General features: G+C 34.7%; 1 protein-coding gene across 1 annotated transcript; it reads right to left on the bottom strand.

The window, feature by feature from the left end:
* Window positions 1-56082: 56082 nt before the first annotated feature.
* Window positions 56083-56989, bottom strand: LOC141690413 (uncharacterized). The gene is made up of 2 exons (XM_074495218.1): window positions 56959-56989; window positions 56083-56786 (listed from the first exon to the last, which is right to left on the bottom strand). The coding sequence occupies exons 1-2, from the start codon at window positions 56987-56989 to the stop codon at window positions 56083-56085; spliced, it is 735 nt and encodes a 244-aa protein (XP_074351319.1).
* Between the last annotated feature and the right edge of the window lie 15100 nt (window positions 56990-72089).

The raw sequence follows: 72089 nt of genomic DNA, 5'->3' as shown, positions 1-72089 counted from the left end.
CGATATTCCAGCTTATCTGGGTCAACTTTCTTGACATAAGCTGGACATCCCCAAATCTTAACGTGTTTAAGACTCGGTTTCCTTTCTTTCCATATCTCATACTGAGTTTGAGGAACAGATTTGGAAAGCACCTTATTCAGTAAATATGTTGAGGTTTCCAATGCATAACCCCATAGGAATACTGGAAGATTTGCATAACTCATCATGGACCGAACTATGTCTAACAAAGTTCGATTTCTCCTTTCAGATACCAATCTGGATGAGTCCACTAAGAGACTATACCATTTACTTTGAGATAAACTAGAAACACTCCATTAAAGTATTCACCACCTCGATCTAATTGAAGAATTATAATACTCTGTTTGGTTTGTTTCTCCACTTCATACTTATATTCTTTGAACTTTTCAAAGGCCTCAGACTTGTGTTTCATCAAACATATATCCGAATCTAGATCTATCATCTATGAAAGTAATGAAGTATGAAAATCCACCCATGGTTTGCTTAGACATTGGTCCACATACATCTGTGTGTACCATTCCTAGCAAATTTGCAGTCCTCTCTCCATGTCTACTAAATGGAGACTGCAGTGCCACTATAAAGTGAGATTTTCATCATCCCTTTTCTTTTATTAGTTTGTTCAATCTGAAGTAAATTATGTCACATATATACAGACCATTATTTAAAGTACCACGTCCATAAAGAATATTATCTCTAAGAATAGAACATTCATTATTCTCAATAATAAATGAAAATCCAGCCAAGTCTAACATGGGAATAATATTCCTCACAATCGAGGGAACAAAATAACAATTATTTAAAATAATAGTCTTGCCCGTAGGCATATGTAAATGAAATGATTCTACATCTTCAGCAGCAACTCTTGCTCCATTTCCCATCAGTAGAATCACCTCCTCTTCCTCAAGAGTCCTACTTCTCCTTGGTCCCTGCAACAAATTGCAGATTTGAGAACCACAGGCGGTATCTAATACCCAAGTAGAAATTTGATTTAATGACATATTCACTTCTATCATGAACATACCTGAATCAGAAGCGGCAGTCTCACTACCCTTCTTCTTCTTCAATTCTGCAAGGTAAACCTTGCAGTTACTCTTCCAGTGCCCCACCTTGTTACAGTGAAAGCAAACAACTTTGCTCTTGGGGTCTTTAGCTTTTGGTGGAACCGGCTTTTCTTCACCTACTTTCTTCTTCTTGGAAGAGTTCCTCTTCCTTTTCTTAGGATTGGAACCTTCACCAATTAGAAGAACAGAACTCTTCTTAGGGGGAAAATTCGATTCCACAGTCTTCAAAATGTTGTGGAGTTCAGGCAGGCTGACATCCAACTTATTCATGTGAAAGTTCACAACAAACTGCGAGAACGAACTCGGAAGCGATTGCAAGACCAAGTCTTGGCTCAGCTCCCCATCCATGGCAAAACCAAGTTGTCCAAGACGTTCAATCAAATTGATCATCTTAAGTACTTGGTCATTCACAGATGATCCCTCAGACATCCTACAACCGAACAACTCCTTCGATATCTCATATCGAGCTGTCCTCCCCGCCACATCATACAACTCTTGTAGATGCATGAGGATAGTGTGAGCATCCATATGCTCATGTTGCTTCTGTAGCTCAATGTTCATGGAAGCTAGCATGATGCATTGAGCAACATTTGCATCATCTATCCACTTACGATACATAACATTTTCATCATTATGTGCATCACTAGCAGGTTCAGTAGGCTTAGGTGAGTCAATCACGTATTCTAGCTTCTCAATCCTGAGAACAATTCTCAAGTTTCGAAGCCAGTCAGCATAATTAGGACCAGTCAATTTGTGAGCATCTAGTATGCTCCTGAGTGATAGTGCAGAAGACATAACGTACAAAATAAATCTGCAAATGATAAACACATAACAACACTTAGCAAATATTCAATTTCATTTTAAAACACTATATGAATCGGGTCTTTATTCATAAGTGGCTCCCACTAGTTTATCTAATTTATTCAACCCCCTACGTGAAAAATTAAGCATTCATAATGCTAGTGGGAATAGGGATCCTACATTGCATTACACAACCCCGGCTGTGGCACGAAACGCCATGTAATGTTCAATAGGCAGACAACTCTTGTCAATTAAATCTAATATTATTCCCTAATCAAACTTTAGCATCTTGAATAATTGAGTCACGGCTGTGGCACGACAAACTCAATATTCTAAGTCAAGTCTAACCCAATATTCCATACAATTGAATCAGTCCCCAAAGGCCCACGGCTGTGGCACGTAACGACCTTTAGATTCTTATTCAATGTACACATCTCTATGTAATAGACAAGTATTTCTTACTTCAAAATCAAAGCCCTCAGCTGTAGCACGAACCGACAATTATTCAAAAATAAGAACTACTTTTCTATCATGTTGGAAGGCTATGACCGACACAAGCCCGTTGTGTCATTGGCCAATTACTACTTGATATTATTTAAATTTAGAGGGATTATATTACATTACAATCATAATCATATTATAAAGAGATTCTTCCTTTTAAATTAAATATTTCAAATCAATAATCAATAATCAGATGATTCCCAGATCCGGTGGAGCATTGTCAAGAGGCGTCACTTAATAACCCTTTCTTACATATAGAAATCTGTTGTTGACAGAATCATCCTTTCTCTCATATCAAAAATTCATATTCAATTACGTGTTTCATAAACACAAGAATCTCATGATTGTATTCATAATATTATTATTAAGGTTATGAAACAATTTCACTATACTAGGTTGTCTAACAAACGCCTTATGTTCATTTAAGTTCACCTAAATCTATCATCGCATGATAAACTAAGCATATATCATATATATCAACATGAATAAACATCAAGGTAGGCATGTTATATCATCTAGCACATTAGTCTAAGCATTATACATCTCTATGTATCACATGAAGCATTTAAAAGCAGTTAAAACAGTTAAAAATAGCTTTAAAATACTTCCGGAAATATAAACAGTTCAAAACTTTTATATAAACTAAAATTGATCACTCCATTAGATCCGTCTCAGAAAAACGAATCCAACGGTATATTGCACGCCCAAAACGGAGTTACGAAACTCCCAGAAAATCAAATTTAATATGGGCAGTCGGGCTGTAACGCATTACAGGAACGCGTTACAAGCCCTGTAACGCATTCCGTGATGCGTTACAACCCTTTTAACCAATTAAAAGGTGTAACGCATTCCGTGAATGCGCCACAGGGTCTAACGCATTCCCGAAATGCGCGACACCCTTTTTTTTTCTTCTCGCAGCAGCCGCCGCCTTTTTCCTCAGAAAACGAGCCTGACAGAACCTGTACCTTTGTCTGCCTTCTTTTCTTTCCGTGCAATCAACACAGCAGACATTACAGCAGATGCAATATATATATATATATACTTACAATTTATATATATATGAATATTTAATTACGAATTTAATTGCAACAACTTCAAAAATTCATAATAAAAAATCTATACATCATAAAATTATGAAAAAAATACCCAGACGATCTACAAAACTTGTAGAACCCAGATCAACATTTAAAATTATTCTGAGAAACGATTTCTCATCAGACAAAATTAAACCATGATATAACTTGTAAAAATCATAATTAATTCATACAAGCACATAAAATTCTGAAATTTTTACCACAGATCTATATGCATACAACCTATGCTCTGATACCATTGTTGGATTTTAATCGCAGCGGGGGCATGGCAAAACACTTTCGCACATATAAAATCCAAATAAAAGCATATAAATCGTGGTAAAAATTCGAGGGATCGAATCTAACCTTTAAAACAATTCGGAGACAACGATCAGAGATCCTTAGCAGTTGCTCCTCAAGTGTGAAGCACTCCACCGGTATCCACCAAGAAAACGATGTTAAGGAGGAGGAAGGAGGTGGAGAGAATTGAGTTTTCCAAACTTTTTGGGTTTTGGGGTTCAAATAAAAATAGGGTCTATAATAGTGTATTTATAGGAAAAATTTTCAGCTGAAATTTTCCCATAAATATTATTATTATTATCCCATTTATTATTCTCATTAATAATTAAAATACCTTTTAATTATTAATCCTTTTTCTAAATACTTTAGAAATAATTCTCTCTCTTGATTTAATTTCCAAAAATTAAATCCTTTAATTAATAATATTAAGAACTTTTCTTAATTAATTTATAATCAATTAAATCTCATTTAAACAATTATTAAATTTGCCAATTAATTATTTATTTCACAAATAAATAATTATTAGCCATTATTAATTAATTCCTCCACCATTAAATCATTCTCTTTTTATGGTGTGACCCTGTAGGTTCAATATTAAGCCGGTAGTAGAAATAAATAATAATAAAACTATTTTATCATTATTTATATAAATTCTCTAATTTATTAAATATGATTAATTAATTAATCACATTTATTCTACATCGTGAGGGATACTTCTCAGCATATCGCGACTATCCAGATAATATGAATTCACTGCTTAGAATACCAAGAACTTATTCAGTGAATAGTTACCGTACAATAAACTCCTTCTACCCTACAATGTCCCGATTAAATATAAGGCATGGATCTCGTGTCAAGCCTATCTAATTCAATCACTTGCTTACCATTTACTATGCGTAGTTCTATGCAAATTAGAAACTCCTTTCTAATTTCATTCACTCTGGCCAGAGATTCCTGAACTAGCATAAGTGGATCAGCCTTGAACATTCGCTTCCTTCACTGGAAGGGGTAGATCCTTTATTGATCATACACTATCTTCGTGTACAAATTCCTATACCCAGTAGAGCCCTAATAATTGTCCCTGGAGACTAAGAACTAAACCAAAGCATAGTTCAGTGTACACAAGATGACTATGATGACCTCAAGTCTAAGGATACTTGTACAACTATCACTATATGAATAACTGCTGACACGTGAGTGAACTCCATCAGTTGTTCAGCTGGGCGAGTCATGTTCAGTGAACTTATTCTATAATAAGCACCTACATACTAGCTATAGTGTCACCACACAAATGTCTATGAGAATAGCCATCCTTCATAATGAAGCAAGCATAGTATGTACCGATCTTTGCGGATTATTAATTACCAGTTAGTAATCCTACGACCAGGAACTATTTAAGTTTAGTGTTATCATCTTTTAGGTCTCACTATTATGATCTCATCATAATCCATAAAAAGCTTTACTCTAAACTATGGTATATCTTATTTAAACACTTAAATAGATAAAGCCCGTAATAAAAACAAAACAAGTCTTTTATTAATATCAATGAAATCAAAACAGATTACTTAAAAGTTATTCCTAAATCCTCATACATGATTGGACTTAGGACATATTCCTTTCAGAACACTTGTTATATCGCATAGTTAGTACAGAAGGTGGCCAGCCTTTAGTACTTGACAAGCAATTAAATAACATGTGGTATCCTACTAGGCTTCTATCACACAGATAGATAGTCATTCGGCAATACCTCCCCTTCTAGAAGGGTTGTTCTTCTCAGCTTATATGAAATGAAAAGAAGAGAAAAGAACGAATTGAAGAGAATTGTGTATATGAAAAAAAACTGCCACAAAATATCTGGCTTGGAACCTACCTCTGAACTATAGAGGTTTGTCATAGGAGAACAAAATATATGTGTATATATATCAAGTATTATCATATCACATTTCACATGCTTAAATATTTACTATTCCATTCATCATTCTATGGACCCATGCTCTTGCTCGAGCTTATACACAATCACCTTTGAAACTCCCTCGACATCAAAAATCGAATCTGGGATTTCATTCTAGACATCATCATTATTAGAATTCTATGCTTGCATCGCAACCTTCCTCGTATTGTAATACGACCCTCTATTGATAAGAAGGAATAAATATTCAATAGGTAGATAATCGACTTAAATAGTCTACCAATAATAACTTATACATCACCACAACCCGATTAGTGGTACCCAATCTCAATATCCATTACAATACAACTCTCACGGTTGCAAGTAATCGGCTCATTACTCGTAGAATCATTCATGCATTACTATGGTCCACCACTGACCCACTGTCGTAATTCACTTTCCATGAAATCTTAATATCTAACCATACGGGGCCCATACATGTCATATAGAATTCTCCTAAGGAGGTAACATAATTACCATTCATGATTCATGAAGAACACTCTAGATCCTGATGTACCTACATGACATGAAGCAGATAAAATTGCAGAAGAGTTTCAATCATAGCAACAATAGCAGGTTAATACCATTCTTAATCATATACCTTCAATAGAAGACTTAACTCAAAGGTTCGTTTAGTCCTTTTTAAAACATGGTCCTGGATTATTCTCAGGATAGTTCCTTCTAAGATAGATAGCCCGCTCATGGCGATTATACGAATTAAACCTTTACCAAACTACTATTACGGTTGGGTATTGCACAGTCATCAGAAGGAATGTCAATCTTCAAAACCATAATACAACCTTCACGGCTTTAACCATTATTACTGTATTCTTCTGGCACGAGCGCCGATAATTGTCCTCATACACTTAAAGTGTTGGCCACCTCTTTGGCCTTTCCTGATAGTAAAATTTCCTTACAATCAATGTCCTTTTAACCACCTCCAACTAAATTTTCTACCTCACTTCAATCACTACTTGTGTGAAGATGTTTTCCTTAAAATCTGATGAGTAAAAAAAAATCACCATTTTTCCATAAGTTATTGCCTCAGTCTTTAGAGGTTAATCACTGTCACGACTGACTCTCAATCATACTTAGAACATCTTTTATCTTAGGCCCTAATTGCCCTGAACAATTTCGACCTTTACTGGTTCGATCCATACTTTCTCGTGGTTTAACACATGCCCCACTTGGCATTATTATAATTACGTCATATTTCCTTTATCAACATTTTTACTCTTGAGAATTTTGAATATTACCTTTCTTCTTATAAAACCTCTAGGGTTATCCTTGAATCGTTCCTCCTGCATTCCCTAGATACGGGGCATATCAAGATACCATTTATTAATACCAGAATCATTATCTATATACTTCTGAAAAATTTCTCCACTGATTCTTAAAGGTTGTTATTACCTTAATCCTTTCCAATTCATACTGTCAAAACTCATACTATCCCTATTAAGGGTGAAATGCCAACCTTTATGCATTCCCCTAGGATTCATTTTAAGTTACCTATGTTCTATCCTTAATTCCACCTTTAAGAAGGTACATGCATCCTTCCATGGATAAATCAAGTCATATATCCCTGATAAGGGTGTCTTACTCAATCATTCCCATCTTGATAGTATATGCCTAATTTCATAATAACATCTGTATTCAAAATGAGGTCAATCAATATGGCCTCCAAAAGATAACAACGGTTATCCGCTTTTCTTGCCTAATTTGGTAACGATAACAAGGATGTTCTGGAAGATATTGGTCGTGTTCAACGTGAACTTCTTCTTAATAATTCTGTATTTACTTTTGTTGTTTATTTTAACAATCATCTCAATGTTGGGATATCTCTCATTCCTGGCGTCTCCCTTCTTGGGTATCAAGCCACCGGTCTTACACTTCACATTCTTAAAGGTCACTTTCTTCATCCAATCTTCCTAATTTCTTACTTCCTTGTCTCCTCAGTCTATCCGCGTCTCATTATTTATCCTTCGAACTATCTCAAGGTTTCCTCGAATCCTCCCAACTTACAGGGGATAAAATATATGTATCTCGTATGCCTTCAACCATCAATTTAACTCATGGTGAATCACCCTCATCCTGACGATTACATACTTTTCTATTTCTATTGCTACGAGTCTTTAGGGTTTCCTCATACCCAACTTCCTTATCATTCCTCAAACTCTATTGCCTTTATATTCCTTTCCACTTCAGTTTCTTTTTATTTTCCTTTCTCTTATCATTATTTCATGAACCAACCCAACATAAGCATTGATTTCAAACATCCCGTCATTCTGAATTCGTGTCCTCAGAACGAATCTTGACAACTTTTACCACTTAGATTCATAATTCATCATACTCTTCTGCCTTTGTTCTGGCTCTAAAGCTTTTACACTATCTCCATAACCTTGGGAAGTACTTTCCTGAAAACAATTGACTGAACTTAAATCAGTTTATTATAATCTCTTGCTCCGTGCCTTTCTTGGTCTTTCACCAGTTGGTGGTCTCTCTCTTAGGAGGGTAAGTGACAAAAACAGTCTTTTGTGATTCGTCAATCATTCAGAATCTCAAATGATTCCTCTATTTCCTTTAGCTAGGCTCTTGCCTCGGCTGGGTCAGCTATTTCCTTGGAACTCTGAGAGCTTAGCGAGTTAAAGAACCTGAAAGAATTTCTCACCGCATTGTTTCCTCAGGGTGGTGGTTGGGGATAATAGTCTAAGTTCTATCTAAAAAGGTCCATAAATTGTCGTATAGGAGTACCGTCTCGGGTCCCCTTTCCTTACTCGACTCCCGTTTCCTTAGTCTGAACGTTCCCTCATTATCCCCATAATCGGGGTCATCCTACATGTTTTAAATCCTCATTTTCCACTTCATTATATTCTTGGTTCCTTATATCTTAATTACGACCTCCCTGATTATCACATTCAAGGTTTGCCCCTAACCTTATTCCTCGTGGGGGCACGATGCTTGTAAAAAATTTGAGAATCTCTGGATATTTGTCTTACTTACTTTGCTTAAATCTTTCCCTCGTTCAGTCCTTGCATGATTGCAAATTATGAATTCTCAAGTTCTATAAACTTCATGACACTATCTTAAGTGTTAACAGCGCAATTAAAAATATGAACTTATCACCAACAAACTGATCTGAACTGAAATTAACGAATATATACTTAACCATTTGTTCGAGGGTACAACAACTAAACACATTAAAGAGAATTACATCATTTGATCTGATCGCTTCTATCCCAAAAGTACTACCATAGATAATCATATAGTCATTAAAAACTAATCATTCATAACTTAGGCTGATCCTCCAAAAGCAGTGTTGCATGAAATTCTTGTTAGATTGCTCAGGCTCTGCACACTATTATGGATCAAGAAATACGGGCACGCACAACATCCCTAACCTGCTCCATTAAAGCGGTGATGAGGTCTAAGATAGTTGCAAGTAGAGCTGGATCAATCTGACCCTCAAGATGGCCTCTATCTGTAACACGGGTGGTAGCCTCAATCCTTTCCATGCTATAAGCTAATCCTGCCGGAAGTACCCCACCCTCAATCCTCAGTGTAGTAAGTCGATCCAACTGATCACTCCTAACATTACGGGCCTCAGACAGGCCACCCAAAGTCATATAATAATCGGCGATAAGAGAAGCCTAAGTGGTTGCATCTAGCAGTCCATGGGGTGCAGGTGGTGCAGACCCAGGAGATCCAAATGGATAACCAAGCACGGTATCAGGTGACAATGGTGCAGGAGATAAAGGTGGCACTTCCTCAGTGGGTGTTGGGCTCTGTATAGGGGAGGGAACAGGAATTGGTGGAACCTCATGGATGTCTTCAGGAACCTCTGGAAGAGGGTCTGATACTGGTATAATTGGTGTCATGGAAGGCTCCACTCCTTCTGCCCTCATTAACCTTTGTGCCTTTGGTAACTCTTCATCCTCTAGTGCCACCCTCGCGGCCATTTTTGCTCTGGTAGTCGCCCTGACTACGGTCATCAATTCCTCAGCGGTCCTCTCTTCATTCTCGTCAGGATCCTCCACGAGATCCTCCTCAGCAACAATCCCTTCTGGGATAACATCCTCAACCGTAACATTCTCAACATGAATCTCATCCGGTCCCTCATTAGGGTACTCTATCAGATTCACAATTTGATCTCCAACATGTAATAAAACATCCTCATGCTGATGCTCCTGAACCTCAGGGTTCGGTGCCCCGCTGCCCTATACGAGAACGAACTATGTTACTATCACGATATTTATAAGGGTTCCCGTAAGGGTTTTAACTGTCAGTGCTACTTTAAGTAGTCCGACTATGAACTTGGCAAGAGTTCTTATTATCTTAGTGAACTTATTATCATAACGCCACATCATCTCAGAGGTTTATAACGCTTAGCTCTGATACCATTTCTATAACACCCCCAAATCCGGGGTCGGGGATTCGGGTTGTCACGAGTTCCATTTCCCTTATCAACACTTAATCTTAAAAATAATCAACTACTCAGTACTGTGACCCCATAATATACACACACGCCACATGTTATAGTCTCAGAGATGAATACCAAAAATAACACAAGTCATTTTATTCCACATAATAAGCCATTACACCTCAGGAAGGTTCTGAATAAATTTACATTTTTTTGCCATTATTACAATTCATATTATACATAAGTCTGGTTCATCAATAGTTGAAAACCTAGCCTATTGGTAGCTCCTACCTCAGCTACGGCGGCATCAACGCTTCCAGAAAACTGCGGAATGTTTTCTAACCGCTTGCGAATTGGAAGCTTGGTCTTGTTCATCTTTTCTATCTGTTGTTGTGTGATGAAAGAAGAAAGCAAGGGTGAGCAACAAGCCCACCAAAATAATATGTATAATGATTAACAATATATAAGCATTCTCATAGTACTCATGAAAGTCTTGGTCAAGAAGAAATGAACCAAGCTGATATCTTAACGCGACGAAGTCGCAAAATATTCAGTATATATATGTACATATATATATACTTTTCACAATATTTGAAATCCTCTGACATGTATAACATCCACAGAGTTCCAGTTTATAACTGTATAAAAATATCGTTGCAAGGTGATCTCATATATCTAACCTTGTCTCAACGTTTTTCTGAAACCTTTGTCATTCATAAGACAATCATTAACTAGATATAAGTTTAAAAGATGAAGTTACAAGATACTCCAATATACTTATATCTTTTCTGAATACTACTTGAACTACCACCGTTCAATGTTATAATTAGTTCATCACATATATGAAGCTACAAGGCATAACTTGTATAGAATCAATCTTTGAAATATCATTCAAAAGAAATGAAGTTACGAGATACTTCATTCAATGGAAACACCATTTTGAAAACTCGACCCTGCCAACACTCAACAATCGCCCAGCCGTAGCCTTTCTATCGAAGTGCTCTGGGTAGTGTTGCGGAAATATCCAACTGGATGATGAACTCATTACGGGAGTTTGTCACGCCAGGAAGACCACTTACGATGATCAGTCGCAGTAGTACAACCCCACCATTTTCTATATGTAGAGGAGAACCTGTCGGATTTACTTGTCAACCGAACACTGGACTTCTAAGGAATGTACCGTCTTGCGGAACTTCCAGGCCATTTGGGCCAATATAATAAGGCTGGGCCGGCGCCACTCGACCACTTACGCCACTCCTAGTTCAGATGAAATCCATGACTCTGAAACGTAAAGCTCGTCCCCACTTTCCCCAAGTAGAAACTTGTTGATACGGCTCCACCAAGAAGTCGTATCTAGTTGGAAAGGAAAACTCACCGATATTTCCCAGGCGATTCCTGTTAATGGATTAACTTGTTCCAAGAATTTTACTTCCCGAGTATTGGGTAAGTAATCAAAAACTCTTTTATCAAAATAGCAACCTTGTTGCGAATATAAAACACACCACAGAGCCGGATCCCTTAGGTTTTGAGCGAATATTTAAATCCCCTTTTTAAAGGAAGATCATATATATATAAAAATGAGTTTTGGGATCCGCTCTAACTTTTAAAATTATTTTGAAGACTCGCAAACATTTTTAAGAATGTTTGGAGTAATGCTGATTTAATAAAATAAATCAGTCCCAATATATTAGAAAATATCTGAATATTATTATTTAAATAATATTCTCATAAAGAATAATCTTTATAAAAATAATTGAAGTAGAAGTTGTAAAACTTATACTTGAAATGAATATTAAATAACCAAAGATATACTTATACAAAAGTAATATCTTTATTTGAATAATCAAAAATGAGTTTGATCATCGACACATTATTCCTTAATGAAATAAAGAATAATAATTAGTAATTAATCAAAGTCATAAGTCCTCGAATGAATATTCAAAATAATATTCATTAATAAAATAAACGGGGTCATAAGCCCTCGAATGTATATTCAAAATAATATTCATTAATAAAATAAACGGGGTCATAAGCCCTCGAATGAATATTCAAAATAATATTCATTAATAAAATAAACGGGGTCATAAGCCCTCGAATGAATATTCAAAATAATATTCATTAATAAAATAAAGTTATCGAATAAAATTTATTCGATTCATAGTCTTAAAAACTATTCATATATATATATATATATATATATATATATATATATATTATACTCGAGAGCCTCGACTCCCGGTTTTAGAAAAATGTTCACCTTTGGGTCCCCTATACTAAGGGTATATGCAAATTACCGCTTATCTCTATCATAGGTATTATCAACTGAATCAACAGATATATGTATCAAGAATACGAAATAGGCATGCATATATACCATATCACATGCTACAATATATCGCAAGAATTTGCTAATTAACCATCATGCATCTATCGGAAGATAATGCATATACAAATGTATACATCACAACAACAGTATAACTGGTAGAAAACTTGCCTGAGCGACTGGGGGTTACAAATGGCTTGGGACGTGTCTGGTAACCTATAAACAACATATAAGTTGGAATTAAACCAAAGTCACTTATAAATCTATACTTTAACCAATTTAGACTCTAACGCTCGCTTTCGCGCTTAACGATTCACTTAAGTCGCTCGAGTACCCTCGACTCCACCATTTTTAATAAATTAACCATTACGAGTTTTAAGGCGATTCTTTTGCGAGTACCTTACCAACTGCCTAATCCACTTTACATAAATGTTTCATACCCCAATAAGTCATTTAAGATCCTTAACCAAGGTTTTAAAGTAAGGCGAGGGGTAATGGTTCGGTCGCGAAACGCCGTTACTTAAAACAGTCATTTCTCCTAAACTGTACATCGGATTCAAGCGTACCACATATCAAAACGAAGCTCGTAACATGAACTATCTAAACATTGAAGTGGTCAAAACCTACCAGTGAGTTCTCGGGTCCTTCTGTTAAGAACAAAACAGTCTAAAGTAAATCGGACATTACGACGGCTATGTTTACGCGATTACCAATTTTTATCCTACTCCAAATCATCTCACAATCAACATCCCAACCAAAATCCATCCATACTTCATCATAACAGCCCCAAAAACTCCACTTTATCAATTTATACTATTATTAAACATGAATTTAAACTACACTTAAGTTCATTAATCAACAATCCAAGAACTACCACTCCAAAAACTTCACAAAACCAACTAATCTCTACATTCACAACAAGCAAGCCTCTCATGAATTATAACAACAAAACTAAACCTAATTACTCAAATAAAGTTAGGGTTTGGAGGGGTTATACCTTCCTTGGAGAGTAGAGAATCAAGTAACTAGCTTTGAATCACCTTTAAAGTCCTTATCCAAGCTTAATCTAAACAAAACTTCAAGAACAAAAATTTTAGTTCTTGAAAAACACTATTCACCATCTTCTTCCATGATTTTTAGGAAGAGATTGTGAATGATTTAGGAGCTCAAACTTATAGGATATCCATAACTAAGCATAAGTGACCTTGGATAATTACCTTGTGATTTAACAATGGTTGGATCTTGATTTTTGAAAATTCTTCTCTTGAAATAAGAAAAAAGCTGAAAGCTTTTCTTTGAAGAAAGGGAAGAGCTTTTGTGTTTTTGTGTTTTGTTTTGATTTGCCTTGGTTGGTTGATTTTTTAATTTGTTTTGTTTTGTTTTCTTACCTTTTTACCATGGTAACTTTTGTGTGGTTCTAATTCAACCAACAACACACTTAGCTTGGTCATGCTTATGTCACCATGTGATGTCACCCTCCCTCCTATTTCCTCTTCTTATTGGTTTGATGACATTATCCCCACTAATCTCTTTGATTAGCTTTTAATTATTTGGCTAATGACCGATGATCTGTTATACGGTTCGCTTAACTTTCGTTATCATTTATCGTTTGAGGGATCATACCCGGGATCTAATTACTTGGGTTTCCTTAACCTTTCTCAATACATTATATTTCTTTTATGATCCTCTTTTATTATCCTTGAATTTAAATCCTTTTTATCCTGTTACCTTATACTTAATTCTTTCGGTATCTGGTGGATTTTCGGGAAAAATCAAAGTGTTCGAATTTGGATTCTGACGATCTTTACATACACTTATATCCCATATATGTACTAATAAGATCTCAGAATAACAATAGAAGAACCCCTACATAGTGTGGCATGAAAAGTTTTCTTATTCAGCAAAATCACTATTCATAAGGGTTTCAAAAAAAATTCAAAAATTGGGGTTATTACAAAAACGTAAATTTAAATCTTAAAAAAAAATGAAACCCTCCGCGGGATCCATGCGAAAAATTTTATTTAATTAGTAGTTCAGTATGTTTACCTTAAGAAGCTTTACGTTGATGTAAAGATGGAGGTCTTTAATAGCGATCCAAGAACAACGAGCGGAGATCCTTAGCAGCTGCTCCTCAAGTGTGAAGCACTCCACCGGTATCCACCAAGAAAATGATGTAATGAAGGAGGAGGAGGTGGAGAGAATTAGGGTTTTGTAAATCTTTTGGTTTAGGCAAAAATAGGGTCTATAATAGTATATTTATAGGCAAAATTTTCAGCTGAAAATTTTTCCATAAAATATTATTATTATTAACCCTTTATTATTCTCACTAATAATTAAAACACCTTTTAATTATTAATCCTTTTTCTAAACACTTTAGAAATAATTCTCTCACTTGATTTAATTTCCAAAATTAAATTCTTAATTAATAATATTAAGAACTTTTTCTTATTTAATTTATAATCAATTAAATCTCATTTAATCAATTAATTAAATTTGCCAATTAATTATTTATTTCATAAATAAATAATTATCATCCATTATTAATTAATTTCTCCACCATTAAATCATTTTCTTTTATGGTGTGACCATGTAGGTTCAATATTAAGCCGGTAGTAGAAATAAATAATAATAAAAATATTTTATCATTATTTATATAAATTCTCTAATTCATTAAATATGATTAATTAATTAATCATATTTATTCTACATCATGAGGGATACTTCTCAGTATATCACGACTATCCGGATAATACGAATTCACTGCTTAGAATACCAAGAACCTATTTAGTGAGTAGTTACCGTACTATTAATTCCTTCTACCCTACAATGTCACGATTAAATACAAGGCATGGAACTTGTGTCAAGCCTATCTTATTTAATCACTTGCTTTTCCATTCACTATGCCTAGTTCTATTTAATGTAAATTATAAACTCCTTTCTAATTTCATTCACTCTGGCCAGAGATTCCTGAACTAACATAAGTGGATCAGCATTGAACATTCTCTTCCTACACTGGAAGGGGTAGATCCTTTATTGATCATACACTATCTTCGTGTACAAATTCCTATACCCAGTAGAGCCCTTATAATTGTCCCTTGAGACTAAGAACTAAACCAAAGCATAGTTCAGTGTACACAAGATGACTATGATGACCTCAAGTCTAAGGATACTTGTACAACTATCACTATGTGAACAAGTGCTGACACGTGAGTGAACTCCATCAGTTGTTCAGCTGTGTGAGTCATGTTCAGTGGACTTATTCTATAATAAGCACCTACATACTAGCTATAGTGTCACCACATAAATGTCTATGAGAACAGACATCCTTCATAATGAAGCAAGCATAGTATGTATCGATCTTTGCGGATTATTAATTACCAGTTAGTAATCCTACGACCAGGAACTATTTAAGTTTAGAGTTATCATCTTTTAGGTCTCATTATTATGATCTCATCATAATCCATAAAAAGCTTTACTCTAAACTGTGGTATATCTTATTTAAACATTTAAATAGATAGAGCCCGCAAGAAAAACAAAACAAGTCTTTTATTAATATCAATGAAATCAAAACAGATTACATAAAAGTTATTCCTAAATTCTCATACATGATTGGACTTAGGACATATCTCTTTCAGGATGTGTCTTGGGTGTGTAAAATATAAGAGGGGAGACCCATATATATAGGGAAAATATTAGGGGTTTGGGTCTTTGATTACTAGTAGGATTCTAGGAGTATTTCCTTGTATTCCTTTTTATTCTCCAACAAGTATTCCAACTCCTTTGAGTGCTCGAATAGTCCACCTCCTTGTCTTTTTCACCTTTTTCTGCTCAAATTCTGATTTTATTAGTTTCCCTACAAAACAAAAATAAAACAATTTATTTATTAATAAAATTAAGAAAACAGGCAAAAATTAGGTATTAATAATATGCAGTAATATGGACCTATCAAAGAACAAGATGTTCAAGCTCCGGTTACTCATGTTGTGGAGCAAAACAACAAAGGACCTCAGAAACAAGTTGTTTTGGAGCTAGAGGAAGATGAATTCTACACCCTTGATGAGCTAGATGAGATGGACCAAACTATGGCTTACTTGGCTAGATAATTTTCTAAATAAGGGTCAAAAAGCCAAGGTTTTTGAAGAACAAGGGACAACCTTCCAACAACAATAATTGAAAACCAAAAGCTCAATATAACTCAGCTAGCAAAGGTGGCTACAAGACTAGATATGTTGACAGATCAAAGATAAGGTGCTTTAACTGTGATGAGTTGGGTCACTTTGGTACTGAGTATAGGAAGCCAAAGAAAGTGAAGAAGGACAAAGCCTATTTGGAATAAGAGGCAGAGTATGAAGCTCTCTTGAAGAAACAACAAGGAAAGGCTTATATAGTTGAAGGCAAGAGTTAGGATGATACTGATGAAGAAGATGAGAATGAAGAGTTTAGAAACTCTGCACTTATGGCTCTTGAGCAAGGAGAATAATCATCATCAAAATCAGAGGTACCAACTCTAACTACCATTGATTTAAATACAATCCAATATAAAGAAACTGTTGAAAAGGTGAGTGTATAGATGTTTCATATCCACACAAGCATGGTGGCAGCTACTAAGGAAGTGAGTAGGCTGTCAAAGATAAATGAAAAGCTTGAGATTGAGAAACAAGAGTTGGAAATGCAGCTTGTTGAGCTTAAAATTGTCAAGCAAAAAAAGGAATATTTGAAGAATAAGCTCAATTGTGCAAGTGAAATAGAATCAGTATTGAGGGAAAAGTTGGAGAATAATAAGGTGAAGCTGAAGTCTTTAAGAAATGCATCTCATTTGGTTGGACAGTACCATGAGAAAAACAAACCATGTGCTAACATAGCTATTGGTTTGGACTATGATGCCTTGAACATCAATAAGAAAAATGAAGGTGACAAAGGTAAAACAATTGCAAATCAAAATGTCCCAGTTATGCTGAAAAAAGTTGATGCACCTTTGTTCAAGGCATGTGAAATCAATTTCAGTGAAGAAGAGTTGGTCATCAACCAAGAACTTGCAGATGAAGATACTGAAAAGAAAAATGGAGAAGAAATTAAGAAGAAGCCCATGGTCAACCAAGTTTCTTAGACACCAATCAAAGAAATCAAAGACTGAAAATGCAGGAAAGAAAAAGAAGAACAGGAATGGGAAGATTGGAGTAAACAAGAGCAACAACTTTGCATTTGTTACAGATGCTCCCAGGAAACAATGTCAGAAGTGTGTCTCTACAAGTCATCTAACTCACCTTTGTAAAAATGATGTTAGTGAGCCAAAAATGGGAGCATGTAAATACAATGAAGCAAAGGTTGAAGATCCTTATTCCTTCTATGACAAATTTGATTGCATTCCTTATAATATGAAAGTGATGACAAGCTTTTATAAACTGAGAGTAGATCTCAAAGAAGTTAAAATTGGATCTACAGCTAAAAAGGAAAATGCAAATCAGTCACTGAACACTATTTTTTCTGAATCATCAAATTTTACTTCTTCAACTTCTGTTAAAATGAAGAAAGTACCCAACACTGCTTGGGTAGCTAAACACACTTAATCCTCATTGTGTACAGGGCAAGGTGAAGAAGGTCATATAGATCATAGACAGTGGATGCTCCAGGAATATGACATGTAATAAAGCCCTGATATCATAATTTGAGGAGATGGCTGGCCCATTGGTGACTTTTGGAGACACAAACAAAGGATTTAAAATGGGATATGGCAAGTTAGTTTCTGGAAATGTTGTCATTGAAGATGTAGTGCTGGTAGATGGTCTTAAGGTGAATCTCCTTAGTGTTCAATTCACAGATAGAGGATTCAAGGTTTCATTTGACAAAGGAGAATGCTCAATTATCAGCAAAAAGACTGGTGAAGTTGTTTTAAAAGGAGCAACAAAGGGAAGCTTATTTGTTGCAGATTTATACTCAGCTAATAAGGATGGAATCTGTTGCTTCTACACCAAGGCATCTATTGAGCAAAGTAAGCTATGGCACAAAAAGCTCTTTCACCTGAATTACAGAGCAATTAATACCTTGTTTAAAAAGGAGTTAGTGAGAGACATGTCAAATCTGGAGTTTGCTCAAGATGCAGTTTGTGAGGCTTGTCAAAAATGCAAAATAAAAAGGTTTAGTCACAAAAGCAAAAAAGTGAATTCCATAAGTGCACCTCTACAACTTATTCATATGGACATGTTTGGACCAGTAAATGGCTTATCAATTTCAAGAAAGAAGTATGTAATTGTGATGGTGGATGACTACTCAAGATACACATGGGTAGAGTTTATACATTCAAAGGATGAAACACCACATATCATAATTGAGATGTAGGTTAAAGATCAAAAATGTGTAAAAAGATTGAGGAGTGACAATAGCACAGAATTCAGAAATGTAATCTTAACTGTAAATCTTGGCTAATCTTCTTTTGAGTACTGAATCAGCTGGATCTTTGTAGAAGGCAATTGACCTGGCCAGTAGCTTCTTCTCATCAGGCCTATGTGTCTTATACACAGTATCCATAGGATTCTTGTCTGAAAACTTAGAATAGTTTCTTTTAGACTTCATGATGAAATCTGCTTTTGGAGACTTGATGCAAGATGTTTGGCCTTTCTCCAAATAATTCATACTCATTTCATTGACAGAAATGTTCTTAACTTTAGAATAATGAGTGAATGTTTTGTCTGGATTCTGAATTGGCCCAAACTTTTGTTAAATATCTACATCTATCTTTCTCCATTTTTCGTTCAACTCCTTCTCAGCTGCTGCTACATCAATCTTTAGGAGTTTGTCATCTGTGTTCAGTTTTGCTGCTGCTAGATTTATGATGTCAATGTTATCCATGTCTGGTGGCTTTGCGAAAGCAATTGTTGGCACAATTACTTTGCTGACTTGGATGTTTAACACTTTCTGCTCCCCCTCACTCCTTGATCCCTCTTGACTGATTGGGACAATAGCATTTTCTTTCTCCCCCTTTTTGTTATCAGCAAGTTGAGCAGAGGAAGAGGTCTGTGCTGCCACTAGCTTTTGAAGCAACTCTATTTGATGTGCTTGATATAAATGAATAGCTGTTAGAGAAGCTTCCATAGCAGACATTCTTTTATCCAGGGAATCCACTTGAGTAGCAAGATCTGAGTTCTTCATTAGCTGTCTTTTAATATCAATCATTGTAGCTTCTAGAAGTTTGGCATCCAATCTTTCAGAAATGTCCTTTTTTATTTGATCAATTTTACTTTTGATAGAAGTGACATCCTGATTGTGTTGAAAGCCTTGGATTTTTTGTAATTGAAGAGAGGCAAGGTCTGCTTGTAGGAGCTTCTTGGTGCTGGCATTGGTTGTGGATTGAAGAGCAGATTGTGTCTGACTGATTAGTTGAATGAGGGTGGTCTTGAAATAATGTTCATCACATTGCTTTGAAAATACCCAAGATGGCATACCAGATCTGGAACTAGTGCCTACTTCTCCCCCTATGTCCAGTGACCCCTCATCACTATCATCACCAAAGAATTCTTCTGATCCACTAGCTTCATAATCTATGTCATCACCAGCTGTAGAAGGCATAGCTGTGATGGCATCCTTTGCCTTTTACATGGATTGAGTAGTGTGCACCAAATTCAGTATCCTTTTTGCACTTTCATTGCCCTGTCCAGCCAAAAGTTGATATGCTGGAATAGGATGAGTAAATGTCCCAGCATCCAAAAAGGTGGAATCTATAATAGCTTGACTTTTCTGAGATAGATCCTCTTTGTTTGCCTCATTGACATTCATTAACTCAGTAACAATGATGTCCACCCTTATTTCTCATGTACCTTCTTTTCTCTCATTATCTCTCTTTTCTTGCATCAAGGGCTCCCCTTGGCACCCCACCCTCACACCCTCACCTTTACCATCTAAGGTGGGACTCCTCTCACTCACTTTTGCCAGTCCTGAAGAAATGGACTGCATGTGTTCACTCTTTTTCTCTCCTTTTTCCTGGGAGCAACCCATACTCTCACCCAATTCACTCCTTCCCTCAGTCCTAAGAGTTATTGTACTACTACTAAGTCTTCTGCACTTGTAAGAATTGAAGAAATTTGAAGTTGTGCAGAGACACCCGGCGGATGAGGAATATCCATCGGGATAGTAGTTTACCTATCTGACGAATGTCTGTTGTTAGGATTATCCGTCGGGATATAATCACTACTCGATGGATGATGAATATCCATCAGGATAGAAGAAATAAATGAGTTTGGAGTGGAGATTATTGTAGAATCTGTGTAGATTTCAATAGTCTAAAAAATAAATGGCAAGTGAGCCAACAAATCATCTAAAAGATGATGCTCACTTGATTGGATTTTTGGCTTCTCCAAGAGAGTTAAAGATGGAGAATTTGGAAGTGATGTATTTATCATGTCAACATCCAGTGAGTGTGTGGAAGAATTTGGAGTATCAGGTGCTTCAATTATAAGAGATTTTGGCTGTGACTCCACATTTATTGGAGCCACATCAATTTGACTTTGAAATGGTACAGTGACTTGGTCTTTAGCACCAGTTTGCACTGTGTGTGTGCCCTGTGCATCCCCAAGGGTTTTTGATATTTTCTTTCTAGCATAAGTTTGTGGTGAGCTAGTGTCCCTACCCCTTTTGGCATGTGCTCCTGGTTGGGAGCTTGTTTCAATAGTGACATCCATTTGGGAGGATGAAACTAGTAATAAGCTTATTTCCTTATTAACAACCACAATTTGTTGGGAAACTATGGTGTGGCTAGGTTTGGGTACTCTCTTCTCACCAGCCTTATCCTTAGAATTTCTTTGATTTTCACCCTTTCCCTTACCTTTCTCACCCACCGTCACACTCCCCTCTTTTGGTTTAGTAGATTTTGCAACTGGTTTCTTTTGAAAGAAACCATAGGGGGATTTCTTAGATTTGGTTTTTGAAATTTGTGATTTAGTAGCTTGGTTTGGTATTTGTTTGGTCATTGACACAGATGACATTGCTACATTAGAAGGTAAAAAAATGTGTGAGGTTGGAAGAGTGGAGACAGTAGAAATTATCTCACTTACCTGAGGTCCCTCCATTACTGGAAAATAGAAGAGGGGCACCTCTTTGTGGTGGTATGCTATATTAAGGTCTGCAATTATTCTTCTTTCTTGAACCCAACAGTTCAGCTTGTTGGTTGGGTTCTCAATCACAATATTTTCAATGAGATAATTACCAAGCATCATGAAAAATCTAGCATAATAGACACTTTTACCTCTCTTATTGAGTTCTCCTAATTTAAAGCCTAACTCAAATAAGACCAAGTCACTGAAATTAAAGTACTTATCAGTAACTAGCATGTAAAGCATGTTGAGCATGGATATGTTAATAGAATCAAAGTTACCAATCTTACCCAAAAACACTTTAGTTACCGCATCCTACAGATAACTCCATTATTTCCTAAGACCCAACTATCTAATTTCACTTAATTTAGAGGTAGTGAGTGCATAGCCCATGAAATTAAGCATGTTAACTATATCAGTGTCTGTTTGTGGAGCAGTAACAGTCTTATCAGGAATTCTAAAGCAGGCTTGGACAATATCACTGTCAATGCAAAATTGCTTACCTTTAAGAGTGAATGTGATGGTCTTATTAGTTGAATTGTACACTACAGTTGTCCATATCTCCTGTACAACCTCACTGTAGATGGTGGGAGATTCCAGCATAGCATAGTTGAGTTTGCAACCTTTCACAAAATCCATCATTTTGTGATAGTTTCCAGACTGTTGAATCTTCTTGTTCACTAGAGCTGTGAAGTTGTTCTTTTCATAGATGTACCCAGTTTGAGACATAATTTTGACAACTGGTGCCATTGTTAGAGATTGAAATTTGCAGAGAGAGTATTTGCTTTTGAGAAGAAAGAAGTTAGAGCAATTGAAAATTGAGAGTGATAAAAGAATAGAATAAAAGTGAATTCTGCCTTTATACTATCTCAGAAATAAACTATCAAAAATAATAAAGTAAAATAAAGTGACCAATGAAAATTGCCCAAAATAGCCGTTTAGAAAAAAATAAACTGTACAAATTCCTTCAATTATCTGTCATGTTATACTTACAAACTGTAAGTATACCTGATGGATAATATTCAGAAATTTAACGGCTATGATTGAGATAATTCGACGGATGAGGATAAATAAGTTATCCGTTGAGTTATAAAATATTCTAGAAAAATAATTGATTTTTATTAACAATTAATATTTCGATGGATGATCAGACTCGATGGATAATGATCATCCGTCGGGATGTAAATTTTGGCTTAGCCAAAATTTCATCCAATGCAGAAAAATCAATTAAATTTATGGCTGCATTACAACTTGTAAAATATCTGAAATGAATCAAGAATAATTAAGCATACCTAACTCACTTACCAACCTTGAAAAGGTGGATTCATCAAGTAGCTTGGTAAATATGTTTGTAAGCTATTTTTCACTTGGAACAAAATGAAGTTCCACAGTACCGTTCATCACATGTTCTGTTATGAAGTGGTACTTGATGTCTATGTGCTATGTTCTTGAATGCTGCACTGGATTTTTAGTAATAGCAATTGCACTTGTGTTATCACGGAAAATGGGAATTCAATCCACTTGTAGACCATAGTCCAACAATTGGTTTTTCATCCATAAAATCTGTGCACAGCAACTACCAGCAGCAATATATTCAGCTTCAGCTGTAGAAGTAGAAACTGAATTTTGCTTTTTACTGAACCAGGACACAAGCTTATTCCCTAGAAATTGACAGGTTCTTGTTGTACTTTTTCTGTCTATTCTACAACCTGCATAATCTGCATCTGAATAACCAGTTAGATCAAAACCAGAATCTCTAGGGTACCTAATGCCAAGTTTTGGTGTTCCCTTGAGATATCTGAAAATTCTCTTAATAGCTACTAAGTGAGATTCTCTAGGATCAGCCTGAAATCTAGCACAGAGATAATTAGCAAACATTATATCTGGCCTACTAGCTGTTAAGTACAAAAGTGAGCCAACCATGCCCCTATAGCTTGAAATATCCATAGACTTTTCAGTAGTGTTTAATTCAAGCTTAGTTGCAGTGGCCATGGGAGTTTTTGAAGATGTGCAATCACTTAGATCAAACTTCTTTAAAAGATCATGAATGTATTTAGTTTGACTAATGAATATTCCATCACTAACTTGCTTAACTTGTAAACCAAGAAAGTAAGTTAGTTCTCCCATCATGCTCATTTCAAACTTTCTTTGCATCAATTTGGCAAACTTTTTGCAAAGTTTTTCATCTGTAGAGCCAAAAATAATATCATCTACATAAATTTGAACAAGTATACTAGAACCATTAACATTTCTAAAGAATAAATTTTTATCAACAGTACCTCTTGTGAAGTGATTTTCCAAGAGAAACTTTGATAAAGTGTCATGCCAGGCTCTAGGTGCTTGCTTCAGTCCATAAAGTGCTTTCAAAAGATAGTAGACATGATTTGGAAAATTTGAATCTTCAAAACCAGGAGGCTGACTAACATAGACTTCCTCCTCCAAATATCCATTCAGAAAAGCACTTTTGACATCCATTTGATAGACCTTGAAATTAGCATGAGCTACATAGGCTAGAAAATTCTGATGGCTTCAAGCCTTGCAATAGGAGGAAAAGTTTCATCAAAATCTATTCCTTCTTGTTGACAATAGCCCTTAGCAACCAATCTTGCTTTGCTCCTAACTACTATGCCATTTTCATCCATCTTGTTTCCGAATACCCATTTGGTGTCAATTGGATTCTTTCCTTTGGGCTTGGGTACCAGTTTTCATACTTTTTTCCTTTCAAATTGGTTTAGATCCTCCTGCATAGCTAAAATCCAATCAGGATCCAACAAAGCTTCTTCCACCTTCTTTGGTTCTTACTTAGATAGGAAGCTGCTATATAGACATTCTTCTTGAGTTGATCTCCTTGTTTGGACTCTAGAAGATGCATCACCAATGATGAGCTCAAAGGGGTGATCCTTAGTCCATTTTCTTTGTTGAGGTAGATTAGCTCTAGATGAAGAGGCCTCATTGTTGTCTTGATGTGTGACTGAGTTTTGATTATTAGAAACTTCCCCTGAGTTTGTGAATCTTTGATTTGAGAAAGGAGAGCTTTCTGTAAGTGATCTATGCTGACTTCCAGCTTATCTTGATGACCCGATGGATGGTGCACTTTGTGTTCTAACGGATGAAGCTAATTTTCTCCCGACGGATAAGGCAGATTATCTTCCGATGGATGAACCATTTTGCAACTCAACGGATGTTAAATTATGTGCTTCATTAGTTGTAGATTTTTCTACACTATCCTTATTCACTATTTCTTGATTACTTTCATCATCACTGTCATCATTAACAATCTCCACATTATCAAACTTGAGGCTTTCATGAGAATCTTCATCTTTTAGTCCTTCAATCTTTTTATCATCAAACACAACATGTATTGATTCCATAACAATGTTGGTTCTAAGATTGTAGACTCTATATGCTTTTCCTATAGCATATCCAACAAAAATTCCTTCATCTGCTTTAGCATCAAACTTCCCATGTTGATCAGTTTGATTCCTCAACATAAAACATTTGCAGCCAAAGACATGAAGAAAATTTAGGTTTGGTTTCTTGTTCTTAAACAATTGATAGGGTGTCATACACTTTTCTTGATTAATCAAAGAAATATTCTGAGTGTAGTAGGCAGTATTTACAGCTTCTGCTATAACTTTGATTCTTCAAACATTGTCCTTGCAGCTTCAATAAGAGATATGTTCTTTCTTTCCACTACTCCATTTTGTTGTGGAGTTCTTGTTGCAGAAAACTCATGCATTATCCCATTCTCTTCACAAAATGATCTCATCACAGAATTTTTGAACTCAGTTCCATTGTCACTCCTGATTCTCCTTACTTTAAAATCAAGATGATTGTTGACTTGCCTTATGTAATTGATGATGATTTCACTAGCCTCATCTTTAGACTTTAGGAAATATGTCCAAGAGAAGTTTGAGAAATCATCTACAATTACTAGGCAAAATCTTTTCCTAGAAATGGAAAGCACATTGACTGGTCCAAACAAATCCATGTGTAGCAATTGTAAAGGTTCTCTAATTGTTGAATCAAGCTTCTTTCTGAATGATGCTTTAATCTGCTTTCCCTTTTGACAGGCATCACAAAATGCAGCCTTAGAAAACTCCACTTGAGGAATACCTCTAACCAGTTCTTTCTTGACAAGTTCATTTATGGTCTTCAAGTTTATATAGGATAGCTTCTTGTGCCATAGCCAACTTTCATCTTGACTTGTTTTTCTGAAAAGACAAGTGACAGATTCTGCATTAGATGAGTTAAAGTCAGCTAGATACACATTTCCTTTTCTCACTCCAGTGAGAACCACTTTGTTGCTTCGTTTGTTTGTTACAACACAGGCTTCTGAATTGAAGGTCACTGAATTGCCCTTATCACAAAACTGGCTGATACTCAACAAATTGTGCTTAAGACCATCCACTAGGGCAACCTCTTTAAAGATGACATTGTCTTTTGAAATCAAGCCATATCCCACAGTATAACCCTTGTTGTCATCTCCAAAAGTAAGACTTGGGCCAGCTCTCTCCTTGAACTTTGTGAGAAGGGTAGAATCTCCAGTCATGTGCCTTGAACAACCACTATCCATGTACCAAAGATTCATACTGTTTCCCTGCATATATCAAAACAAAATCAAGTTGATTTTGGTACCCAAGTTTCCTTGGGTCCTGCCTTGTTAGCTTTCTTCTTTGGTTTCTTAGGTTTGCTCTCATTTGACTTGGGAATTTCTGATTCATCCTTAGTCATTTGAGTTGGACCTTTGAAACCAGTCATTTGAACAGAATTATTATGCATATTTTGATTAACAGGAAAAGGCATGCTGTTTGCAAACATGTTATTCCAGTAAGGCATGCTAAATAGAATTTGTGGCATACTAAATGTAGCATAATAAGGATTAGGTGCAAATGGCATATTAGCAAATCGTGCATTCATATTCTGAGCAGACATAGCATTCATAGGCATAGAAGGCATGGAATTCATGTTAGGAAAAGAAGAGGGTACAGATATAGGAGTAGGCATGGCAAGTTTGCAATTAACAGACAAATGATTAACACTACCACACTTAACACAGATTTTTCTTGGAGCATACTTATCAGGTGTGTAGTTGTTATATTTGTTAGTCCTTACTTTCCCATTTCTATTGTTTTTCTTTTTAGTTTCTATTTTAACCTCAATCTTTTCTAATCTGTCATTCAATTGCTTGATGGACAGATGACCAACATTAACTTTCTTCTCCTTCTTCATTGGACTTGATTCTCCTGAAATAAAGTTTTTGGAAACTGATCCATATTTTTCATTTAACTTGGCAAGCTTATCTGTGTTCACTGGTTTGCTCACAGGCGACGGATGTGGCTCTTTGTCATTCGACGGATAATCCTTTTGATTATCCGACGGATGATTCTCATCATCCGTCAAGTCTACATCTGTTAGCAATCCTTCAACCAAATTGGATTCTGGCTTCTCCTTACTCTTTTTCAAGGCTGCATCACAAAAGGACTCAATACCTTGAATTTTAGTGATTTGAGCATGGACATCTTTAGATGATTTCCATGCATTAATCACTTTCTGTTCTCGTTCAAGCTGCTTCTTTAAAATCTTTCCTTTCTTCAAGGACTCGGTCAATTCATCCTTAGCAATCTTACACTCAATTTAATTTTTCAAACTCAATAAACTGAGACTCTAGCACATTATTCCTCTCACTTAAAAACAAATTGTTTTCTTTAATTTTAGCATTTTCCTTAGTGAGGGACTTAAGTGTAACACACAAGTGATATATTTTTGTAGTCATGTCATTGATTGCATCATTACACTTAGCTTTAGATAAATGTGCTAGGTTAGTGGTGATTACCTGATTACTTGAAGAACTTATTTCTGTTTCATCAGACTTGGCCATCAGGGCTAGATTGACATAGCTTATATCCTCATCTTCATCCAATCCATCAGCTGCCCAGTCATTTTCTTGTGTAATGAAAGCCCTTTCCTTTTGCTTGAGCAACTCAAAATATTTATATTTGTAATCAATAGGCTCAAACTTCTTTTTGCTAGAATCTGACTTTCTACACTTTTTGGAAAAATGTCCTACCAAGCCACATTTAAAACATTTGAATTTGGATTTATCCACCATGTTTCTACTTGGCTTGGCTGCTCTAAAGTTCTTTTTGAACTTGAGCTTGGAAAATCTTCTGGAAAGGAATGCTTAATGCTCATCAATATCATCCATGTCATCTTGGCTAAAATGATCTTCATTTTCAACTACCAGCCCCTTGCCCTTGTTCTCACAAACCTTTGAAGTAGACTCAACAGCTTCTACCTTCATCTATTTCTCTCTCTCTCTCTCTAACTCAGCAACTAGTGCTATGGACCCTCCTTTCTTCCTTCTTTTCTCCATCCTCTCATCTTGCTCTATTTCAAGCTCATAAGTCTTCAGGATGCCATACAGTCTCTCCAAGGAAAACTCCTTGTAATCCTGAGAATTTCTCAATGAAACTGTCATTGGTTTCCATTCCTTTGGAAGAGATCTAAGGAATTTGAGGTTAGGGTCTTTTGTCTGATAGACTCTTCCATGCAACTTCAGAGCATTCAGTAATTTTTGAAACCTACTAAAGATATCAGTGAGAGACTCACTATCTTCACAATGGAAGTGCTCATATTGCTGAATTAGTATATGCATCTTATTCTCTCTTACTTGCTCAGTACCATCACAAATAATCTGGATAGTATCCCAAACCTCCTTGGTTGTTTTGCAGTTAATGATGTTATCAAACATATCACCATCAACTCCATTGAACAATATATTCATCGCCTTCTTGTCTTTCCTGACTTGCTCAATATCAAGATCTGACCATTCATGCCTAGGCTTGGGAACAGATGGTTCATTGCCAGTTGCAGCTCTCATTGGCACATGAGGTCCTCTCTCTATGCAATCCACATAGGCCTCATCTTGGGAAAGAAGATGTAGATGCATTTTCACCTTCCAGTGGTGATAATTATCTTTGTCCAGAAAAGGAATTTTAACTCCAACATCTTTCTTGTTCATCTTGTTATTTGTTGTGATCTTTACTTTCTTTGTACTTCAAGAGCTCGCTCTGATACCAATTGTTATTCCCTAACAATACAACAAGAATTATAGAAGGGGGGTTGAATGTAATTCGGGCTTCTTTTCGAGATTTATAAAAATGTTCTAACTCAATATATATAAATGTTTTGATTTGCAAAGTGCAGAATAAGGAATTAAGTAAATCAAACACAAAATAATAAAAAAAACATAAGGCTTTAAAACTTTCTGGTAGATTTGAAAGTATCCACCAGAGATATATTTATATATATCGATTTGAGAAATCTGTGAAGCTCAAATTGGCTCACAGCTGCTTTACAAGTGAACAAACAAACTATAGAGAAATTCTTAACAGTTACAGCATTTTCTATTTCTCTTCTAAATGTGTTTGCTTAGTTCAGTTTGTTCTACTTGCTACACTTGGTTTATATATCACCAAGTTTATATGGTAATAAGACAAGATAATATAACAAAATCTATCAAGTCTACCTCCATGCTGCTTCATTACTCTATTCCAGCATCTTTGAATATCTTCATAATAGGATGGAAATGGTAATGCTTCTTTGTTCTCAATTTCCTGCTAAACGGGCTGCCACATTCCTTTTACAAACACCCAATGCATGTGATTGTGTTGTCACTGTCAACAGATATTTGAATTGATCATCCGTCGGGTACATGCTTGTTATCCGCCGGGTAGCTTGTTGATCATCCGTCGGGTAGCTTTGTTGATCATCCGTCGGGTAGCTTTGTTGATCATCCGTCGGGTAGCTATTTGACACTTGACTCCATTTCACTTATGCAGAATTACTAGACATCTTATATTTACAATTAATCAACCTATTCTGCATATCTTCTAGTAGTCAACATGACTCATATGCTACTACAGAATCTACACAAAGTAGTTTGCAGAAATGTGCTACAATACTTATTATTACATAAGCTACTCAATCGATGGATATCAAATCATCATCCCTCGGGACTATATTGAATCATCCGTCGGGACTATATTTGATCATTCGTCGAGTGCTACAAAATTTATTAAGTTAAATCTACTAAGGTGTTTTGTATGATTTATCATCAAGTTCACAACATATTCCTAACAATAGTGATTCTGAAGATGAAGATGAGATTACATAAGTAACAGAATGAATGAAGAGTCAACTGAGCAAGTGAATCATGAGAATAGAAACTCATCTCAGACACCTGAATTTGATAACACAAACTCAGGGGGAGAAAGAGGAGAAAGTTCTGCAAGTCATGCCAATGGTGAAGAATATGCAGAAAATTCAAGTCAACAATATCATACCAGAAAATGGGATAGGAATTACACAAGAGATGCAATTATTGGTGACCCAAATGTTGGTGTGAGGACTAGAAGTGCAACTTCTACTGAATGTCTATATGCATGCTTTCTGTCACAAATTGAGCCCAAAAAACTGAGGAAGCTCTACTTGATCCTAATTGGATATGTGCTATGCAAGAATAGCTAAATCAATTTGAAAGAAACAAAGTTTGGAAGTTGGTTCCTGCTCCAAAGAACAGGTTCCTGCTCCAAAGAACAGATTAATAATTGGAATAAAATGGGTGTACATGAACAAAATGAATGAAAATGAAATTGTATCAAGAAACAAAGTAAGGTTGGTTGCAAAAGGCTACCCACAGGAAGAAGGAATGATTATGTTGAAACTTTTGCTCCAGTTGCAAGACTTGAAGCAATAAGGATCTTTCTTGCATTTTTTGCACACTCATATTTTAAAGTGTATCAAATGGATGTAAGGAGTGCATTCCTAAATCGTGAGTTGGAAGAAGAGGTTTATGTGCAACAACTGTAACACCCCCAAATCCGGGGTCGGGGATCCGGGTTGTCACGAGTTCCATTTCCCTTAATAACACCCAATCTTAATAAATTATCAACTACTCTATACTGTGACCCCACAATAAACACACACACACCACAAGTTATAGTCTCAGAGATGAATATCAAAAAATAATCACAAGTCGTTTTATTCCACCATTATATGCCAATACACCTTAAAAAGGTTTCTGAATAAATTTACATTTCTTTGCCATTATTACAATTCATAAATATACATAATCTGGTACATCAAAAGTTGAAAGCCTAGCCTATTGGTAATTTCTACCTCAGCTACAGCGGCCTCAACGCTTCCCGAAAGTTGCGGAACGTTTCCTATCCGCTTGCGAATTGGGAGCTTGGTCCTGTTCATCTTATCTATCTGATGTTGTGTGATGAAAGAAGAAAGCAAGGGTGAGCAACAAGCCCACCGAAATAATATGTATAATAATTTACAATATATGAGCATTCTCATAGTACTCAAGAAAGTCTTGGTTAAGAAGAAATGAACCAAGTTGATATCTTAATGCGATGAAGTCGCAAAATATTCAGTATATATATATACATATATACTTTTCAAAATATTGGAAGTCATCTTCCATGCATAATACACACAGAGTTCCAGTGTATAACTGTATAAAAATATCGTTGCAAGGTGATTTCATATATCTAACCTTGTCTCAACGTTTTTCTGAAAATCTTTGACATGCATAAGATAATCATTTACTAGATATAAGTTTAAAAGATGAAGTTACAAGATACTCCAATATACTTATATCTTTCCCAAATACTACTTGAACTACCACCGTTCAAGTTATAATTAGTTTCAAAAGTTCATCCCATAGATGAGACTACAAGATAATACTTGAATAGATTCAATCTTTGAAATATTATTGAATGAAATGAAGTTACGAGATACTTCATTAAGTCCCGATATATATATACACCTATATATATCTCTCATACATTTCCTGAAAACCTCTATCATATAAAGTATGAACAGAGTTGCAATATCCAATGAATTTGGAAAGAAAAGAAATTTTTGGCATAAACCTGATATCTTGCTGATCAGGCAAAGATACCAATAAGTAACCTTTTCTACTAGTAGATAAATTAATCCCCCATCGGTCATCACCCTGGCCACATAAGGACCTTGTGCTGGACCGCGACCCGGCCTCTTACGCGTTCATGGACTGCCACCCAGCCACTTACACTTTGATAGAACGTACCCCGGTCTGTCGCTTATGCCGACTCAATTAGATGGGCTTACTTCCCGAATGTTGGGTAAGTAATCAATTCATTTGTTTTCTCAAAACAGCAACCACGTTGCGAATGTAAAATGCACCACAGAGCTGGATCCCCCAGGTTTTGAGCGAGTATTTAAATCCCCTTTGAAAGGAAGATCTTAAATATAAAAATGAGTTTTGGGATCCGCTCTAACTTTTAAAAATCATTTTGAAGACTCGAAAATACTTTAAAGAGTGTTTGGAGTGATGCTGATTTAATGAAGTAAATCAGTCCCAATATATTTAGAAAATATCTGAATATTATTATTTAAATAATATTCCCATAGAGAATAATCTTATAAAAATAATCGAAGTAGAAGTTTTAAAACTTATACTTGAAATGGATATTAAATAACCAAAGATATACTTATATGAAAGTACTATCTTTATCTGAATAATCGAAAATAAATTTGATTATCAAAACATTATTCTTTAATAAAATAAAGAATATTATTAAATAATAAGCGGAGTCATAATACCTCGAATGAATATTCAAATAATATTCATTAAATAAAATAAAGGAGTCAATACATCCTCAAATGACTATCCAATTAACAATCATTAAATAATATAAACTGAGTCATAAGCCCTCGAATGAATATTCGAAATAATATTCAATAATAAAATAAAGGAGTCATAAGTCCTCGGATGAATATTCGAAATAATATTCAATAATAAAATAAAGTTATCGAATAAACCTTATTCGATTAATAGTTTGGAAAACTATAACCATATATATATAAATATATATATATATATATATAAATCTACTCGGGATCCTCGACTCCCGGTTTTAGAAAACGTTTTCACCTTTGGGTCCCTATACTAAGGGTATATGCAAATTACCGCTATTCTCTAGCATAGGTATTATCAACTGAACCAACAGGTATATATGGCAAGAATACGAAACAGGCATGCATATATATACCATATCAGCATGCTTCAATATATCGCAACATTTGCTAATTAACCAACATGCATCTATCGCAAGATATTGCATATACACATATACATCACAACAACAGTATAACGGATAGAAAACTTGCCTGAGCGACTGGGGGTTACGAATGGCTCGGGACGAGTCTGGTAACCTATAAACAACAAGTAAGTTGGAATTAAACCAAAGTCACTTGTAAATCTATACTCTAACCAACTTAGACTCTGACGCTCGTTTTGCGCTTACTGATTCTCTTAAGTCGCTCGAGTACCCTCGGCTCCACCATTTTTAATAAATTACCCATTATGAGTTTTAAAGCGATTCTTTTGCGAGTGCCTTACCATTTGCCTAATACACTTTACATATATGATTCATGCTCCAATTAGTCCTTTAGGGTCCTTAACCAATGTTTCAAAGTAAGGCGAGGGATAATGTTTTGTTCGCGAAACGCCGTTACTTAAAACGGCCGTTTCTTCTAAACCGTACATCGGAATCAAACGAACTACATATCAAAACGAAGCTCGTAACATGAACTATCTAATCATGGAAATGGTCAAAACCTAGCAGGGAGTTCTCGGGTCCTAATGTTATGAACAAAAGCAGTCTAAAGTAAATCAGACATTACGACGGCTATGTTTACGCGATTTCCCAAATTTTATACCATTCAATTCCATCACCAAACAACCCCAATCCATTCATACCATCAAAGTCCATCCATATCACATCCTAACAGCCCCAAAACCCAATATTATCAACTTTATACTACCCTCAAACATGAACTAAAAGCTATACTTAAGTTCATTAACCAATAATCAAGATTTACAACTTCAAACTCATTACAAATCCAACCACACTCTAAGTATACAAGGATCATGCCCCTCATGAACTATAACAATCAAAACCATTCCTAATACTCAAAAGTAAAGCTAGGGTTTAAAGTTTTATACCTTCTTGAAGCTTTTAATCAATGAAAGATCCTTGGAATGCCCATGGAAGCCTTGATCTATGCTTAAGCTACCTTGTCCTTACAAATAAAATCAAGAATCAAAAATTTGTTCTTGAAAGTTACTATTCACCCTAAACTTTTAGGAATTGATTAACTAGGTAAATCTTGGATTCTTGGATCCAAACTTATAGCATAACTAAGTTATGAATTATGGAAGCTAAAGAAACAAACCTTATAATTTTTGAAGGTGTGTAGCTTGAGTTTTTGAAAAACTCCTCCTTGTTTTTCTTCAAAAAGCCGAGAGCATGAAGAAGAAGAAAGAGAGATTTTTTTGTGTTTTTGCTTTGATTTGATTTTTGGTTGGTTGTTTTTGTTTTGTTTTAGGTCAATTACCCATTTACCCTTGATTTTATGTGGTTAATATTCCACCACATTTCCTTCCCTCTTATGTCATGCTTGCATCACTTTGTGATGTCATCACCCCTCCTTTGTCCTCTTTCTATTGGTTGGATGACATCATCCCCTCTAATCTCTTTGATTAACTTCCTAATTGTTTGCCTAATGACCGCTGATCTGTTATACGGTTCGCTTAACTTTCGTTCTCGTTTATCGTTTGAGGGATCATACCCGGGATCTTATTACTTGGGTTCCCTTAACCTTTCTCCATACATTATATTCCTTTTATGATCCTCTCTTATAATCCTTTAATTTAAATCCTTTTTATCATGTTACCTTATACTCAATTCTTTCCGTATCTAGTGGATTTCCGGGAAAAATCAAAGTGTTCGGAATTTGGATTCTGACGATCTTTACATACACTTATATCCCATATAAAGTACTAATAAAATCTCAGAATATCCATACCAGAACCCCTACATAGTGTGGCATGAAAAGTTTTCTCATTCAGCATAATCTGCAAAATCACTATTCATAAGGGTTTCAAAAATTTCCAAAAATTGGGGTTATTACAGTCTCCCCTCCTTAAAAGGATTCTGTCCCGGAATCAGATAGAAATGAATAGGGATACTCTCTTAGCATTGCACTTTCTAACTCTCGAGTAAATTTTCCCACATTGTGGTCCCACCACCAAACTCTGCCTAGTTTGATAATCCTTCTCCTAAGCACTTGTTCCTTTTCACTCTATAACCCTTCCCGGTTGCTCCATATAGGTTACGTCGGGTTGCGTGTCTATGTGCTCATATGCCCCTATTTATCTGGCATCCGAATTACACTTCCTTAACATTGATACGTGAAACACGTTATGACTTGCTACATGTTCTGGGGTAAGGCTAGCTCATATGCTAACCTCCCAATACTTCTTATATATCCAAGGATCCAACAATTGGTGGACTTAGCTTTCCTTTCTTTCCGAATCTCATCAATCCTTTCCAAGGGATACCTTTAACATTACTAGGTCCCCTACTTCCTATTCCTTATCCTTTCATATCAAATCAACATACTTCTTATGTCCGTCTTGGGCTACTACCAGCCGTCCTCTGATTAAATCTATTAAATCCTTGGTCCTTTGGACCACTGCTGGTCCGAGCATCTTGCGCTCTACATCTTCATCCTAACACAAGGGAGATCGACATTGTCTTCCCTCAAGGATCTCATAAGATGACATCTCGATACCTGACATACGATCTATTATCGTGAGAAAACTCAATCCGCGTTAAGTGATCATTCCAGTTTCTTTCAAGTCTATTGCACAGACTCTCATTATAGCTTTTAGCATTAGAGCTTTTGCTTCTCAATACCCATTCTTTTCCAGTTTGTAATCGCTACTACCTTCCGTTCCTAATATTATACTGGTTATACTTTTTCTCGTTAGCATTCTATAACCTTTTAATAACCACGTCAACCTTAGTATCACGAATGTTTTTCCATTCCGAATACCACCACAACTTTAATACTCCTTTTTCAGCTGCTTCTATCTTCGAAAGCTTAATCCTTCATATAAAACTAAAAGAATTTATTGAGAGATCACTATGATCATGAACACTTGTTATATCGCATAGTTAGTACAGAAGGTGGCCAGCCTTTAGTACTTGACAAGCAATTAAACAACATGTGGTATCCTACTAGGCTTCTATCACACAGATAGATAGTCATTCAGCAATACCTCCCCTTCTGGAAGGGTTGTTCTTCTCAACTTACATGAAATGAAAATGAGAGAAAAGAACGAATTGAAGAGAATTGTATATATAAAAAAAATATACTGCCACAAAATATCTGGCTTGGAACCTACCTCTGAACTATAGAAGTTTGTCATAGGAGAACAAAACATATATGTATTTATATCAACATCAAGTATTATAGCATCGTATTTCACATGCCTAAATATTTTTGCTATTCCGTCCATCATTCTATGGACCCACGCTCTTCCTCGAGCTTATACTCAATCACCTTTGAAACTCCCTCAACATCGAAAATCGAATCTGGAATCTCATTTTATACATCATCGATACTAAAATTCTGTGCTTGCACCGCAACCTTTCGTCGTATAGTAATACGACTCTCTATTGATAAGAGGGAATAAATATTCAATAGGTAGATACTCTACTTAATTAGTCTATCAATGATAACTTATACACTACCATGACCCGATTAGTGGTACACCACCTCAACATCCATTCCAATACAACTCTTACGGTTGTAATCAGCTCATTACTCGCAGAATCATTGCTGCATTACTATGGTCCACCACTGACCTACTGTCGTCATTCACTTTCCATGAAATCTTAATATCTAACCATACGGAGTCCATACATGTCGTATAGAATCCTTCTAAGGAGTTAACATAATCACCATTCATGATTCATGAAAAACACTCCAAATCCTGGCGTATATTCATGACATGAAGCAGATAAAATTGCAGAAGAGTTTTAATCAAAGCAATGATAGCAGGTTAATACCATTCTTAATCATATGCCTTAAATAGAAGACTTAACTCAAAGGTTCGTTTAGTCCTTTTTGAAACATGGTCCTGGCTTATCTCAAGATAGTATCTTCTGAGATAGATAGCCCGCTCATGGCGATTACACGAATTAAACCTTTACCAACTACTATTACGGTTGGGTATTGCACAATCATCAGAAGGAATGTCAATCTTCCAAACCATAATACAACCTTCACAGCTTTAACCATCATCACTGTATTCCTTTGGCACAAGCGCCTATAATTATCCTCTTACCTTTAAAGTGTCGGCCACCTCTTTGGCCTTTCCTGATAGTAACATTTCCCTACAGTCAATGTCATTTTAACCACTTCCAAATAAATTTTCTACCTCATTTCAATCACTGCTTATGTGAAGATGTTTTCCTTAAAATCTGATGAGTAAAAAAAAATATCACCATTTTTCCATAAGTTATTGCCTCAGTCTTTAGAGGTTAATCACTGTCACGAATGACTCTCAATCATACTTAGAACATCTTTTATCTTAGGTCCTAATTGCCCTGAACAATTTCGACCTTTACTGGTTCGATCCATACTTTCTCGTGGTTTAACACGTGCCCCACTTGGCATCATTATAATTACGTCATATTTCCTTTATCAATATTTCTATTCATGAGAATTTTGAATATTACCTTTTTCCTTGTAAAACCTCTAAGGTTATCCTTGAATCGTTCCTCCTGTATTCCCTAGATACAGGGCATATCAAAATACCATATACTAATACTAGAATCATTGTCTATATACTTTTGAAAAATTTCTCCACTGATTCTTTAAAGGTTTTTGTTACCTTAATCCTTTCCAATTCATACTGTCAAAACTCATACTATCCCTATTAAGGGTGAAATTCCAACCTTTATGCATTCCCCGAGGATTCATTTTAAGTTACCGATGTTCTATCCTTAATTCCACCTTTAAAAGGTACATGCATCCTTCCATGGATAAATCAAGTCATATATCCCTGATAAGGGTATCTTATTCAATCATTCCCACCTCGATAGTATATACCTAATTTCACAATAACATCTGTATACAAAATGAGGTTAATTAAAATGGCCTCCAAAAGATAACAACGGTTATCCGCTTTTCTTGCCTAATCTGGTAACGATAACAAGGATGTTCTGGAAGATATTGCTCGTGTTCAACGTGAACTTCTTCTTAATAATTCCTTATTTACTTTTGTTGTTAATCTCAACAGTCATCTCAATGTTGGGATATCTTTCATACCTGGCGTCTCCCTTTCTGGGTATCGAGCCACCGGTCTTACATTTCACATTCTTGAAGGTCGCTTCCTTCATCCAATTTTCCTACTTTCTTACTTTCTTGTCTCCTTAGTCTATCCGGGTCTCATTATTTATCCTTCAAACTATCTCAAGGTTTCCTCGAATCCTCCCAACTTACAGGGGATAAAATATATGTATCTCTTATGCCCTCAACCATCAATTTTAACTCATGGTGAATCATCCTCATCCTGACGAATGCATACTTTCTATTTCTATTGCTAAAAGTCTTTAAGACTTCCTCATACCTAACTCCCTTATCATACCTCAAACTCTATTGCCTTTTTATTTCTTTCCACTTCAGTCTCCCTGTATTTTCCTTTCTCTTATAATCATTATTTCATGAACCCACTAATCATTGACTTCAAGCATCACATCGTTCTGGGATTCTTGTTATCAGAACGAATCTTGACAACTTTTACAACTTAGCTTCATATTTCATCATACTCGTCCGCCTTTGTTCTGACTCTAAAGCTTTTACACTATCTCCATAACCTCGGGAATTACTTTCCCGAAACAATTGACTGAACTTTAATCAGTTTATTCTAACCTCTGGCTCCGTTCCTTTCTTGGTCTTTCACCAGTGGTGGCCCTTCTCTTAGGAGGGTAAGTGACAAAAATAGTCTTTTGTGATTCGTCAATCATTTAGAATCTCAAATGATCCCTCTATTTCCTTTAGCCAGGCTCTTGCCTCGACTGGGTCAACTTGTTCCTTGGAACTCTGAGAGCTTAGCGACTTAAAGGTCCTGAAAGAATTTCTCACCGCATTGTTTCCTCAGGGTGGTTGGGGATAATAGTCTAAGTTCTGTCTAGAAAGGTCCATAAATTTTCGTATAGGAGTACCGTCTCGGGTCTCCTTTCCTTACTCAACTTCTGTTTCCTCAGTCTAAATATTTCTTCCTACTCCCCATAATTGGGGTCATCTTACATAATTTAAATCCTCATTTCCACTTCATTATTTTATGGGCTTCTTCTTTCTTAATGGAAACCTCCCTGACTATCACATTCGGGGTTTGCCCTAAATCTTATTCCTCGAGCTATGGATTTCATCTAAGATCTCGTCCTTAAGCCCTTGAACGTTTGGAACCCAAATTCTGTAGGAATACCTCATTATTCCCTTATCATCTTTCTCGGTATTAATCTCATATTTATTTGTTGGCTCTCTGCCTTCATTCATCACCTTTTTCTGGCACAATATGCTCTTTTCCAATAATTCGGTCTCTATTGCAATCTCAAACAGCTTTTCGGTACCGGCTCCGGTTACCTTCACTTCTATTTCCATCTTCTCAAAATCTCTTATAAACTCTCTCAAAGACATTATCATCTTGAGTCTCTCCTTTTTACTAAGGGCATCAGCCACCATATTGGCTTTCCCCGAATGATACAGAATCTCCCAATCATAATTCTTGATTAGCTCTAACCGCCTCCTCTGGCGTATGTTGAGCTCTTTCTACGTAAAAATGTACTAGAGCTCCTATGGTTTGTGAATCTCGCACTTCTCTCCATACAAGTAGTGCCTCCAATATTTAGGGCAAAACTATTGCCACGAGCCCAAGCTCATGGGTGGGGATATCGAATTTTATATTCCCTTAATTGTCTTGACACGTACGCGATTACCTTGTTGTGCTGTATAAGAAGCACCCTAATTCCTTATGCGAAGCGTCACTACACTTCACAAAATCTCATTTTCCATCCGGCAACGCCAACATAGGGAACGTCACCAACCTTTGCTTCAGTTCTTAAAAGCTGTTCTCGTATTTCTCTATCCATTCAAACTTCTCAGTCTTATGAGTAAGCCGGGTAAAAAGGGCTACTATCTTTACAAACTTGAACGAACCTCCGGTAGTGACCGACCAATCCTACCTCTGGTAGTTTCCCTAACCATGGTTATCAATTCCTCAATGGTCCTTTATTCATTCTTGTCAGGATCTTCCATGGGATCCTCCTCAGCAACAATCCCTTCAAGGACAACATCCCCAACCGCTACATCCTCAATATGAACATCATCCGGTCCTGCGTTAGGACGCTCTATCGGATCCACAATCTGATCTCCAATAAGTAATAAAACATCATCGTGTTGTTGCTCCTCAACCTCAGGGTGCGGTGTCCCCCTACCATATACGATAACGAACTACGCTTCTATCGCTACATTTATAAGGGTTCCTATAAGGGTTTTAACTGTCAGTACTACGTTAGGTAGCCCGACTATGAACTTGGCAAGAGTTCTTATTATCTTAGTGAACTTATTATCTTAATGTCACATCATCTCTGAGGTTTATAACGCTTAGCTCTTATACCACTTCTGTAACACCCCCAAATCCGGGGTCGGGGATCCGGCTTGTCACGAGTTCCATTTCCCTTAATAACACCCAATCTTAATAAATTATCAACTACTCTGTACTGTGAACCCACAATAAACACACACACACCACAAGTTATAGTCTCAGAGATGAATATCCAAAAATAATCACAAGTCGTTTTATTCCACCATTATATGCCAATACACCTTAAAAAGGTTTCTGAATAAATTTACATTTCTTTGCCATTATTACAATTCATAAATATACATAATCTGGTACATCAAAAGTTGAAAGCCTAGCCTATTGGTAATTTCTACCTCAGCTACAGCGGCCTCAACGCTTCCCGAAAGCTGCGGAACGTTTCCTATCCACTTGCAAATTGGGAGCTTGGTCTTGTTCATCTTATCTATCTGATGTTATGTGATGAAAGAAGAAAGCAAGGGTGAGGAACAAGCCCACCGAAATAATATGTATAATAATTTACAATATATAAGCATTCTCATAGTACTCAAGAAAGTCTTGGTTAAGAAGAAATGAACCAAGTTGATATCTTAATGCGATGAAGTCGCAAAATATTCAGTATATATATATACATATATACTTTTCAAAATATTGGAAGTCCTCTTCCATGCATAATACACACAGAGTTCCAGTGTATAACTGTATAAAAATATCGTTGCAAGGTGATTTCATATATCTAACCTTGTCTCAACGTTTTTCTGAAAATCTTTGACATGCATAAGATAATCATTTACTAGATATAAGTTTAAAAGATGAAGTTACAAGATACTCCAATATACTTATATCTTTTCCAAATACTACTTGAACTACCACCGTTCAAGTTATAATTAGTTTCAAAAGTTCATCCCATAGATGAGACTACAAGAAAATACTTGAATAGATTCAATCTTTGAAATATTATTGAATGAAATGAAGTTACGAGATACTTCATTAAGTCCCGATATATATATACACCTATATATATCTCTCATACATTTCCTGAAAACCTCTGTCATGTAAAGTATGAACAGAGTTGCAATATCCAATAAATTTGGAAAGAAAAGAAATTTTTGGCATAAACCTGATATCTTGTTGATCAGGCAAAGATACCAATAAGTAACCTTTTCTACTAGTAGATGGATGAATCCCCCACCGGTCATCACCCTGGCCACATAAGGACCTTGTGCTGGACCGCCACCCGACCTCTTACGCGTTCATGGACTGCCATCCAGCCACTTACACTTTGATAGACCGTACCCCGGCCTGTCGCTTATGCCGACTCAATTAGATGGGCTTACTTCCCGAATGTTGGGTAAGTAATCAATTCATTTGTTTTCTCACGTTGCGAATGTAAAATGCACCACAGAGCTGGATCCCCCAGGTTTTGAGCGAGTATTTAAATCCCCTTTGAAAGGAAGATCTTAAATATAAAAATGAGTTTTGGGATCCGCTCTAACTTTTAAAAATCATTTTGAAGACTCGAAAACACTTTAAAGAGTGTTTGGAGTGATGCTGATTTAATGAAGTAAATCAGTCCCAATAAATTTAGAAAATATCTGAATATTATTATTTAAATAATATTCCCATAGAGAATAATCTTATAAAAATAATCGAAGTAGAAGTTTTAAAACTTATACTTGAAATGGATATTAAATAACCAAAGATATACTTATATGAAAGTACTATCTTTATCTGAATAATCGAAAATAAGTTTGATTATCGAAACATTATTCTTTAATAAAATAAAGAATATTATTAAATAATAAGCGGAGTCATAATACCTCGAATGAATATTCAAATAATATTCATTAAATAAAATAAAGGAGTCAATACATCCTCAAATGACTATCCAATTAACAATCATTAAATAATATAAACTGAGTCATAAGCCCTCGAATGAATATTCGAAATAATATTCAATAATAAAATAAAGGAGTCATAAGTCCTCGGATGAATATTCGAAATAATATTCAATAATAAAATAAAGTTATCGAATAAACCTTATTCGATTAATAGTTTGGAAAACTTTAACCATATATATATATATATAAATATATATATATATATAAATCTACTCGGGATCCTCGACTCCCGGTTTTAGAAAACGTTTTCACCTTTGGGTCCCTATACTAAGGGTATATGCAAATTACCGCTATTCTCTAGCATAGGTATTATCAACTGAACCAACAGGTATATATGGCAAGAATATGAAACAGGCATGCATATATATACCATATCAGCATGCTTCAATATATCGCAACATTTGCTAATTAACCAACATGCATCTATCGCAAGATAATGCATATACACATATACATCACAACAACAGTATAACGGATAGAAAACTTGCCTGAGCGACTGGGGGTTACGAATGGCTCGGGACGAGTCTGGTAACCTATAAACAACAAGTAAGTTGGAATTAAACCAAAGTCACTTGTAAATCTATACTCTAACCAACTTAGACTCTGACGCTCGTTTTGCGCTTACTGATTCTCTTAAGTCGCTCGAGTACCCTCGGCTCCACCATTTTTAATAAATTACCCATTATGAGTTTTAAAGCGATTCTTTCGCAAGTGCCTTACCATTTGCCTAATACACTTTACATAAATGATTCATGCTCCAATTAGTCCTTTAGGGTCCTTAACCAATGTTTCAAAGTAAGGCGAGGGATAATGTTTTGTTCGCGAAACGCCGTTACTTAAAACGGCCGTTTCTTCTAAACCGTACATCGGCATCAAACGAACTACATATCAAAACGAAGCTCGTAACATGAAATATCTAATCATGGCATTGGTCAAAACCTAGCAGGGAGTTCTCGGGTCCTAATGTTATGAACAAAAGTAGTCTAAAGTAAATCGGACATTACGACGGCTATGTTTACGCGATTTCCCAAATTTTATACCATTCAATTCCATCACCAAACAACCCCAATCCATTCATACCATCAAAGTCCATCCTTATCACATCCTAACAGCCCCAAAACCCAATATTATCAACTTTATACTACCCTCAAACATGAACTAAAAGCTATACTTAAGTTCATTAACCAATAATCAAGATTTACAACTTCAAACTCATTACAAATCCAACCACACTCTAAGTATACAAAGATCATGCCCCTCATGAACTATAACAATCAAAACCATTCCTAATACTCAAAAGTAAAGCTAGGGTTTGAAGTTTTATACCTTCTTGAAGCTTTTAATCAATGAATGATCCTTGGAATGCCCATGGAATCCTTGATCTATGCTTAAGCTACCTTGTCCTTACAAATAAAATCAAAAATCAAAAATTTGTTCTTGAAAGTTACTATTCACCCTAAACTTTTAGGAATTGATTAACTAGGTAAATCTTGGATTCTTGGATCCAAACTTATAGCATAACTAAGTTATGAATTATGGAAGCTAAAGAAACAAACCTTATAATTTTTGAAGGTGTGTAGCTTGAGTTTTTGAAAAACTCCTCCTTGTTTTTCTTCAAAAAGCCGAGAGCATGAAGAAGAAGAAAGAGAGATTTTTTTGTGTTTTTGCTTTGATTTGATTTTTGGTTGGTTGTTTTTGTTTTGTTTTAGGTCAATTACCCATTTATCCTTGATTTTATGTGGTTAATATTCCACCACATTTCCTTCCCTCTTATGTCATGCTTGCATCACTTTGTGATGTCATCACCCCTCCTTTGTCCGCTTTCTATTGGTTGGATGACATCATCCCCTCTAATCTCTTTGATTAACTTCCTAATTGTTTGCCTAATGACCGCTGATCTGTTATACGGTTCGCTTAACTTTCGTTCTCGTTTATCGTTTGAGGGATCATACCCAGGATCTTATTACTTGGGTTCCCTTAACCTTTCTCCATACATTATATTCCTTTTATGATCCTCTCTTATAATCCTTTAATTTAAATCCTTTTTATCATGTTACCTTATACTCAATTCTTTCCGTATCTAGTGGATTTCCGGGAAAAATCAAAGTGTTCGGAATTTGGATTCTGACGATCTTTACATACACTTATATCCCATATAAAGTACTAATAAAATCTCAGAATATCCATACCAGAACCCCTACATAGTGTGGCATGAAAAGTTTTCTCATTCAGCATAATCTGCAAAATCACTATTCATAAGGGTTTCAAAAATTTCCAAAAATTGGGGTTATTACAACAACCACCTGGCATTGAAGATCCATAATTTCCAGATTTTTTTTACCAACTTCTAAAGGCTCTTTATGGACTAAAGCAAGAACCTAGAGCTTGGTATGACACATTGTCAGAATTTCTGCTAAAACATGGATTCACATGAGGAATAATCGACAAGACTCTATTCTACAAGCAACATGGTGGTGATATGATCCTAGTTGAAATCTATGTGGATGATATCATTTTTGGTTCTACTAATGAAAATTGATGTCAAAGATTCTCAAGACTCATGCAGAGTGAATATGAAATTAGCATGATGGGATAATTAAGTTACTTTCTTGGACTTCAAGTCAGTCAAAGAAGTGATGGAATCTTCATCAGCCAAACCAAGTATGTTAAAGATGTATTGAAGAAGTTTGGGATGGTTGATTGTTCACCTGCATTAACACCTATTTCTACAGCTACAAAGTTGGATCAATATAGGAAAGGAAAAAGTGTAGACATTTCAGGTTATAGAGGAATGATTGGATCTTTGTTGTATTTGACTGCTAGTAGACCAGACATTACGTTTGCAACAAGTCTGTGTGCAAGATTTCAAACCAATCCAAAGGAATCACATTTGATGGCTGTGAAGAGAATTTTCATATACTTAAAGGGAACACCAAACTTTGGATTATGGTATCCTAAGGGAACTGGATTTGAAGTTGTTGGATACAAAGATACAAATTTTATTGGATGCAGGGTTGACAAAAAAAGCACTAGTGGAAGCTGTCAATTTCTTGGACAAAGACTTGTATCCTGCTATAGTAATAAACAACAATATGTGTCAACTTCCACAGCTGAGGCTGAATACATAGCTGCTGGAAGTTGTTGTGCTCAAGTGCTTTAGATTAGAAATCAGCTAATGGACTATGGCCTAATGTTACCCAAAATTCTAATTATGTGTGACAATACTAGTGCTATATCAATTGTTTCTAATCTAGTTAATTATTCTAGAACAAAGCACATTGATGTAAGGTACCATTTTATTAGAAAACATGCTGCAAATGGTACTATTGAGCTTTGAAAGGCATATGTCATAGCCTATTTATTTATTCGAGGATTTAACTCAACTCAAATAAGAATGTAACAAGTAAATAGTGGATCTACCGTCAAAGACATCTCTTAAAGTAACATATGTCAAAGGATTCAGAAACAATGTTCATCTACAGACTTGAGGAATTAATTCACTGGAAGAAGTTCAAGAAATTGTTCAAGCCTCAGTGATATAAATCAAGATTGTGGATTTAATCAAGTGACAGAGATCTTGTCAGGGTATCAAACAATTACAGGGATTTAATCTGAAAAAAAATCAAGTTATCAAAGTCAAGACATGAAGAAATGTCACGGAAGTTAGTCACTCATGAACCAGACAGTACATCGAGTGTCAACATTGAAGTGGTAGAATTGATTCATAATTTTCAGTGATTTTCAGAAGATTTTCAGAAGAGTTGTTGTTGTTCAAGAGTAGTATTAATTCTCTATTAATTAATTAAGTCATAAAATTTAATTAAAAAAATAAATTATATCTGCAAAGATTAATTTATTGATTAATTGAATTAATTGATTAATTAATTCTGAATTAATATTATGAATTTCCAGAATTGATTTTGAATTTATATTCAATATTAATTCAGCATGACAATCAATTGAACCAGTATGGCAATTAATTGTCATACCGAAAGTCATACTAATTCAAATTGATTGTCATACCGAAAGTTCTACCAGCTATGGGATTGTCTTGCTAGTTCAAGAGATTGTCATACCGATTGTCTTGCTAGTTCAAGAGATTGTCATACCGATTGTCTTGCTAGTAAAAATTATTGTCTCACCGATTGTCTTGTTAGCTCAACAGATTGTCTCACTGATTGTCTTGCCAGTTCATTTGATCTATGTTGATTGAATTATTTAAAGACAACAGCAGCAGACATTATCAAGACACATAATACACTTCATCTACTCAAGAATAAAAACAACAGCAGCCGCAGAAACATATCATCTCTCACTGCTGCAAATTCAAGACCATTAATTTCTAGCAATTAAATTTAAATCTAAACCACTAGAAAGCATTCTCTTGTTCTTGTGTAACTATCTAGTGGATCAAAATCCCTAGAACTTAATCTCAAATTGCTTCTAGCATTTGATCCTTTTTATTGCAAAAATAGAAAAAGATCATGTCGAATTTATTCTAGATTTATGATAATTTATTTGAGATTAATCCCTTGTAAACGATACCGTTGTTGTGACACCTTTCAAGTTTAATAATAGTTTTATTTAACTTGAATTTTGTTTCAATTTTTATTCCGCATTAAATTCCATTAAACGGTAGAGTTTGTATTCAACCCCCCTTCGACAAACATATTGGGACCTAACAATTGGTATCAGAGCCTTCTGATTAACGAACAAATCAAGATCCTAGACTTTTGTGATTTTTCACCTCCTTGAATTTTTATTTCTTCAAAAATTCATAATGACTTCACAAAAAGTTGGAACCTTTAAAATTCCAATATTCGATAAAGAAAATTATATTATATGGAAGAAGAAGATGCTCTTATTTTTACAAGTTGCAAATCCCAAATATCTAGACGTTTTAAAGAAGGATCCAAAAATTTCGATGGTTATTGAACCAGAGGTTATAGAAGATGATGTTGTAATTACCAAAGCTAGAACCTATGTAAAAGATCCTGAGGATTTTTCTCCTGCTGAAAAGGAAGAAGCCTCCTTGGATGCCATCCTTCAATTAATTTTTGTTGATTCCCTTGATCACTTGATGAACAGACATGTGATGAACTGTAAAAATTCTAAACACATCTGGGAAACTATTGAGGTGATTAATGAAGGCATAGAGGAAGTTAGGGAGAACAAGTTAGAGATCCTAACCTCTGAGTATGAACATTTTAAATCCAATCCAGGAGAAGGAATTACTGAAGTGTTTGAGAGGTACAATGCATTGATCAACAACCTGAACATAAATGGAAAATATTATTCATTCAGGGAGGTCAACAAAAATTTCCTTTTAACACTACCAACTCATCTTGAACATTGAATCACTGCCATAAGAGAAGTGAGAGATCTGAGTGAGATTTCTTTGGAAAGGCTCTATAGTGTGTTAAAAACCTATGAGTTGGAGCAGATTCAGCAGAAGGAAGTCTACGGGAAAGGTAGAGTGGTCAGCACGTCTACTGCTCTAGTAGCTGAAGGTCAACAACAACAACAACAACAATCTCAATAGTCAGAAAGAATGGTACAGTCTTCCAAGGCTGAGGAAAATGTGATAGTAGCAGAATATGATCCTCCTACTACAAATCAATCCGGTGATGATTTTTACTCCTTGAAGAGCTGGAGCAATTGGAAGATGAGTCAATGGCCCAGATTGTCAAGAGATTCTCCAATGTCAGATTCAAGAGAAATCCCAAGTTTAAGTACAAGTCCAACTACAAAAGATTCCAGAAAAGTGGATCTTCATCCTCTAACACTAGCAGTGGTGGATACAAAATAGGGATGGTTGATCGGAGCACCATTCGATGCTTTAACTGTAATGAGTTTGGACACTTTGCCACATAATGTAGGAAGCCAAAGCAAGTAAGGAAGAACTCTTATGATTCAAATCAGAAGAGTGACTCTGAAAGGGCTTATCTGGTAAAGGGAAGAAGCTGGGATGATACTGATAGTGAAGATGAAGAAGATGGGAATCTTGCTCTTATGGCTATTGATGGAAATACTTCATCGTCAAGAAAAGAGGTAAAATTTACTGATGCTGAATTAGTTTATCATCTAGGAGGTTCCTTAGATTGTGCTCGTCGTGATAATGAAATGTTAATTCAACAGATCAAAGACCTTGAGAAAGAGGTCAATGAATTAAAACTTGTGCACATTAATCAAGACAATTTATAAGAACATGTATCTTTTCTAGAGAATAGAGTTAACTGTTATAGACAACTCGAAACTATTCTCAAAGACAAGATCACCGGTCTTGAGACTAAGGTTAAAGCTTACTTTAATTCTTGTTCGAATGCTAAAGAGTTATACAGTAAGCAAGCTATTAATCAAACATCTGTAATAGGTTTTGATTATAATGTTGTTATTGGAGAATTAGGCATAAAATCCCCTCCTTATGTATGTGCTAAAGGTAGGGAAGTACCACATGTGCTTAAGGGTGTTGATAAACCCTTCTATAAAAAATCAATTGATGAACCATTTGATGAGACCTCCTTTATTATTCAAGAAGAAATACGTGCTGAAAATCTTGCTAATGAGAAGGTTGTTTCCAAGCCAAGTGTGTCGAAAGTTCCAGTCAAAGTTGTGAAAGCAACCGAGACTAACACAGACACACATGAGTTGGATAACAAAAATGCCATGTCTACCATGCATAATTTTCCTGTTGTTAATCCCTCTCATAAAGTATGTTGTGTTCCTAATTGTATGTCTTGTACTTTTAATTTGATGTATGCTTATTTTAATGGTAAGCATGTTTCTAGTGATAAGACTACTCCTCGTCAGCATGTGAATAATAGGAAGCATGATAGGTCTAAGACTGCTAGTCCTCCTAAGGCTAGAAAGGAGACATTTGTGCCTAAGCCTAAACAGAAATTTGTTAAGACTATTTACAAGGTCAAATGTCCAGTCATTGAGAAAGTTGAGAATATAAACGTTAAGAATGTTGTTTTTCCTGACAAAGGCCAATTCTACAAGTATGCCGGACCTAACCAAGTTTGGGTTCCGAAGAAGGTCTAATCCATTTGTATTGCAGGGAATTAAATAGGTGGAACCGGTAGTATGGATTCTTGACAACAGATCGTTAAGACATACGACCGGAGATAGAGCCCTACTATCAAATGTGGTTGAGAAAGCTGGCCCAGTGGTTACCTTTGGAGATAACAGCAAAGGTTTAACTGAGGGATATAGCTGTTTGCAAGCTGGAAATGTTATCATTGAAAATGTGTACGAGTGCACTCCTGGTTGGTGAGTCAAAAGAGGAAGTCAATGCACCACAGTTCATGGCCTTTGCAGTTGCAGATCTATTGGACTATGCAATCTCTTCTTCACAATCTCACTTCAGGTTAGTATGAAATAATGTTCTACTCAAGCAATCGTCAAGGACATGGTATGGCACTCTAACTGAAGTTACAGTTTAATATGAACTAGTAGAGTCGTCATATTAACAACTCTCTTATCACTAGGCACAAACATATTGTTTTATATGTGCAGTGATTTAATGATAATGTTATATGTTGGTCTAAAAACAGACTTGTGCACTCGAACAATTTTAGGAGAAATTCAAACTTCTTTCTACATTAGTGATTTCTTATTCATTAAAATCTTTTGAAATCACTATTGTACATCATTTCTCTCAAAAGATTAAATGTATAATTTTCATTCATTATAGATCTTAAGTACATTTTATCTATATTGCCATATGTTCTATGATACAGGTTCAGCCTCCAATGGCCTTCTTTCATTGATAGTCATGAGGTTGAAAACCCACAACTTATATCCCAGACTGTAAAGACAAACACAGAAACAGAATCAACCAACACTCTCTTACCACTAAAAAGAAGTATGAATGAGCGTGAGGGAGATAGTGCCTTAGTGCACCACATAAGGAAGGTTCTGAAGTCAACCCAGCAGCTCTGTCTCCTACAAAGATGAGTAAACCGAGAAAACTGCTAGCCCCATACATCTTCTCAAAAAGATGTAATGGCTGAAAAGGCACAAAGACGGTTACTAGATTCATCCTCTGAACAGGGTGCGTCTATTGAAATTTTCCTGTCGGCCAGGGTATCCGATATAGTGTCACCATTTCAAACATAAATAATTCTTGATGCACAAGGAAAGGTTACACATACAAAGGAGAAGTTGACGGAAACAAGAGTTTTGACCATTTTAAGGTCATATTCGATTGTTCAAGGTTCTTTACTGGACCAATTGCCTTTACAGGTGTTAGGAGAGGATACTAATCCAAAAGCCATATGTCAGTGGTTAGTGTCTACCTCCCCGGGCTTAAATCCCCTGGATGCATCTGCGGATAGTGGATCTTACATAGGCGCAGATCGGCAACTTGTTGACAATGATTCAGATATTACCTGATGAGTCACAAGGAAATGTCTTCAGAGACATTAGAAGGGAACTTTGATCTTTATGCTAAATTTGTTGGATCATTGTTTACCTTCCCAGAGTTCAAATATGGAACCCAAAAAGGGAAACTAGCAACTTGTAGATTATGATTCAGATGCATCTGATGAGTTTAACAAGGATGGGGATTTGCGAACTCCCATTGCACCACCCGTGACCTCCTTAAGGATGGCTAAGGTGATTTTCCTTGCAGGTACAGCTGAATTTTGGAGCTATGAGAGGAGTGATACACTTGTGAGAATGAGTGTAAACATGAGTGGAGAGAAGAGTGAAACTCATGTGAGGTACACTAAACAGAATCACACACTCACAGTGAGGAAGAAAGAGAAACTACTTGTTATTTCATTTCCAACCAAGTGGAATATGAGAACTCCTTCAGACAACGGCATACATTCCTTCTCTAAGGGGGAGATAAAAGCTTATGTAATAGTTTGGAGGATTCCTCAACTAAGGGGAGAAATAACAGGAAGGAAAGAAAAAGAAAAAGGCAAAGCACATGTACAGTACACCACACCATTGTTGTTTGTAACTACGGATCCTATTGTACGGGAGAGGTGGTAAACACAAGGTGATTTCCTAGTAATCAGAAGAAATGGTTTGGTTCATCACTATTCTTCATAAGGGAAGAAGCTGTTTTCCAAAAGGGGAGTACCATTGGTTTTTATCCGCGGATCCTATTGTACGGGAGATGTGGTAAACGAAGGTGATCTCCTTTAAGCAGTTGATTCTCATAGAGGGAGAAGCAAGAGAGATATGCGTTTCTCAACAGGAAATGTGGTTATATAAAAGAAGCTGCTGATAATTACTTCAAGACTGAGAAGTATTATCTGGCAGAGATTTGAAAAACCAAGGAAATGAAGATGAAACTACTTGAAGATATGTTCAGTCTGGAGGAACATCTATCTTGTTTTCTTTTGGAATCTGGAAAATGTTAAATATAATCCAGAACTATCCTGCTATTTACTTTGCATTTCTGTTTACATCTTTTTCTTATTTGTTAGTTGAGTTATCCTCTAGGTATTTGTTGTTATTGTCTAACAAACAAATACGGGGAGATTGAAAGGCATATGTCATAGCCTATTTCTTTATTCGAGGATTTAACTCAACTCAAATAAGAATATAACAAGTAAATAGTGGATCTACCGTCAAAGAGATCTCTCAAAGTAACATCTGTCAAAGGATTCAGAAATAATGTTCATCTACAGACTTGAGGAATTAATTTACTGGAAGAAGTTAAAGAAATTATTCAAGCCTCAGTGATATAAATCAAGATTGTGGATTTAATCAAGTGACAGGGATCTTGTCAGGGTATCAAACAATTACAGGGATTTAATCTGAAGAAAATTAAGTTATCAAAGTCAAGACATGAAGAAACGTCACGGAAGTTAGTCACTCATGAACCAGACAGTACATTGAGTGTCAACATTGAAGTGGTGGAATTGATTCATAATTTTCAGTGATTTTCAGAAGATTTTCAGAAGAGTGGTTGTTGTTCAAGAGTAGTATTAATTCTCTATTAATTAATTAAATTATATCATTTATTTAAGAAAATAAATTATATCTGCAAAGATTAATTTATTGATTAATTGAATTAATTGATTAATTAATTTTGAATTAATATTATGAATTTCCAGAATTGATTTTGAATTTATATTCAATATTAATTCAGCATGACAATCAATTGAACCAGTATGACAATCAATTGTCATACCGAAAGTCATACTAATTCAAATTGATTGTCATACCGAAAGTTCTAGCAGCTATGGGATTGTCTTGCTAGTTCAAGAGATTGTCATACCGATTATCTTGCTAGTTCAAGAGATTGTCATACCGTTTGTAATGCTAGTAAAAATGATTATCTCACCGATTGTCTTGCTAGCTCAACAGACTGTCTCACTAATTGTCTTGCCAATTCATTTGATCTATGTTGATTGAATTATTTAAAGACAACAGCAGTAGACATTATCAAGACACTGAATACACTTCATCTACTCAAGAACAAAAACAACAGCAGCCGCAGAAGTATATCATCTCTCACTGCTGCAAATTCAAGACCATTAATTTCTAGCAATTAAAGTTAAATCTAAACCACTAGAAATCATTCTCTTGTTCTTGTGTAACTATCTAGTGGATCAAAATCCCTAGAACTTAATCTCAAATTGCTTCTAGCATTTGATCCTTTTTATTTCAAAAATAGAAAAAGTTCATGTCGAATTTATTCTAGATTTGTGATAATTTCTTTAAGATTAATCCCTTGTAAACGATACCGTTGTTGTGACACCTTTCAAGTTTAATAATAGTTTTATTTAACTTGAATTTTGTTTCAATTTTTATTCCACATTAAATTCCATTAAACGGTAGAGTTTGTATTCAACCCCCCCCCCCTTCTACAAACATATTGGGACCTAACAAGCTTATTTTTGTTCCAACAGAAAAACAATTAGCTGACATTTTCACTAAACCTTTGGATGAAGCAACTTTCACTAGACTTGTTGGTGAAATTGGAATGTTAAATTCTCCATCCTAAAGGCATGAACTGAACTAATATGTTGCAACAGATTAATTTCTAGTTAATCAAAATTAATTTGATTTAATTGGAAATTAACTGGAATATGAGTTATAAATATTTCAGAATTCTTTGTATATCTATTTATTTTAAATCAAAATTTAGCTTGTATTTTTTTAAAAAAATTCTAAGAAAACTATCTAAATGTTAATTCACATCTTTAATATATGAAGTTAATATAAGATAGAATCAAAAAAAACAAAAGTATAAGGAGAACTGAGTTCTCGATAAGTCTAATTGACTTCTCGACAAGTCATTTTTAGACTTCTCGATAAGTCTATCTCAGACTTCTTGAAGGACTTCTAGACAAGCCTAATTATGACTTCTCGATAAGTCTTGTAGAGACCTTGACATATGTTAATTCATAGAGTTCTCTACAAGTATCCATTTTTAGACTTCTCGATAATTTAGAACTGGAATTATTTAATTCAGCAAATTATTTTAGTAAAATACTTTTGATATAAAATAATTCTAATTTTATTTTGATTTATTCAAATAAAAATTGGAAAAATTCTGTCCATTCAGGACAAACTGGGTATTTATTTGACATCTCGATAAGTCACTATCTAGTTCTCGATAAGAGTTAGGTTAGTGACATATCGATATGTATCTATTTTCTATCATGACTTCTTGATAAGCAAAGCCCAAACATTTATTTCTACTTCTCGATAAGTCATATTTCTTTTTTCTATAAATACCCAGACATCTTGACATAACCCCTCATTACGCTTTTGAGATCTCAAGTGACCTAGCTTTTACAAATCTTAACTGTTCTCTCTCATTTTGAACTCTTTCTTTTTCAAATCTCTTACCCACTCAAATTCAAACACTTACAATGGCATCAAACATTGTTAGACCTGTTACCCCTAAGGATGGAACCAACTACCTAGCTTTCACAGTAGCTAACCAAGCTCCTTACAGTTTCAAGAGCTTTGTCAAGTTTTAATCTGAGACATACTTTGCAGGTGCTCTAACTGTAAATCCTATTATGTATATGGATGTTCTTAATGATTTCTGGAATTTAGCTATGGTTAGGACAATTATGTATGAGAATCAAGCTGCATCCTTGGTGGTAAACTTTTCAATTCAAGGCCAACAAGTTGAGTTTAATGAAGATGATGTCAACAAGGACCTGGGAATCCCTATTGATAGCATTGTGGAGGTACCAACTCAATAGGAGCTAGCTAAATTTATGGACTTTATAAATTATAGTAAAAGGATCAACCTTGCTAGCTTGAACAAGAAGCATATGAGGAGGGAATGGTCATTCCTGTTTGATTCCATAGTGAGAGCCTTCACCTGCAGGAAGACTGGGTATGATAACATATCCAGTGTGGTTCAAAGCTGGTATTCTCCATGGCTCACAACAGGCATATTAATGTGGGGCTATTGATCCTGGAAGAACTTAGCACAGGGCTCATAATGCCTTTGGCCATAAGAGGTAAAGAAATTTTCTTTACTAGTTTTATAATGTCTACTTTAAATCATAAAGTTCAAGACATTCATTTACTTAATGGTATTGATAGAATAAAGATAGGCAATTGTAAACAAGTGTCCAAAATACTATTTGGCTCACTTATTCCAAAGAATAAGGTACCTGTAAGTCTTAGAATCACTCCATTTATGTTAGAGAGATTCAGGACTTACCCTTATCTTATGCCTGACATGAGGTCTACTGTAACATCTAGCACAGTTATGGCTCATGTGCCTGTGGAAGAATAAACACAGGAACACCAACGTGGGCCTTCCCAAAATGAGACCCTTCATTCTCTACCATTAGAAGCTAGGAAACTAACCACTTCATCATTTCAATAGGGTGGAATGAGTAAAAAGAAGAGAAAGCAGGCACCCTTAACTGTTGTGAATGTGAGTGGTGAGGACCAAACACAACCAGAGTCTACCTTGGTCAAAAAGCCAAAGAAGATTAAGAGAACCGAGTTGACCACTCAAATAGCTACCTCTGTATCCTCCCAAACGGATGCAGTTGTAAAAGAGGGATCTAAACAGACTCTGGAGGCATCCTCTCAACAGGGTGTCTCTATTAAACAAAGCACTCTCCCTAGTGCATCTTGTAAAGAGTCTACACCCCAACTTGAGCACTCTCAAGTTGGTGAAAGAAGAAGTTTGGTTGGCACACACACTGAGAGCACATCTATTGAAGTTCCCTCATCTGTTCAGGGGGAGCTGCTAACACTCAATTCTCAAATCACTAATCTTATTTCTCAAATTTCTTTTACATATAATGAGACACTTGAATCCACATCTCAAGTATTGTCAAAATCAAGTGACACAGTTCAAGAGACTGTGCTCACAACCCAAGAACCACATTTAGTTGGTGGGAGGCTACAAGATGGGGTAGACCTTGATGACACCAACAAAAACATAAGGGTTTCATCAGTTTTTACTGAAGACCATGTAGTAGTACCAAATGCACCTTCATGTGTAAATCAATCTTCAAAGAATGAAAGGTTTGAGGGTAGTACTCTCGAGAGGGAGCTATCTAAATCTTCTCCAATTCAATTGGAGGTTCCTCATGTAGTGATAACTCCCCTCAAAATTCTTACTGAAATTGCTTTGTCAATTGAAGCTAGGAGTCCAATTGTCAATGATCCAACTATCGGGGAGACAAGTATAGCACCTTCAAGTTCCAGTTCTTTTCAAGAAGAACAAGGGTTTGAGGCCAGGGCCGGCCCTATGTATTTGGGTGCCCTAGGCGGGATTCAAAAATGGTGCCTCATATTCATAACCAAAAAATCACAATAAGATATATTCATTGTATAAAAGAAAACTTACTTGAATCTAAAGTAGCAAGTGAATATAATGAATTTCTTGTACGCTAAATATCCAAGTTTTCAACCTCCTGCAGTAATCTCCTGCAAGCCACTAGCCACTGATGTAGTATCATGAATATAGAACAGTCATCATTACTAGTACACAACAATGTCAAAATAAAGTTATAAAAATGAGTTTACCTTTATTGATTTTGAAACTTTTTTCTAGGCTTTTGAGATGTGAATCTCTCTATGATTTTGCTGTAATCTAGAGAACTTGCCAGCTCACTTTCAATAGACAATAAAGCCAATCCATTAAGTCTATCTTGAGACATCGAAGAGCGGATATAAGATTTGATCAGTTTCAAATTTCAATCTAGAAAATGTCCTTTCCGCCTCTACCACTGTAACAGGAATGGTCACAACGATTTTATAAGCTATCCAAGCATTTGGATGATATATTTGTCTTGAACTAGAACTTAAATAATTAAGCACATCTATTGCCTTTGTTATCTCATCGGGTATTACCATTCGAAGCACTAGTAACTCGTTAAACAACTCTGCGCCAACAATATCATATCGCATATCATGTCTAAGAAATCCCTCAAGCTTCATGTAACAAGATTTTAACCCCTCATCATCACCAGATAAATGCTTCTTCAGGTTAAATAAAAACCCAAATTTTTCCTTATAATCTTGAAACTGTTTAAACCGTTCTTTGAGTTGAAAAGCACCTTGATCAACAATATACAAGAAATAATACATTCTGAATTTTTGTTCAGCACTCAAGTTCTGATCATCATCGGCTGCAGTAACCCCAAGATCATCAAAATGAACAAGCCTACGAATTTTTCGCTTTTCAGGAAACACAGGCTCCACATCCAACTCCAAAACTAACTCTTTTGCCTCCTTCTTACAAGAGTCATAACCAGTTTCTCTAAACTCATTAAAGAAATTTATAAGTTCTTCCAATCTTGACAATGCAATATCAATATCAATATCTTCAAGTTGTAAGAACTTACTAACTACATTAATGATATTTAACAAGTTAAACCAGATGCACATAGAAAATAGAAACTCAAAACTCTCAATTTCATTTTCAACTAAACTTCTAGCTTCACACCTTAGCATAGAGTCTTGAGTTACATTACTAGGATGAACAAATGCATCTCTTAGTTTAGAAGTCTGAAATCTTACCGCTCTCACGCTTTCGATGGGACTTTCCCATCTTGTTGCACATAGTGGCTTTAATGTTAGGCGGTTAACAAATTTCTTGAGAATTTCCCATCGCTGTTTTACTTTGTCCAAACCTTTCACATTTTTACTTTATTTTGTTTATTAAATAAATTTATTAATTATAATTTTAAAGTAAATTAAAGTAAATTATATTTTAATTTTAAAATAAAGTTATCACAAAGATAATAATATATTTTAAAATTTTAATATGTCCCCCAATCACATATATGTTAATGTATTCTAATTAAAATTTGTATTTTAAAATATAAAAAAAATAATATCAAAAATAAATACACCTATATACATATGTTATTGAAATATTCTGGTGCCCCTGTGCGCGGTGGTGTCCTAGACGGCCGCCTTGGTCGCCTTACCAAGGGCCGGCCCTGGCGGTACATGATCATAATTTTGGATAAGAAGTGGCTTATACTTATTTATACTATATTATAATAAACGAAATATTAAAAGTTTGGTAGTCAATCCATCAATACTTGCTGAAATTACTTAATCACCCTTACTTAAAATCTATTATTTAAACTAATTGATATTAAATTTTATAATAATTTGATATAAAATTAACTACTTCTATTAATTTAATCAATCGATCAAAGTTAAATATTAAACTATACATGAACTATGGCACCCCCCCCCCCCCCGTGCTCCGACTTGATAAAACGAACAACAACGGCTCTGACAGTAGTGGTTGATTAAAAGGTGTTGTTTACAAACTCCTTTACCTTGTAATTACTAATTGCTTTATTTATAATTTTGTTTAATTATGCTATCGTTTATTTAAGGTGTTGCTTATTAAGCTATTAATGATCTTATATGGTGCATATGACATAATTAGGATTACGAACGTGAGAAATATAATTTGTTGGTTGTCATAATAACTTCGGGACAATATAATTTTTTTTTGCCTCGGCTAAAACGATATTAAAATCAAAAGATAATTTCTTGGTCGGTATAATGGACCCGACTAAAACAAAATATTATGAATTATTCATTCGGGCTAAAAGAAAATTATAAAATTATTCGGGTTAACCTTTTTAACCAAATTGAATATAATTTGTTGGATTTGGTCGATATAATTGGATCTTGAAACTAAGAAAAAATAATGTAATTTATTATTCAGTACTAAAACAAAATTAAAATAAAATTCAAAATAATTTATTATAATATTGAACTAATTAGAACCTACCTTTTAATTAAAATATATAAACTTTTGGACACAAGCTGGGGTCTTATTTGCGGAAGGGGCTTTTCATTATTTTAAATGGGGAAAATGATGCGTACATTATATCATCCTCATGCAATACAGCATGGATACGTATGGTATGATATGATAAACGACAAAAACTTAAGAAAATCGCACAGGTTTTTTAAGCTATATATTCTATACTATTATATTAAATACGAAACAAAGAAAGTTTTATTGATAATCAATCTGTTCACATGTAATTATAATAATATTTAAAATTAAATACTCTCATAAGTAAATTAATATTCGGCCTTCAAAAATGTAATATATACTACGCGCACGGTCTAAATAAAATTATACTATTTATCCAATTTTAAAAAGAATACAATACATATTGTTAGTTGGATTTGCTGACTCGGCTGAAAATAAAATAATAAATATTAATGATCCTGCTATTTTTTATTATCGAACCGGGATTAAACAAAATTACAATTTGAAAAGTAATTCGTTGGTCGATATAATGCATTAGGCTAAAACAAGATAATGTATATTATTCATTCGGTTTAAAAGAAGATAATATTCACCGATGGCAAAATAAAATTAAAAGAAAATTAAATATAATTAGTTGGATCCGATTGATATAACGAGTATGATGAAATAGAATAATATATAGTATTAACCCGCTCCAAAACAAAAATTAAACGAGCTAAAAAAATTTATACAATCTATCTAGGATAAATCAGAATTAAAATCAGAATATAATTAGACCTATTAAAATAATATGTATTTTGGTCCGAGCTAACAAAATTTTATTAGCATTGATCCGCTCTTAACCAAATTAAACTAAAATAAATCTGAATATCATTAGTTGAATTTGCTCGGTATGATTGGCCTTTGACTAATACAAAATGATTCTATTGATTTGAGTTAAAATATTCATTTTAATTAATACATAATGTATTTTAAAGACACCTAAAAATATTGATAAATATATATCTTTTAATCATTAATTTATTTTTTTACACAAAATATATCACTTAATTTCATAAACATCATTAACTTATACAAGCGTGTTTATATTTATGATTATTATCAAATCATATTATCAAAAAAAATTAAATAAATAAATTTCATAACTTAAAATTTTCTCTTAAAATAAAATTCAATAATAATAATAATAATAATATATGTATCACACGGTTTTGAAACTAGTTATATATAATGGATATATATAATAAAGATATAATTATATTGGTTGACATTTGACAATAAGTTGGGTTAAATTAAGTTTGATAAGGTGAACAACGGTACTAAAATTCGGGATTGGCGGTGCTAATAAAAGCATGTATACTTTTATATTTTATATAACAAAATTTGTTGTTTTATATTTAAATAATTTTTTTCAGCATTATTTTGAAATCATATTATATCAAATAGATTTATATAAAATTACTCCCTCCGTCCCACTTATTTTGTCCCTGATAACATTTTCACCTTATATTCAATCATATTAAACAAACTAAAAGCTATCCAAAAAATTTATTACTTTTCTAATAACTTAACATAAAATATTATTTAAATTACCATAGTGAAGGTGGACAATAGTTTTGAGACAGACAAAATTAGAAATGTGGTTAAAATGAATAAGAAGAAGGGTATATATCTCAAACCTAATCTTTCTTCCGTTTTCTTTTAATAGAAACGGGTTAATATCAAAATGGTCACTCAACTAAATATCATATATCAGTTTAATCATCAAATTTAGTGGGGTATCATTTGAATCACCAAAGTTATAATAAATATTAAAAAGATAAGTCAAAATATGTGCTCGAGAATTAAAAGTTAGTTTATGGATTTATATACATTTTTCTTGAATCCTATTAAAACCAATAAAAAATTTATGAATTTCTAGTATTTTAGATGATATAGTGAGATTTTTTAAAATTAATCTACTAATTAATTTTATTTAAATAAAAATATAACTAAAAAATTAAAAATAAGTATTAGATAAAATTTTAAAATTTTCATTATATTATCTAAAATACCATAATTCATATATTTTCATTTGATTGTCGTTGAATTGGGTTAAGTCTCAAAATGGTCACTGAACCGAGAGGCAGATATCAAAATCTTCATCCTTCTTTTTGGCGACTCATTAGTACCATTTAAGTTGATAGTAATGACACGACCGTTAACCCATTTGTGTTGACCAGACGGAAAAAGGTTTGACCCCTTACGTGTTCTAACGGGAACATAGTTGGCATCTGACAAGACAAACGTGGCTATACACGTAGACATGACACATAATAAGGGAACGAAACTTAATTTTCTATATATTAGTAAAGGGGAGAAATAAATCTAATTACACAAATTAGACGAGAGCGGGGAGAGAGAAAATGAATTGGAGGAAAAAACCCTAGATGGCGATTTCTTCAATCAGATTAACAAATCATCTTCGGCTTCTTCGTAGTAGTGATATATCACACAGCTAATTAAATTACAGGTATATTATTTGCTCTCAAACTAAAGTTTAACATGTATGTTTTTTTATATGATAGTGATAGTGATATCTGTGTGGTGAAATCTTTGTAGTAATTGATGCATAAGGTCGTGTATTCTGTGTTATGTATGCATGGTGGTGACTTATATATTGCATGTTTGTTCTTATTGACACCATGTCTACATCTATTAGCATTCATCTTCATCACCATGGTGATTTTACATCTGGTCAAAATATGCAATACGTAGGTGGTAGTGTAGATGTGATACCTAGATTTGACACTGATTTGTTATCCTTTCGTGATTTAGAGGAATTTTCTGAGAAAATTGATTAAGACCCCAACTGTATTGTTTGTTTTAAAAAAAGGGGAATAATTTTGAACAAGGGATAAGTGTTGTGTATGATGATAGCACTATTAGGGAGTTAACTGTGTTGTATGAAGGAAATGACAAGATAGATTTGTATGTTGATCATTTTTCCTTGATGATGACCCTAATGAAATCCCATTAACACCAAAACATAAAGAGAACATAGAAGCTGAAATTGGGGATCATAATAGTGATTACAGTGATGATAGTGGGGATGATCCAAATTATGACATGGGTAGTGAGACTGAGACTGAGTCATCTGATAATTATAGTTTTGTTGTGCAAGACATGCCTATGTAATAACAAGACTAAGTCACATTGACAACTCTGAGATTTATCTGTTTGATAATCAATTTTGTATTTTGTATTTTTTTTCTTGAGTCTGTAAAAAGGTTAGAAGATTAGTGGAGTATTTTTTTGTGAACAGATTTAAGCTACGGAATAAACTATGAAAGAAGATCAAGCCATGATCATGCCTCAGAGAAAAGTGTAGAAGCTTGGAGTTGAAATAAAATTGTTCTATGAAAAATGTTCTAAGTCAAGATATCGACTCACAGATCAAGTTATATCGAGAAATCATTCGAGAAGTCCAGAATAGCTTATCGAGAAGTCGAAAATGGCTTATAGAGAAGTCTCAGAGATATCGACAAGTCAAATGAAGATGTAGAGAACCAGAGATATCGACAAGTCATTTCTACATGTAAAGAACTCAGAGATATTGACAAGTCAAATGAAGATGTGAAGAACTGGTAATATCGATAAGTCAATTTCTCATTAGAGATCACAGAGATATCGACAAGTCGAAATGTGTAAATAAAGATCTCAGAGATATCGACAAGTCACTTCTACATGTAGAGATTTCAGACATATCGACAAGTCATTTTACATGCAAAGATCAAGAGACCTGGACAAGTCAAATATACCTGTAGAGAACTAAGAGATCTCGATAAATCATTATACTTAACGAGATATCACTTCTCTCTAGAACAAACTGGAGATCTCGATATGCCTCTCAAATACAGAATGCAGACAAGTTCAAGATTCAAGATTATCAGTCAACAAACGATCTATTCACTCTATTGAAAAGTCTACAAAGTAGCTGGGAGAATACAAGATCAAGTGCTAAGATTAACTGGACAAATGATGGTCACATGTTAGTTATTGAGTACAACACATGGGGTGAATGTATTTTCTGGATTTTTAGCCTTTTTAAATAGTTTGGATATTATGTGAACAAAGCAGTTTCTACTTTGCAGAGATATTGTGTTAAACAAAAACAAAACAACAAGCACAATATTTCAAAACTCACTTAATTTGTATTAAATAAGTTTGTCTTGCTACAAATTCCGTGTTCTTAAAAATATAAGAACTCAGCTTCTTCCTTGAGAGAATACAAGAAAATGTGAATCTGTTTGTTACTTCTAAACTAGGGACCAGTGCATGCTTTATACACTAGCAGTACGGGTTTACAAGACTTGCACTAAAATGTACTAAACTCTTTTCTAAAGAAACTTTATCTATTTCTATTTCTAGCTTAGCGAATCTATGTTGAATCTTGTAAGTCTGTGACCATCCTTTGTCTATTGCAATGCTTTACTAATAAGGTGAAAAGCTTTGAGTTGTGCCTTATAGACCTCTGTAATAGCATCATATACTTCCTATGGACTGAGAGTCTTAGCATTGCTTTCTAGGATGGTGAAATATTCTTCTCTAAATCTAGCCAAGACCTCATCCATTTCTCGACTGAAATCCTTAGATAGCCAAGCATCCACATTCCCATCTTGTTCAGCTTCATTAATAATTTTTTGTTGCTGCTTTTTAACATCTTCTTTATTGGACAACAAGATAGTCTGATAATCCTAATTGGACATGTCAGTTGTGAGTAGCTTTTGGGTAATGTTTGCAAGGCCAGCTAATTGGTCTAAAAGGAGATCATTCATGGTGATTGGCTTAGATTGAGCATCCTGCAGCCATTGAGATATAAGATGAGAAGGTTGTTGAGTAGGGGGTGGATGTAGAAGGGATGTCTTTTTGATTTGAGGTGGATGGTTGTGAGTTGGTAGGTAACCCTGTGATTGGAATCACAGTTGTACTCACAATAAAAACTATGGTTGTGACAGTGTGTTGTTCACCAGTAATGGGAACCTTCATTTGAAATGGAGGGTATTTGACCAGGTTACTGTCATGTACCATGGCCTCACAGTACCGCCAAAACAATCCCAATCGTTGATTTAGTATAATTAAAAATAGACGATTAAGATTATATCTTATTAAAATAAATTTATTCTTAATACAATCATAAATAGAAAATAGTTACATTGTTCTACTACTATTCAAATACCAATTACGATATAATATTCTAATACAATATGTGATTAAATATAGTTAGAAATTTAAGGAATCCTAAATATAAAAAGAATTATATTTTTCTACTACTATTCAAACACCAAAATATGATATAATGATACTATTATTCAAACATCAAAATATGATACAATGATATAACAGTCGATGTAATATGATTAGATATTCTAATATATACTAGCTTATAATCCGTGCGATGAAAGATTTTTAAAATTTAACTTTTTAATTTTAACTTTTTTTACAAAATTTAATGTACATGTGTATCGTTATTCCTGATGTTGTTGCACTATTATTTTTATTTTTGATAGTTTATTGTAATATTATTACAACAAATATGCATATATTGAGAAATATACGGATGAGTAATTGAATTACAGCTATATATAGTATAATATGTAATCATATTATATTTATTGTTGTATCATTTTATCATATTTTGGTTTTTGAATAGTTCAGAACAACGTAACATTTTTATATCTTTTAATTGGTTAAATCTCTAATTATATTCTATTTAAGATTGTGTTAGGACATTGTATCGCAATTGGTGGTGTTTTAATAGTATTAGAATAATTCTAATCATATTATATCTACTGTTGTATCATTATATCATATTTTGATTTATAAATAATAGTAAAACAATGTAATCTTTTAATATTTATGATTGGTTAAATCTATATTATATTCTATTTAGGATTGTGTTAAGAAACTTTATCGCAATTGGTGTTTAAATAGTATTAGAACAACGTAATCAGTTTTTATTTATGATTGTATTAAAATTATACTTATTCTAATAAGATATAATCTCAACTATCTATTTTTTATTACATCAGATCAACGGTTGAGATTGTTTTGGCGGTACATGACCAAAATTTTGGATAAAAAGTCATTTACGCTTATTATACATAAATGATATAGTAGCTGTAATAATTCAATTTTAGATCCGTATATTTCTCAATATTTGCATATTTGTTGCAACAATATTACTACAAACTACCAAAACTAAAAACAATATTGCAACTAAGTAACAATATATATATATATATATGTGTGTGTACATTAAAAAATTGTATAATTAAATTTTAAAAACTAATCAAAATAATAAATTTTAAAAAACCGTGTATAGCACGGGCTATAAGCTAGTATATAAAATAAGCATAAAAAACTTTTTATCCAAAATTTTGGTCATGTACCGCTAAAATAATCTCAATCGTTGATCTGATATAATTAAAAGTAGACGATTAAGACTTTATTAGGAAAAGTAATACAATCATAAATAAAAAATGATTAAATTATTTTACTACTATTAAAACACCAATTATGATATAACTAATAAAACTGAATCAATCATCAATAACAAAGGACTTCATTGTTTACTATTTACACACCAAATATGATATAAAGATACGGAGTATATATAATATGACTAAATATTCTATTATTTATAGATATATTCAATTTCGCATCTGTATATTTCTCGATCTACAAATTTTTTGCAATAATATTACAACAAACTATAAAAAGTAAAAAATAAAAAATAATATTACAACAATATTAGAAATAATAATATATATGTAAATTAAAAAAATATAACTTTTTTTTAAAAAAATAACACGGGTTATAACTTAATAAGCTACTAGTATAATAACTTGTGCGAGGCATGGGTTAAATTCTAGAATTTTTTTGTGCAACATGTAATTATATTTTTTTGTTATAAGGATACCTAATATAAATCGATTAACAATCAAATACGATTAATGTAGTCGTGACAAATCATGTTCTTGCATGTGACATGTAATTGAATATGTGTTTATATAAAAAAATATAAAAATTAATACATATAACTAACTGGCTAGAACGTTCACGTGAAATAGTATAAAAGTGTATATATATATATAATCTTTAGTCAAGTAATTGTAAAATTTTGCGCATTTAAGTGTTTGTCATAATTTTATACGTTGTATGCGCATTTGTTAACATATATTACAAAGTTTCACAATGTGATCATGTGACTATTGTGAGAACTTATAACAGTTAGGTCTAAAAAAATTCAATTTGTACTTGATATAAGGCTTCACAATATAAATTATTTCATGAGAAAAGTTTTCAAATAATAACATAAATTAATGTAAAAGGTCAAAATCATTTTCATTTATGGCACTCTAAAATCGTAGAACGTTTTGAGTTTTCAATTCTAGACAGAAATGCAGTGATATTAACGGGTTCAGATGCAATCATAAAACTTTTAAATATTAAAATAATAATTAATTAGTAGAATGGTGTTATGAGTGTAATGCATCAGATATAACAACACTTGAGTGGGCCCACATATTATATATAAATTATCTGTGTGATTATTAATAAACTCAATTTAAATTTATATTGCATAAATACGTCTATTTGGGACGTATTTCTTGTATACTATGAATATAGACTTTGTGTAAACGCTAATTACACATGTGATTCTATGTTACAATTTGTCCCACATCATTTGTGGGAGGGGCATATTGCTAGTATATAAACAACCAAATAACTCCATTAGTATGAGGCCTTTTGGTATGTGCCCAAAAAACAAATCTGTGCGGACTCGGCCCAGAGCGGACAATATCATAATATTATGGAGTTAGGCCTGCTTAGCAAGCCCAACAAGTGGTATCAGAGCTTTAGGTTGTAACGGTCTATAACAATCTCACGTGGGCTTCAAAATGGACCTAGGAATCGGTAGATGGGCTACCCAGGATGGGCTAAAGGGGATGCAAATGGGCCTTCCAGTATAGACCTAGGAGAGCAGAAAGCCAGAAGGATTCCCGTATGGGTCTGCGGGGCCATATCATACAATCAGGTGCCAGATTCGACAGGTGTCGAGCCCGATATGTGAAGGAGAGATTGTTAGAATTTGTCCCACATCGTTTGTGGGAGGGGTAGATTGTTAGTATATAAGCAGCAAAATAACTCCATTAGTATGATGCCTTTTGGGATGTGCCAAAAAACAAATCCATGCAGGCTCGGCCCAGAGCGGACAATATCATACTAATGTGTAGTTAGGCCTGCTTAGAAAGCCCAACAAGTCATTTTTAGGAGTTGTCTCACATCATTTGTGGGAGGGGCAGATTTCTTGTACATAAATAGCCAAATAACTCTATTAGTATGAGGCCTTTTGGGATGTGCCCAAAATCAAATCCATGCGGGCTCGGCCTAGAGCGGATAATATCATACTAATGTGGAGTTAGGCTTGTTCAGCAAACCCAACAAGTGGTATCAGAGTTTCAGGTTGTAACGGTCCGTAACAATCTCACCTAGGCTCCAGAATGAACCTAGGAAACGGAAGATGGGCTACCCCGGGATGGGCTTAAGGGGAGGTAGACGGGCCTTGAGTATGGGCTTAGGAGAGTAGAAAGCCAAAAGGATTCCAGTATGGGTCAAGGGGAGCCAGATCATACAATTAACTGGCAGATTCAACAAGTGTCGAGCCCGATGTGTGAAGGGGGGATTGTTAGGAGTTATCCCACATCATTTATGGGAGGGGCAGATTGCTAGTATATAAGCAACCAAATAACTCCATTAGTATGAGGCCTTTTGGGATGTGCCCAAAAATAAATCTGTGTGGACTTGTCCCAGAGCAGATAATATCATACTAATGTGGAGTTAGGCCTGCTTAGCACGACTAGCATTCTAGTCTTCTTTTAGAATCAAAAATTTGTGGAGAGAAGAAACGCTACAATGATGTTGTGTTTCTAAAAAATACCCCTTTAAATTGCGTTTTAGTATGCTAAAAGATGTCTTGTTTTCAATATGTGATGTTTGAATGTTACCTAATAAAATTGTGCCATATAAGGTCAACACCCTTATTTCATTGACTTCTTAATTATTTGTTCCGGAAAATTATCATTTTAATAGTTAGGCATTTAAGTTGAAAAGTATATAACTCGGATTTGATATAAAAATTTCAAAAAAATAAAAAGAAAATAAAAAATTGAAATAACATAATATCCTAATTATTTTTAAGAACCTTTGAAAATTCACTCGTTTATCTCAATCTATTACCTAATTATTACCTATTATGCACAAAATTGACGAAGATTTTGAGTCTGAAACTCAAATAATTTCAGGTTTTAAGAATGATATATGGACTAATTAATAATTACCTTTTTGTTATATAGGAAATATATGTTGATGAATTGAGAGTAATATGTATTTTTCCGGTTGATTTCGGTTTTATAATATCATTTAATTTACTATGTGATATATATATACTAACATTTATTTTTATTTTTAAAAAGGAAATATTTAACTCAATTGATTTTCGATTCGAGTACTCATTCTGGGTATTCCCCGAGTAATCCAAGTACTCGTGACTTGGTAGGCTCCGAGTTCCGATTTTTAGAATAATGTGTATAAGTAACATATAATATATGTTTTGACTAATCAATCAATTTATATAATATTGTATCATATTCAAACAAATAATTATTAGAATAATATTAATAATTAATTTATACTTTTTTATTTTTATTTATTTAGTTGATATAATGTCATATATCTTGTATTGGTGATTTTAATCTAAAGATCACTTAACAAAAATATCGTATCAATATTGAACAAACATATATAATTGATTTTTTCTTCCTCATAAGTTTATACATGATCATTAAATATGAATAATCATCTTTTATATGTAATAAAGATCATAGGTAAACTCATATTATAAATTTTATTATTTATTCGTATAAGTAATTACATGATCAGATTAATTATGTATTGTAACGATTACTTTAAGAGTATTGCATCATTATTAAATAGTACATGTTACGTGTTACTTCATTTTTCTTTTCGGTAAAATAGTTATTTTTATATGTTAAATATTAAATAGTATTATAATTTTAATAGTAACTTAATTTTTTTAGAAATACATAGGCAACTAAATCAACATATATAAAAAGAAAAAGATGACTAAAAAATGTTATTCTATAACTCTATTATGATAAATACATATTAAATGTATAATTAGGGGTACTAAAATTTATAAGGTAATGATTATACTTAGATTCAATTTCCAATAGATTTTTTTAAAAATATAGTAAGTATTGATAACTCCGGTGAGGGGGGCGGCTTCTTCCGATGTCGTGCTTGGACCTTCTTGCGGGGATGAGATGTAGCTGATGTGGGGCATCTGCAAAATAACAACAGAGGGGGGTTTGAGTGCCGTGGCGCCTCCGGTCTGAGAGTAAGAGCTTGCTTGGGGAAGATGAAGATAGATAGGAAATGAAGGTGGTTGTGTGTGTATATATTTATGTGTAAGAGAGTGTGTGTGTGTGTAAAATGTGTCTAACCTCAAAACCCTTTCTCTGTGGGGTATTTATAGCCCAAAAGTAGGGTTTAAGGGTTGGTACCTTTAGATCGGGGTTGTTCGTTGTTGGAGGCGGAGGACGCCTGGCTTGGATGGATCGCATACACGTGTCTAGGTAAGGACCACCTTTAGGATGCACCAAAGGTATGCTGACACGCGTCATGCTTGTCTCAGATGTTAGTTGTTGATAGCTGTCATCGTCACGTGTCCACGTGCCTTTCCTTGGCGGTTGTGGGGTATGCTTATACTTGGGGGGACCCCCCTCAGGTCTGCTCTAGCTGGGTTGGATCCTGGCTGGGAGGTGATCCTGAGCCAGGGTTGGCCCTGAGCCTGGGTCTCTCCACTTGACTGCTTTGGGGGGGGGTCTTGGTCCTTCAACTGAGCCTCTCTCATCCTCGATCTGGGTTAGACTCTAGCCGGGTTACTTATACCCTATCATTTGCCCCCATTCCCTTATGTAGATTTTCTGGATGAGGGAGTAGAGAAAGGTTATGTAGATGTTGTTGTCTTAGCAAAAAATTTTGCTTCTTTCTTACTTCCCAATCTGGGTTTGGTGTTGTAGTGACCAATCCGGATTCAAGTAGGAGAAAATGGTTTTCTTAGAAAAATTCTGCTTTTTTCTTGCCCCCCAATCCGGGTATGGTGTCGTAGAGACCAATCCAAATTCAGGTAGAAGAAAGTGGTTGTCATAGAGAAAATTTTGCATCTTTCTTGCCCCCAATCCGGGTATGGTGTTTAGAGACTAATCCAGATTCAGGTAGAATAAAGTGGTTGCCTTAAAGAAAATTCTTCTCTTTCTTGCCCCCCAATCCGGGTATGGTGTAGTAAAGACTAATCCGGATTCAGGTAGAAGAAAGTGGTTGCCTTGGAAAAAATTATGTTCTTTCTTGCCCATCAATCCGGGTTTTGTACGGATCCAGCTAATCCGAATTGTGATGGATTCAGCTAGGGGTCTTTGACCCGGGTAGGTGGCTTTGGATTTTGAAAAAATGGGGGCATTTGTAACATTTTTTCAGCTTTCCCCCACGATTTTGAATTGTGGGCAGTTACTTTCCTTGAAAATTGCCTCATAATAATTACATGGTTTATTGTGGATTTATGTGTGTGTATATATATATGTATATATATTCCTTATTTATTTTTCTTTTTGTAACTGATTTGTGGGCAAATCATGCCCTGCCACGTGGAAGGGGTGGTTCACTTCTCACGCCTATAAAAGGCTGCCTCCTCCCCTTGTTTTTCTTTTTCTTTATTCTCACAAACACTTGTAAACTAACAGTCACACTTTTCTCCCTTTTGTTTTTTCGACGAGATTCAAGGTTGCATGTTTGGTGGCTTTCTTCTCGTTGTGGTTGCTCTCCGTCTTCTTTCTTCTTCTACTATTGTCGTAAGTTTCCGTCCTTTGCTATTTCTTTTATTGTTCTTGCTTTTTATGATTTGTTGCATGCTTCTCCTTATTTCAATCCGTAAGTTTGAAGTGAGATATTTTGTTTTTGTTTTTTTGATGTGGGTTTAGTTGTTCGATATGTAAAGGTTAGTGTTTTTGGCTTCAATCTTGTTTAATTTTTTTGGGGTTTGGGTTCAATTTTATGGGTTCTATAATGGTTGTTCTTGGTTTGAATATGTGTATGTATATGCAAAAAGTGTATGATTTGATTTTTGATTCTTGATGTAGACTTTTTGTGGGTGAGGGTTTTGTTTCCTAACCGGGCATGGGTGCGATACCTGGGTCCAGGTTACTGTTTATGGATATAGGTTTGCATGTTTAAAAAGGTTTATCTTTATAGGTTGTTTAGACTCGGGTTATGTTGTGCAGATCCGGGTAAGGGTCTGTTCTGATTAAGGTAATCTGGGTTCTTGGTTGTTTCTGTGATCCGGGTTGGGTTTATATTTGAATGTCTCTATGTGTTTAGGGGTTGGATTATGTTAATTGTAGTGCAGCTAATCTGGATCGTTGATGTTTGGCTGGGTTAGACTTGCATTATCGGTCTGGATTGGTAGGTTTTGGTAGAACTAACATAACGTACCTGATCCGGACCACTTAGTAACAAGATATAAAATTTGTAGGAGCCCAGACTAACTCACCTTAATTTTAATAGGTATATGGTCTGGATCAAACAACTTCCTAAGACAGCCTTTAATTGCTATCTGAGTTGTTCTAGTGAAAAGAGTGATCCTGGTTCTACCGAGAGAACTCAGATCCGGACCGAGATGGGTAAAAAGGCTTCTACATCCGTAAAGGTGATTATTAAGTTCCGGTATAAGAGACTCCTGGAACATTCTGTTCCCTTCACCCCCGAGGGTATTGAACAGATGTGAAGTTGTTAGGTCACACAACACTGTAGAAGGGGTTGAATACATTGTAGAATACAATCAAGTCGATTTAAAACACAAGTAACCAAAAAAAGATGTATTCGATATAATAAACTCTGTTACAATGGAACTGTTCTATCTCAGTGATGAACAAATATCACGAGAGCTGCTAGGTTACAATGTATGATATTCTCGACGATCGTAACACATATAGTATAAACCTATGTCTGTGTTTATATAGACACACAGTTACAAGATAACTTCTAATTGATATGGAATATAATTCTTTCTCCTAAAATATATCAATCAGATATCTTATATAATTCTTCCAGTCCTCTAACTCTTTCCATGCATATCTTCTTCTTGTATTAGTCTTGATCTTCTTTCCTGTAAATCAGCTTCTTTACTTAATTGTTAGTCCTCCAGTACTTAAGTTCTGATATCGATCTTCTGATATTATCTTCTGATAATCTAAGTCCTGATATCCTTAAGTCCTGACTTCAAGTAAGTCCTGATTCCAGTAAGAACTGATATTTCCTGTTAGTTAAGATCTGAAAACTAAACATGAAATATATTAGACATGACATCTCAAATATATCCAACAATCTCCCCCAACTTGTAAATTATGCAAGAATGTACAAGTTAATAGATTTGATGATGTAAAAAACATTTAAGTTCAAATGCAATAAGAGTTTAATAAGACTATTAACTACAACTTACAAAATATCCAGATTTACCAACATCACTGAATCAATCTAAATCCATAATGATTCTTAACAAAATCATTTATCATATTATCTTCAGAACTTCAGCTAACTGTGCTTTGACCTGCATCAGTTCGTCTTCTTTATTATAACCAATTTGATAAATGGTTGTTCTGAGAGCTTGAATGGATGTTCTTTCAAGTCCATCACCAAGTCTGATAATCTTAGGATGTGAAGAGTTTTCATTATAACATAAGCATCTTCCTTTCAGAATAACTTCCACCTTAGCAGAATTCTT

This window comes from Apium graveolens, chromosome 10 (genome assembly GCF_009905375.1).
Source record: "Apium graveolens cultivar Ventura chromosome 10, ASM990537v1, whole genome shotgun sequence".
Classification (NCBI taxonomy): domain Eukaryota; kingdom Viridiplantae; phylum Streptophyta; class Magnoliopsida; order Apiales; family Apiaceae; genus Apium; species Apium graveolens.
The sequence above is the reverse complement of the archived record's forward strand: the minus strand, read 5'-3'. Positions and strand labels throughout refer to the sequence as shown.

What these genes read in the sequence shown, in the direction of transcription:
- LOC141690413 (XM_074495218.1), bottom strand. Translation starts at nt 56,989, where the DNA reads ATGGGAAAGTCCCATCGAAAGCGTGAGAGCG. An exon ending in CCATCGAAAGCGTGAGAGCG is followed by an intron (nt 56,787 to 56,958) that starts GTAAGATTTCAG and finishes TCATTAATGTAG; the next exon opens with TTAGTAAGTTCTTACAACTT.